Source organism: Lemur catta, chromosome 3 (assembly GCF_020740605.2).
Source record: "Lemur catta isolate mLemCat1 chromosome 3, mLemCat1.pri, whole genome shotgun sequence".
Lineage (NCBI taxonomy): Eukaryota > Metazoa > Chordata > Mammalia > Primates > Lemuridae > Lemur > Lemur catta.
In genome coordinates, this window is record NC_059130.1 from 98,970,210 (window position 1) to 99,036,740 (window position 66,531).

General features: G+C 51.8%; 3 protein-coding genes across 4 annotated transcripts in view; 2 read left to right on the forward strand and 1 right to left on the reverse strand.

Annotated features, from left to right (window-relative positions):
- Positions 1–30,254: 30,254 nt before the first annotated feature.
- On the forward strand, positions 30,255–33,202 carry POU3F1 (POU class 3 homeobox 1). Its single transcript, XM_045546461.1, has one exon. The coding sequence runs from the start codon at positions 30,308–30,310 to the stop codon at positions 31,658–31,660; it is 1,353 nt and encodes a 450-aa protein (XP_045402417.1). The 5' UTR covers positions 30,255–30,307; the 3' UTR covers positions 31,661–33,202.
- Positions 33,203–50,743: 17,541 nt separating this feature from the next.
- Positions 50,744–59,928, reverse strand: UTP11 (UTP11 small subunit processome component). The gene is made up of 8 exons (XM_045548206.1): positions 59,766–59,928; positions 56,558–56,619; positions 55,231–55,333; positions 54,764–54,877; positions 54,170–54,263; positions 53,936–54,066; positions 51,738–51,848; positions 50,744–51,005 (listed from the first exon to the last, which is right to left on the reverse strand). Exons 1-8 carry the CDS (start codon positions 59,826–59,828, stop codon positions 50,922–50,924), a joined length of 762 nt encoding a protein of 253 aa, XP_045404162.1. The 5' UTR covers positions 59,829–59,928; the 3' UTR covers positions 50,744–50,921.
- Positions 59,929–64,879: 4,951 nt separating this feature from the next.
- Positions 64,880–66,531, forward strand: part of FHL3 (four and a half LIM domains 3) — a 7,480-nt gene continuing 5,828 nt past the window's right edge. Inside the window, exon 1 of one of the 2 annotated variants that reach the window (XM_045548208.1) lies at positions 64,880–65,043. The gene's annotated coding sequence lies outside the window, so the exon portion shown is untranslated. Of the gene's footprint in view, positions 65,130–66,531 lie in introns of both variants that reach the window. The other variant, XM_045548207.1, reaches the window with a different exon arrangement.

Below are 66,531 nucleotides of genomic sequence, written 5' to 3' on the forward strand. Positions count from 1 at the left end.
GGACGTGACGAGCTGCACCTCAAGCCAAACATGCCTGTCAAGTGGAAATCCAGTGAGGAAGGAGGAGGAGGCCCGGGTATGTGAGCACCCTGCGGGGACACAGCTACGCAGCTGGGCCCAGGACATCTGTCCCTGAACCAGAGAGGATCTACTTGATCCTGCATCTACAGCTGCCTTTGGGCTGAGACCCTTCCTGGGTGACCCTCCTCTCTGCTCCCCACCGGTATGTGGGGCAACAGCATCCCCTGATCTCACTGACAATGACAGTGATGACGATGATGGTGATGGTTATGATGACATCCAGTATTTACTTGCAACACAATGTGCCAGGCACTTTTTATAAAATATATTAGTACATTCTCAACTTCTGAGAGACTGGGCATTTTATCTCTATATGACAGAAACTCATAGAGGATAAGTAACCAGCCAAGGGACAACACCTGGTCAGTGACAGAACTAGAGATTCAAGTCCATGTTGCCTCATTCCAGAGAAATGTCTTCTGCCTCCATCCCGATGGACCCATAAGTTCCTTTTCTTACTCCCTTCCTTCTGCAGAGGTCAATTTCCTCTGTGCAAGCAGACTGGGCCCTGGGTGAGATGCCAAGGATAAAACATGGTCCAACCTTAAGGAGCTCAAAGCCAATAAATAAGAAGCATCGGCTGGGCACAGTGGCTCACACCTGTAATCCTAGCACTTTGGGGGGCCAAGGTGGGAGGATCACTTGAGGCCAGGAGTTCGAGATCAGCCTGGGCAAGAGCAAGATCCTGTCTCTACAAAAAAATAGAAAAGTTAGCCAGGCATGGTGGCATGTGCATGTAGCCTAAGCTACTCAGGAGGCTGAGGCAGGAGGATCGCTTGAGTCCCGGAATTTGAAGTTGCAGTGAGCTATGATAATGCCACTACATTCTAGCAAGGGTGACACAGCAAGACTCTGTCTATAAATAAATAAATAGTACGTATCTCTGCCATAGAACAAAATTATTCATCCCGGTCAGGTTGCATCATTAAAGGTCTAAAATCCAATCTGAAGAAGGTGATGGTTCTTTTCAGCTCTATCACTCTCAGGCCATACCTGGAGTGGTAGATCCAGTTCTAGATTTCCAGAGGCTCTTAGACATGTTGAATTCTCCAAAACCAGAGGAGACTAAGTTGAGGAAGGGACTTAAAATTCAGACTTGTGAAGAGCTGAAAAGATGTTTGACCTAGAGAACCAGATATCGTTTTATTATTTTTCAAATTCTTGAAAGGCTGTCATGGGACAAAAGAAATGAAATGACTCTGTGGGGCTCCATGGGGCAGAGCCCAAACCAGTGGAAGTTACAGGGACAATTCCAAGGGGCACAGTCAGAGCTGAGCTCTTTGAGAAGACAGCCTCAGGAAAGTGTGTCCTCCTGTCCCAAGAATATGCACGCAGAGTCCAGAAAGCTATTTGGTTTGGATGTTATGGAAGAATTCAGGCGTCTGAAGGAGTTGAAATAGACATCAATAAGAGTCCTCACAGATAGAGTTTAAGTGGCAGGGGGCAGGAGCACAGACCCTAGCGTGCATCAGGAAGGAAATCAGGAAGGCCCTGGCCCTCAGAGCCCCGGGAGTCAGATTAAGCTACACTTTGCTACAGTAACAGCAGCAAAAATGAAAAACAAAAGCTCCATGGTTTAAAAAACACAGGTTTATTTCTCTGGGGCAGGATGGACTGTCCAGACCTGTCCTCCCTGCACTTGGCCTTCTCGCCTCTGCTCCTCTTACAAAGCTCTGCATCTGGGTGCCTCCGACTCTCAGGGACACTTATGAAGGACACCCAACGTGAAAACAAATAAAAGGAAATCACCCCATCAGAGCCATAAGTAATAATCAATAATTCAAAGCCTTGATAAAGTCTTGCTGGAGAGCGCTTCAGAGAGAAGGCTCGGGCTGAGTTTCATGGTTAATTCAATGTCAATTAGCTGATTGCTAACTTCCCTCCAGCGAAATCGCATGCAGTGCAGGGGAGAGAAATCAAACGTGCTCTCGCTTTAACAAGCCTGGTGTTTCAATCATTCATCTCTGGCCGCAGGCTCAGAATCAATGTCAACAGACGTTCCTTCACAGTTTTATCAACCATTTCTGCATGTCACTGTTTTCTCAGCTGCCCTTAATTGTCCCATCCCTGGGAATCAGAGCTACCTGAAATCCAAAGTCAGGAGAGCAGCCCTCAGCTTCCTAGAAGGTGCGGGACCCACCGCTCCTGAGACTCAGTTTCCCCATGATAATCTCATACTCCAAGAGTGCTGTCGTCAGTCAGTGTCTCAGTGCACGTAAAGTGAACAGCAATGGGCTTGGCACACAGTAAGTTCTCAATTGGGGCAGTTTTCCTCTGCCTTCACTAGTCCTTTGCCTCCACGCCTCCAAGCCCCTGGGGAGGCCACGGCCTCCTTCAGCACCACGGCCAGAGCCTCTGCCCGAAGTTGGAGGTGAGAGGGGAGGGGCAGGGTGAGATGCTGCAGGGCTCAGAGTCGGAGAGCCAGAGGGGAAATTCACGGGAAGGGATCCCAGAGATCACTGAGGCCAACCACCTCCCTTCAATTAGGAGGAAACGGGACCACAGAGGGCCAAGGACTTGCCCAAAATCACGAAGAAGATGCCAGGTCTCTGGCTCCCAGGCACAGCATCTCCCCATCTCATGCTGGTCCATAAATGGAAAGGTCAGGATGCTGAGCCCCTTCTCCTTCCTGGGAACCTTTAGGGACACAAGAGGAGAGTTATTGACATACAGGGAGACCCAGGAAGGGGCTGCCTGGGGGAAGAGATGGTGGCAAGAAACCTGGGTTCTCCCTGGGAGCTCAGCACTAGTCCTGTTTTCCCAAAAAGTGCCCTTTGCCTACCTCTCCTCCCCACAGTCCTGAGCTGGGGCTTCAGATCTCTCAAATGCCTGGCACTGAGCACAGCACTGAGAGTGGGGCGGGGCTCCCTACACACACCTAGCACCTTCTCTTGGCAGACACACATACATCTCGCAGAGGCGTGTAGCAGGCCCTTACCCTGTGGACCATGGCCATGTGTGTAATGAGTACAGATATTTTGTCCTGTGCAAGACTGAGAATGTGCCTTCCTTGGCCTACAGGTCCTCCGGATACCCCTCCTTCCCTGGGGCATGGGGTGAGGAAGGCCACACCCTCCAGTCTCCCCCGTCACAGGCTGCCCCTTGGGCTGGGGCTTGCCCAGGTATGGCCAGGCCAGGGCTGGAAGACCCAGGAGCTGTGCCCACCAAGCCTACCTGTGGCCCCTCCTAGCCAGGGATCTGTAGGGTGTTTGCTTTTAAAAGAAGAAGAAAGAACTACAATTTCTGGTCCCTGAAAACCTATAAAATCCTAGAGACCTGGGTTTGAATCCTGGCTCCACCACGTACTAGCTGTGGGATACTGAAGGGTTATTTAACCTCTCAGACCCCCGGTTTCTTTATTTGTATAAGGAGGATAATGATAACACTAAACTTATACATTGTTGAGGGGATTAAATGAGATAATTCACACAAAGTGCTTTGCATGATGCCCAGCAGAGAATAATGATGATCTTTCTTTAGTAAAAGTTTCTTTTGGAAAAATTCCAAGCCTCAGGGATATTCCAGGAGTCTGTCCATGACAGAATTGGCATGAGGGTGCTCAGGCATGCCCTGGGCCCCTCCAGCCTCCTGGCTCAGTCAGTGTTGGGACTCAATCTGATGCCATGTTCTGGGGCTCAATTTCAGGCTCAGTCTGGGTCCAAGTTCAAAGCTCTGCAACTACCTCATAACACAGCCTTGGGAAAGTCCCTTCTCAGTGAGACTCAGTTTCCTCATCTGTAAAATGAGAATGATCCTTGTCCAGCTCCGTCTGGGACATCCTGGCAGAGTGCCAGCAAGTCATGCCTGTGAAGGCTCATGTCAGCCTCAGGAATCAGCTTCCCCTTCAGGACAAGTTCCTCTGGACCTCAGATCTGCTAGAGGAGACATTCTTCTCCCTCTTTCCGTAAGCCCATGGTGGAGGCCTTTCCCTGGGATCAGAGTAGCCAGGCAAGGGACTGGATGGGGCAGGGGGCGGGGGGGGAGGACACCCCAAGGCTCTGCTGCTCCTCCCAGGAGCTGGGAACAGAAGGCTTGGAATTCACCGCACACATATTTGCTGACTTCTCTGCACTCTGCCAGCTTGGGGCATTCACTTCCCAGAAGTTTATTTGAGGAGACACAGATGAGCCGGATTTGGGCTCCGCAGACCTGCCCAGACAACAGGGCTGAGCCCTTTCTCACTCCCGCTCTCACACACCCTCCACCTCCCCGGGCTTCCCTTTGTCTGTCTCTCCTTGAAGACTTGCTCTGTGCACTCTTTCTCCTCCTGCTGTTTATCCCCCATTTGATCCCCTGGCCCATATTCATTCCCTGCCCTCGCCAGCCCTGCTCCGTGCCCCAGGAGACTGACCCCAGAGGACAGGACGGCCTGGGTGCCCCTGGTTGGGTTCAGCTGCTGGGAAGCACTTGGCAGAGACTGGAGGGAGGGGAGAGCGAGGTCAGGGATCTCCCCCCTCCTCCTCCCGGGCAACATTTTTAGCAGTGGCTGTACTTCTCCATGGCTACAGCTCGCACCAGGCGCCCCCTCCTCCTCACCGCCAGCCCACGCTGGGCTCCAAGGACACCACTTCCTCCCCTCGTCCCATCAGCCCTCAAGGTGGCAGGGACTTCCGACGGTTGCTAGTCCCCGGAGCCTCACCTCTCTTGTTGCTTCCTAAACTCCCCCCCCCCCCCGTCCCCGTGCCTCTGTAGGTAGCCTGTCTGCCACAGCGTCTGCGTGCAAACCATCTGAGGCGAGCCCTGTTTCCCGCCAGGACCTCACCAAACACTCCTCACCCAACCCACGTGCTTCCGTGTTCTCGGCATCTCCCACCGTCTCTCCCTTACAAGTTCTCCCAAGCTCGGGGTGGGAAACATGGAGACTGCCTCTGTCACATCCCTTAGTGGAGACCAGCCCAGAGTGCTGAAGGCTGAGGGAGGGTGTCCCTGCTGCGCACGCGCACACACACACACACACACACACACACACACACACACACACGGATCCCAGAGCCTCTCTCATCTTCCGCATAGGTCAGGTAGAAACCAGGAACCGCACGGAGCCTAGAGTGGGAAGAGCTGGGTTAGAGCACCCCCTTTGCCACGAGCCAGCTAAGGCATTTAATCACCTTCGTTCTGCCTGTGTGACATAAAGAAACGCAGACCTCTGCCCAAGCCGTTAGGGGATGTGGTGGGCTGACGGACATGGCCGTGGTTTGTAAACTGTAACCATGATACAGACGTGAGAAACTGTTCCTGAGCTCACACAGGAGGCCAGCAGGGCTCCTCCCCTCTCCAAGCTGTGAGGTGGGGACAGGATGACAGGCCTGCGGGACCGCCAGCATCTAGTGACCATGGCTCCTCCCTGCCCCGTGGGTGAGGAGGAGCCAGTGTTTTCAACTAGTTATGTAGGGGCTGAAATCCAGTCTCGGGACTAAGGTGGGGGTTGGATCTGCATTTGAGTTGGGGCTGAGGTTGAAGCTGAGTTTGAGATGGAACTAGGGCTGGGGCAACCATTGAGGTTAAGGCCGTGATTGGTCGGAGCTGAGAGTCGGGCTGAGGTGGGGTCAGGGGCTGAATTTGGAGTTGAGGCTGAGTTTAGAGCTGGGATGGACTTGAGGTTGGAGGCCAAGGGTTGAATTTGGGGCTGGATTTGGAAATGAGATCAGAGTAGGTTGGAGTTTCAGTAGGTCAAGAGCTAAAGGTTGACATTGGGGTGAAAGCTGAGATTGGCTCTGAGTTGGGGCCGGAGCCATGAGGCTCCAGAACCCTCCCTGCCCACCCAGACCTCCACTGGGCTCTGGGAATCTAACTGACCAGCAACAGTGAAGGTGCTGGCATATTGACATCTCCTCCTTCCCCTCCCTGGGGTGACTACAGCATTCATTCATTATTCCATTCAACAAAAATATTAATGACCTACTATGTGCCGATCCTGAATGCACTGGTAAGCAAGCAGATGTGGCCACCACCCTCACAGAGCTTATGCTTTAGAAGGGAAGAAAGACAATAATTCAACATTCCCAGTACTCGATGCATAATTAAAAGTGCACAAAGGGCTATAAGAAAGGCCCAGGGAGCCATGTGTCAGAAAGCACAGCAGGTAGAGTCGTGGAAGGATGGGTGTGACGGAAGCCTCCTAAGTGGTTCAAAGTTAGTACGGGGGGAACACATGACAGAAGGGTTGACTCCAGCTAGTAAAGGAATGCTTCGTGGAAGGGGTGGCATTGTGTGAGGTTCTCTGTTGTCTCCTCTAACTGTGACACTAGGAGGCAGTGGATGCAGTGGATTTGGAGTCAGATAATGTGGTCTCAAAGCTAGATTATGTCAGGTACGAACCAGCTGAGCTGTGTAACCTTGGACAAGTGACTTCTCCTCTCTGAGCCTCGGTCTATCCTTTAAAACGGTGATGGCAATTCCTACTTCGTGGGGCTCTGTGAGGATTCAAGATGATGTGTATGAAGTTCCTGGCACGTGTTAGGTGCTCAGTTAATGACAGTTCCTTCCCCTTCCCAGGGCAAGGAGAGCAGCAGGAGCTTGGTGCTTGCAGCCAACACCTTTCAGGCACCCACTCGGGGTCCAGCTATTCAGGCTTGAGCTGTCACCCCCGCAGGCCCAGGCACAATTTCTCCCCCGAGTTCATGCTCCCCAGGGTGCAGGCGTGATTTACACAGCCATCGGGACAACTCCGGCTTGGACTAAAACCTAATGACTGGAAACAAGACGAGTAATGAAATTCCATGCAGAAAATTTACAGGGGAGATTTATTAGATGAGTTTTATTTATGATGCTGAGCACTTAGGGCTCGGGGGTGGGGTGTGGCATCGGACAAATAAATCCAGTCCACACACTCCCAGCCCACACATCACCTACCCTGGCCTGACCTCCACTTGGCAGTCCCAGACTCTCGCTGGGTGGCAGACCCCTGCGTAGCCCCCTGTGCCCACTGAACTCACAACTGCCCCACTCAGACTCTTCCTTCCTCTGCTGTCTCGCCCCTGTACTGCCAGCCTCCCCAGCATCTCTTCTGGATTGTTCCTGGGCAGGCTGGACCTGGAGGCTGGACCTCAGGAACATGGTGGGGGGGCAGCTGGAAAGCAGAAGCTTTGGGAGTGGACAGCCCAGGCTTAGCACCTAATGAACCTGACCGTGCCTCAGTGTCCCTGAGATGTGAGGTGGCAGGCAGAGAGGGAAGCAGAAACCCAAGGACAAGGAAGGTGCCATTCCAGACCAGAAGTGCCCTTAGGGCAGAACTTTCTTGTGTTCTGCACAGGAGAGCAGCTGGCAGGAGTCTAGAAGGGAAACTGAGGCAATTCTGTGCTACACCAGGGTCTACAAGGATCCAAAGACCCAGTCAAGAGTTGCAAGACTGTTTTTAGCTACAGAAAGCAGAGCTCTCTCCTGCTTCCCTCCCCTCACAGCTGCCCCCTCCTGCTTGTCCTAGGGTGGGAGGAAAAGCTGCCACCTCCCACACCCCTCCCCCATGCCTCCTCCCCCATCACTCCCGCCAGCCCCTTTCACCCACCTGCTTCTCTTGACTCCAACAACTCGACTATTTTCTCCTTTGTTCATCCCATGCCAAGCACGCTGGCCTCCTTGCTATTGCTCAAACATGCCCAGCAAGTTCCTGCCCCAGGATCTTTGCACGGCCTATAATGCTCTTCCTCCAGTAAATAGCATGGCTCAATCCCTGACACCTTCTCAGTGAAGCCCACCACGCTCCTGCTCAACCCAGGAGAATTTCAACCTCCCCCAGACACTTCCTGTCCCCTTTCCTGCTTTATCTTTTCTCCTTAGCACATATCACAAAATGCCTTATATTTTACTCCTTTATCTTGCTTATTGGATGTCTCCCTCACGAAAACATAAGTTTTGTCCAAGAGGACAAAGATTTTTGTTGTTGTTGTTGTTGTTTTAACCACTATAATCCCCAGCTCCTAGAACAGGATCTCGCATGTGAAAGACACTAATAAAAGATTTGCTGGAAATTTGAGCCTCTTCTCTAATAAGCACAGCTGCCCCTTACTGGACACTGTACACAGGAGTATATGCAAGGTGCCAGGTACTGTGCACAGGGTGCACAACCCTTCCCCACGGTTACCGCTGCTAGTGGCTCATTCAGCAAGCACCTTCAGTGCCTGCTCCTGTGCCAGGTACCGAGGGCACCAGAGGAATCAAACCCAGGCACTGCACTCAAGCAGCTCCCGGTCTGGAGGGCAGAAGAGACCCAGATCCAGCAGGGGCAGTTCCATGTGCTCAATGCACAGCCCCTGGGAGACGGCAGAGGAACCAGCCAGGGAAGGCCAAGTGCCAGGACAGTCAGAGAGACTTACAGGGCACAGGCAGCCCTTGCAGGAAGGCAGGGGGAGCAAAGGTTCTGGCAGCACAAGCCTTGGAGCCCGTGGGCAGGGGGTCCCAGCTCTGCCATTTACCAGCTGTGTGACCCCATGTGCTTCAGTTACCTCATCTGTAAACTGGAAATAGTACAGTGCCTACTCGCTGGATGGCTGTGAAGATGAAATGAATCTTGTAAAGCTCTTCGAACAGACTCACAACATAATTAATAAGCACACGATAAACATTAGCCATTACCATTGCTGCTTTTATTATTGCTATTGAAAAATGCACAGGCAGGGTGGAAGAGGAAAGCATTTGAGGGAGCAGTCTGGGCTGAGGTTAAAGGCAGAAAAAGTATATTCCTGTTCAAGTGAGCTATAGCAGAGCCATCTGTACTGGTCCCAGGGCTGTGCGACTAAACTTCCAACTACTGGCTGTGGGGGTGGAGGGCCCTGACTTGCAGCATTTGCTGATTTTTGTGATGCAAATGCTCCCACCATGGCCGATTTCAAATTACCAATGTGACATCACTGAACAAGAAGTTGGGAAGAGGTGCACAACCAGCACTTGCGCGTGTAGGCTGGCTCAAAAGGGAGGGCCTCGCCCACCTGACCCCACCCTAGTCCCTGGCAGGGCTGGCTCCATCTTCACCCACCCCTGGCCCTCATGTTGGGCTATAGAAGCAAAAAAGATTAGGCACAGGGTCAGGGCAGGGAGAGGCCATCTCCGATATGGCCTAAAGCCCATGTGTAGACCTCAGAGATCCCTCACTCTGGGGAACTTGGGGGCCAATCCCTCTCTTTCTGTCTGTCTCTGTCTCTCACACGCACACACACGTTCACATACACTCACACAGCACACACATACACACACACATATACCCCTGAACACATGCACACACTCACCCGGGAATCCTCAGCCCTGAGCCCTGTGCCCACCTGGATATGGGGACATCTGCCTCCGAGGAGGGCCAAGGGGATTTGAGTCCTTGGTATCCCAGATGGATTGAGGGATGAGGACCTCCCCAGAACCCACATTCCAACCTCCCACGTGAATTCCCTTTTAAGAGCCCTGGTCCCGTCTCATGGGCTCGGATGGGGGAGGCTCTAGAAACCAACTTCAGAGACTTGGGGCTGGGCCAGCCCCCGCAGAGCTGCTCTACCGAGGGGGAAGGAGCCCTAGAAGCTCCAGGGTTTGCCACCTTGCTCTTTCCCTCCCACCAGCCCTCCCCTGCAGGTTATCAGCGTGAAAACAGGAAGGCTGGCAGTGCTATTAATAATACATGAAGCCGAGCTCTACCCCGATCAGGATCAGGCGGGCAGAGGCAGAGAGGCAGCTCCAGCCCCCAAGGGAGGGAGAGAGCCAGGCTGCTGGGGGCCCGACTGGCTGGGCCTTGGGGCAGGGGTCGGGAGCCCCTCTCCTCCTTCGCCCATTTGCTTTGTGCACACCCAACACTAAGGCCAGATACTGGTGCTCCCTTTATTTTGCTAACTGTTGTTTCCCTCCTTAGCTACTGCCTGCACCCTGCAGAAGCTTCAGCCAATGTGGAAAATCATTTGGCCTGGGATGCAGGAGACCTGGGTCCTGGAGTTTGGGAACCTGCAGAGGACAGCTTTGGTGTCAAACTTAAGCTTTGATGTCAAACAGATCTGGGTCTGAATCCTAGCCCATGCTCATATACTGTGTGACTTCAGACAAATCACCTTCCCTGTCTGAGCCTCAGATTTTCCACCTACACAATCAGAGATTACTAAGAAAACAGTGGGAATAAACAAAAGAACAGAGGTGGCCGGGCGCTGCTGGCTCATGCCTGTAATCCTAGCACTCTGGGAGGCCAAGGCGGGTGGATCGTTTGAGCTCAGGAGTTGGAGACCAGCCTGAACAAGAGCGAGACCCCGGCTCTACTAAAAAAAAAAAAAATAGAAAGAAATTATATGGACAACTAAAAAATAGAGAAAGAGAAAAACTTAGCCGGGCATGGTGGCACATGCCTGTGTAGTCCCAGCTACTTGGGAACCTGAGGCAGGAGGATAGCTTGAGCCCAGGAGTTTGAGGTTGCTGTGAGCTAGACTGACACCACGGCACTCACTCTAGCCTGGGCAACAGAGTGAGACTCTGTCTCAAAAAAAAAAAAAAAAAGAACAGATGTGAAACCCCGAGCATATAGTAAATGTTCAACAAATGATAGCTGGCTATTATTATTGCTGTGACTATGACCTTGGGCAAGTTGCATCTTTCCCTGGGGCTCAGTCGTGACATCTATAAAATGAGGGGGTTGTTTGGTCTTGAGTGCAGTGGTGTTTACAACTAATTGATCACAACCAGTTACAGATTCCTTTGTTCCTTCTCCACTCCCACTGCTTCACTTGACTAGCCTGAAAAATAAAATAAAACAAAATGAGGGGGTTGAACTAGTTGATCTCTAACAGCCCTCCAAGTGCCAATAGACTTTTCATGACTACAGAGTGAGAAACCTTAGGCCATGTACATAACGTTACATGAGAATTAACGTTACACGCACACACATGTTAAAGACCGCACACATGCATACACACCCCTAAGGGGTTAGAGAAGAGGAGGGAGGCATCTATTTTGACCATGGAGGACAGAAAAGGCCTCCCTGAGGAGAGGAGGGGACACCTGAGCAGAAATCTGAATCAAGTGAGGTGGTGAACACAGGAAAAGATGGGGAAGAAGGGAAGATCACTCCTGGCAAAGGGAGCAGCGAGTGCAAAGGCTCCAAGGTGGAAATGAGCTTAGCAAGTTCAAGAACTTACAGCAGGGCTGGACTTGGGAGCAATGGGGAGAACGGCAGGAGGGAAGATCTGCAAGGAAGCCAGAGGGTGAATTGCCCTCAAAGGGTCCCAAAGGCCCTGATAAGAACTTGGCTTCTACCCCGTGTGAGACAAAAACATTTAAAGGATTGTGAGCAAAGAAGGGACATAATCACCAAGATCTTAGAGGATTCCCCTGGCTGCCATGTAAATAATGGGCTCTACAGCAGCACTGCCCCCTAGAAATATGACTCAAGTCACACGTATAGTTTTAAATTTCCTAGCGGCCACATCAAAAACTGTAAAGAAACAGTGCAATTCACTTTAATAATATATTTTGTTTCACCCAAAATATTATCATTGCAACATGTCATCTATATAAAAAAATTATTAGAGATAGTCTGCATTATTCTTTTCATACTAAGTCTTCAAAATCCAGTAAATACTTTATACTTACTTATAGCACATCTCAATTTGGCCTGGTCACATTTCAAGTGCCCACTGTATGGGACAGCACAGCTCAAGAGGGGCAGGAAGATCAGGTAGGAGGCAGTTGCCAGGTGCAGAGAGGTGGGGCTTAAAATCCAATGGCAGCAGCAGAAGGGGCAAGTCCTACCTTGTGGGATCCTTGCAGGTAAATGAGGTAGGGCTGCTACGAGAGTGTTGGGTAGCTGTTATGAGTTACGAGTTACGTTATGAGTGTGCAGTAGCAGTTATGGTTTGGTGTTATTACTTACAATTGCCTGGCCACTGCGGACTCTGGCTACACAGCAGGCACAGTGCCAGGGGCCAATCCTTAGACCCTCAGTGTCCTCTCATCTGATTTCTTAGAGACCCAAGATGGGCGGCCCCTGGCCCCCAACAATAGCACTGAGTGGGGAGGGGGAGGTACAAGCTTGGAGCAGTTGCCACCTCTGAAACAATCCATCCTTGAGCAAACACAGCCTTCCTGCCTGCAGATGTCACCAGGACTGCTGGGACAAGTCCTGTCCCCTGGCCCTGGGCTCTAAGGATGAGAGAGAGAAGAGGCCAGCCCTAGGGGGGCTGAGGACTCAGCTGTGAGCCTAGCTTATGAAGTGGACGCCAGGGCCTGGGTCTCCCTCAGCCCAGAAGCACTGTACGGCCCTGGGCCAGCCTCTCTGCCTTGCCTGCAACACGAGGAGCTTGCACTGCATGAGGTTAGGGGAACGCAGGGTAATATGTGGGACTCCCTGCTCATGTAAGGAAATGACTCCTGATGTGTGCATGTATCTCTTAGACATGGAATACACAGTCCCACCAACCTGGAGGATCAGGTATTATTTTATGACTAACAAAAATAATAACTTTGCCAGGCGCAGTGGCTCACGCCTACAATCCTAGCACTTTGGGAGGCTAAGGCGGAGGATCGCTGGAGGCCAGGAGTTTAAGACCAGAGAGCACTCTGGGAGGCCGAGATGGGAAGATTGCTTGAGCTCAGGAGTTTGAGACCAGCCTGAGCAAGAGCAAGACCCCATCTCTACTAAAAATAGAAAGAAATTATATGGACAGCTAAAAATATATATAGAAAAAATTAGCCGGGCATGGTGGCGCATGCCTGTAGTCCCGGCTACTCGGGAGGCTGAGGCAGGAGGATCGCTTGAGCCCAGGAGTTTGAGGTTGCTGTGAGCTAGGCTGACGCCACGGCACTCTAGCCTGGGCAACAGAGTGAGACTCTGTCTCAAAAAAAAAAAAAAAGACCAGACTGAGTAACATAGAGAGACTCCATCTCTACAAAAAATAGAAAAATTAGCCAGGCATGGTGGTGCATGCCTGTAGTTGCGGCTCCTCAGGAGGCTGAGGCAGGAGAATCGCTTGAGCCCAGGAGTTGGAGGTTGCAGCGAGCTATGATGATGCCCCGGCACTCAAGCCTGGGTGACAGAGCGAGACCTTGTCTGGAAACAACAATAATAACTTTTTTAACAGCTAACACTCATGGGCCACTTTGTGCTCAAAGAACTTGGATACAGATGAACTCATTTAACCCTCATTACCCAAGGTCACACAGCTTCTAACTGGCAGGGCTGGCCATGTGAACCAGGCACTCTGGCTCCAGAGCCTTAACCACCGCACTCCCCTGCCTGTCTGGTGTTGCAGAAATGGACCACAGTCATCATCACTCAAAACTGCTGAGCACCTCCCACATGCCAGGCAGCACGCTGGGGCCCTGGCCCTTCTGAGCTTACCCACTGGGGACACGTTCCCTGTGATTTTTCTTCTGTGAATGGGGAGCGGTTTTCTGCCCAAGGTCGGGGTGGCTGGATGGACATCCCCTCCTCCTCCTTCTCCCACAGACACCTGTGTGCAGAATCCAGCCCTGTCTGACGGCGGCGATGGGAGTTAGGAAGAAAACCAGGATGAGGAGAGGGAGGCTGAGCTGAGTCCAGGCTGGTGCACAATGATTAAGGTTAGTGTCACAGGTCAGGTTCCCTGGAAATACTCTGAGACTGAGACTGGCATGCAGGAGGTGTACAGGGGAGTTCACTGGGGTGTACTCTCAGGAAACAGGAAGTAAGGGAAGCAGGACTGGGCAAAGGGAGAAACTGATCAGCGATGCAGTCACACCAGAGGCCTCAGCCAATCTCCCAAGGAGCTCTGGAGCTGGGAGGCCCTTCAGAAGTGTCCCAAGTGGAAGCAAGGGGACCTGACCTTTTATACTCCCCACCATAAATCGCCCATTGGATGCAGGTTGCCCCCAGAGCAGAAGCATAACATTGGGCGAGGTTCTCCCCCAAATTCCACCAAAGACAAGTCCCTGAGATGGATTCAGCTGTGAGTCATCTACAGCCCACACGCCCAGCAGCTGGGGAGGGAGCACCTCAGACCCGAAGGGGAACCTGGGCACCCGCCCCAGCACCCACTACAGACAGGAGAGAGAGGCAACCTGACTTAGACGACGCTTCCTCCCAGGAAAGGGAGCAACAGTGTCACAGGGTCCAATGGGAACACAAGCCAGCGATGCGGGCCCTGGCCTCGGGGACACAGCCGGGAAGTCTACAGGGACTCATGCCCGGCTGGGGGCCTCCCCACCCACACCCCTGTTATCCCCCATCGCTGCCATCCTCAGTCCCAGTTCCAGCTCTCCAGGCCCCATCCTGTGGGGTGGGGGGACTCCAGTCCCATCTCAGCCAGGCCACTTGAGGCTTGAATAAGTTTAAGCAAGTGGAAAAGTCTGTTCACTGTAGGATGCCATCCACAGAGGAGGGGCCATTATTAAGCTATTATTACCCCGCATTCTCTGCCTTCCAAGACTTGTTCCCCTGCGTTCACTCCCCTGCTTTCTTCCCTTGCCCTGGACTCCCCAGCCTGATCCTTCTCTTCTCAGTCCTTTGAGTCTTCCCTCTCTCACCTGCCTCTGTCTCAGCCTTCTGAGTCAGCCTCTCTCTCTTTCTCTCTCTCCCCTCTCAACTTGTATATCCTGCTGCCTCTCTGTGTGTCCCTATCTCCATCTTGATTTGGGTCTCTGCCTGTGGCCTCCCGGTGGCGTCACCACCAGCTAAGGCAGCTCAGAGCCCAGCCCCTGTCTGGTGCCCCACATCGGCTGTCTAAGCCAGGTGTGGCCTGGGCAGGGAAGAGGGCAGGGAGAGTGGCCAGAACTCTCAAGCCCGCAGCAGCCGCTGGGTTGAAAGTTCGCCCACCCACTCTTCCCACCCCCTCCTGGCTCCTGCTCTTGCCAAGACGGCAGCTACCCCAACCATTGCTGGTTGCCGGGCCCAGACCCAGCCTGCCTGTTTACTACAGTGGTGTGCAGAGGCTCTGCAGCAACACAACTATATCGTTCCAGAAGCCTGGTGCTGGCAAGGGGCCAGCAGCCCCTCAGCAGCCTGGGCCAGCTGCCAGGCAACAAGGTCCTGCCCCTGCCCTCCTGGCAACCACTCTGGCATCTTCCACAGCTGGGACTGAGGGTCACAGCCCTGGTCCAGCAGGGATGGGAGCAGCATGCAAGATTCCCCACTATCCTGGCCCCCCAAAGATGCTCAAGCCCAGGCAGCTGCTGGCAACCCCACAACCAAGACAGAGCCCTTCCTCTTGGCTCCATAGTGATGGGGGACCTCACTTCACAAGGAGCTTCTCTGCAAATCAGGTGGAGAGGGGAAGGACACAGAGAGGTCACAGAAGTATAAACACTGACCAGCTCCCCAAAACACTTACTCAATAAGCATAGCTGAGCTGGTGGCTGCATCAGGCACTCAGCACATGGATGGACAAATGGACGGATGGATGGACTGACACATGGACTGATGGGTAGACAAATGGATGATGGATGGATGGATTGATGGGTAAACAGATGGATGGATGGATGGATAGACAGAGAGGAAGACAGATGGAGTCATGGTTTCCAGGTTAGCACAGCCCACCCAGAAAACCCTCTTTGCCAGGTTTACTTATTCACCAAAGACTGAAGGAAGTACCATACTCCTTCCACGGCCTCTATATTTTGACCAATTTTCTATTTACTCTTCTCTGCCCCTTTTGCTCCAGGTAAAGCTGTGGAGCCCAGGTCACAGGCACAGGCTGGGTGCACAGGTGGGCAGTCAGGAACTACAAAGCCCACCCTGGCTGAGGCCCTGTGAGCTGATCATCTTAAGGAAAGGACAGAATGAGCCAGGCAGGGTGCATACCACCCCTGTTGCCCCCAGCAGAGTTAGTGAAGCCACAGGAAGTATTTTGGGACAGTCCCATTAAGAAAACAGGTGTGGAATTTTCTTTTCTCTCTGCCAAGAGCCTCAACCCTGAGCTGGGATTTGGCTCCCTGAGCAGAGACCAAAAAACAGGGCTTAACTATGCAGAGGGGCTGGAGGGGGGCCAGGAGCTGCGTGATGCAGACGGGACAGGGAAGGTGTGACCGGGAGTCCCCTGGGGAGGGGAAGTTCTGAGGTATGCCTGGCTGGATGGCACCCCACCCTCTCCAGCCTCAGTCTACTGGGTGGCTTCCCGGAGGCCCAGGGCCTGATCCTGGGCAGGGCCCAGTCAGGACAGGAAAGACCCTGGAGCAGTCATGTTCCCAGAACCACCCCACCTCACCCATGGTGGGGATTCTGGTCTTTGTGGGTGGCAGACACTGGGGGCCCGAGGCGGCTGGGAAATGGGTAGAGGCTGGAGGAAACAGAGGGAGACCAACTGTCTCCCCAGGTTTTCCCAACTCATTGTGTGTTGTGAAGATTAAATGAGGTATTATACGAAAAATGCTTAGAAACAGTAAGCACTCAATACGTGCTGGCCTTCAGCACCTAAGATAGCGTCCTTCACAAAGCAGGCACTAAATATTTGTTGAATGATGAACGTATCCTGCTCCCACTTAGCTCCTCTACTTCAACCCCTGGAGGATTGGATTTAATATTGTCTCTACAGATGCTGTGGAAGATGTACACAGTAAGCTCATTCACAGCCCAGGGCCTTTGCACTTGCTATTTCCCTCTGCCAGGAGAAATTTCCCACACATTTTCACACGGTGATTCAGATCTCTGCAACTGGGAATAAGAAAGGGCCCTGCCCACTGCCTGCTGATAGAGCTTCCTCCTCCCAAAGTTGTCTCTCCTTCCCCAGACAAGGACCCTCACCAAGTCCATACGCGAGCACACGCGTGCACACACACACACACACACACACACACACACACACACACAGGTAATCCTGACTAGACAACCTCAATGTCCCCACCGTATCCAGGGCTAGGGCTTGCGTCAACAGGAGCTCTAGCCTGGAAGGTGGTCCCACCCATATGATGATGGCCATCAGTGTCCATTCCATGAATGACAAGGGCTCACTCATCCCACGGAGAAGGTCACACTCTGCCCCTGACCACCCACCCTCTCAACCAACCTTGGCAAAAACCATGGTACCACACAAACAGTAGAGTGCAACGGACCAGGATTTAAGAATCCTTGCTCTACAACTTAAGAAATACTTTTATTGAGCACTTACTGTGTGCCAACCACTGTACTAAGCTCTCTATACACTTGAGCTCATGTAACTCTCACGACAACTAAACGAGGTAAACGTTATCCTTATTTTATTTAGATTTATAAGGATATACCCTTATCCTTATTTTACACCTAGCTGATGCAGAATCATCTGGCCAAGTGCTGGGGCTCTGCAATGAGACGGAGCTGGGTTCCAATCTGAACTCTTCCACTCACTTGCTGTGTGACCTTGGGCAAGTTACTGCAGCTCTCTGAGTCTCTGCTTCTCCTCTGTAATGAGATAAGGCAGCCACTGCCTCTCTGGGCCCTCGTGAGCATGAAAGGAGATAATGAATGTAAGTACCACATGGTGCCAGGCACGAAGCCTCAATCAAGGTCGGGGCCTGCCCTTCCCTCCTTATCTCACAACACCCCTGCCAAGGTTTGCAGGCTGGGACTGATCTGATCTTCCCTGAGGTTCCAGGCACAAGGCTGGGTATTGCCAGCATGCATAGAAAATTCATGCTGATTGGCAGATTTTGCCAATTCCTGTCCCAGGCCTTAATTGCAGAGAGCACTCCCTTTCCCAGAGCATGGGAGCAGGGAATTCCTGCCCTGGGCAGTGCTGAGGTGAGGGTGCTCTGGGAGGCCCCTCCCTGCCTCTGCGTTTCTGTGATCCTGTCCTGGTACCCTGGGTCTGAGCTCCTGCCCAGAAAGCTTGGCTGGCAGCCTGGCTTCTCCAAGACTATGGCCACCTATGGGCCCTCCAGTCACTCACCCCAGAGTCTGGAGGCCTGACCCTACCCCCAGCCCCTTAGCTGGACCCAGCCACATGCCGACAGACACCCCCCACTCACATCAGCCGCTCACATCACCGCCTCCCGAGCGCCAGGCTCCAGTTTGCCCGCTACTCAGCCTGCAGCTGCCAGCCACTACCCCCAGCTGTCACCCCACCGAGGAGCCCCCAAACGCACACTTGGAGACTACAGCCAAGTCCGTACTGGCCATGCCCTCTGCAGGGCCCCAAGCCTGGCAGAAAAACCACACAGGCACTTTGACATTAATCAAAGACACTCATAAATAAATATGTGTAAATCATATGCAAACCAAGGTAGGAATTTACATCTTTCTCTGTTGAGTCAGCATCTTGAGGCATGGGGAGGCCGCCTGTAGTTCAGGAGGTTTGAGACCAGAGTCCTCGGCATCTAGGAGTCCACTGAACAATCCTAGCTTCATTCACCATCTGAGATTCTAGAACTTCCAAGTTGGAAGTATCAACTCCCATTCACCGATTGCCTACTACACACTAGGCATTCTCCTACATACCAGCCACCGCAGGTATGAAATGAGATAGCATGCACAGTGCTTAGACGGGTACCTGGCACATAGTTAGGACACAATATATGTGAGCTATTACTAATATCAAATAATTTAACCCTAACAATAACAATAATCATTAGTATAACTACCATAAGTAATAATATCGATAGTAATAATTACTACCATTGCTGGCTGCTTTCTGTGCCACAGCTCTGCTGGCGGAGCAGATAGTGCTGTGCTCCGCCCCCATCCCTGCAGGCCCTACCATTTCAGAGCACTCCAGACTGACTTCCAACTGCCTGTAGCTGCAACTGTGCCTGAGGGCTTCTTCTGGGCTCCAGGAGGCTGCTCTGCCCTGGCAAGGCAGGCCTGAAGTGCCGGGGAATTCACCCCCACCTCCACCCCCAGAATGACTGATACATTGCTATATAAATGACCAGCTCCCTCATCTACCAAGTGGGACAACTCTCAGAAATGTGTTCAACATGGGCATCCAGGGGTCCTCAGTGGACCAGCTGCCCATAGTGGCAACTTGCTCGATGAGGCCCCCTCTGTTGGCTTCCTCCCCTTCCCTGTCCCACAGGCCCGCTCCCCTGAGCCACTTTGCTACATGCATGCAAATCCAAGCAGAAACCTGAACTAAGACAACACATCCTGTTGAATCCTCATGACAACCCTAAGGGGTGGAAATTGCCCTTAGCAGGATATCAGATTCCTGGCCACATTCCACAAGGCCCTGCTGGATCTGCCTCTCCTCCCTCGGGAATCTCCGCTCTAGCTGCTCTCTCCTCCACCTCCCTGCTCCAGCCACACCAGCCTCCTCCTGTTTCCTGGACACACCAGGACATCTTGGTGCCCTTGCTGTCTTCTCTGCCAAGACGCTGTTTCCATGGCTCTCTGCATGACCAGCCCTTCCCATCCTGCAAGCCTCAGCTCCCATGTCACATCCCAGAGAGGCCTTTCTGAACCCCCAAATCCAGGGCCCTCCACAAACTCTGTCATAGCATCCAATGAGGCCTCTTCTTAACTCTTACTACAATCTGTAGCCATCTCCTTTGTGAACTAGTTAGCTTGCTTACTGTCTGATTCTCCTCCCTCCTCTTCTAGAATGCACGTTCCTGTGGACGGCGGCCTTGTCTGTCTTTTTCACGGTTGTACCCCCAATACCTGGCCCAAAACAGGTGATCAAAATTTTTAGTTGAAATAGAAGAATAAACTATTTGTATTCCTGAGTTAAAGTTGAGGAAAGTATAGCTTAGAAAGTTTAAGCAAATTGTCCATTGTCACACAGCTGGTAAGAGGCAGAGCTTAGACTCAGATTGGGTCTGCCTGGCTCTAAGCCCATGATCTGAACCATTGTGGTATTCTATTTTCATTTTACAGATGGGGAAACTGAAGCTCTGGGAAGTTTGCCAAGAGCTAGAGCAGGGGCTTGAGCACCGATCTCCTGGCTGTAAGACCAGTGTTCCTTCCACTATACCTCAGGCCCCACCCAACTCTCCCCACAAATCACAGCCTGTACAAAAATCCTCCTGTGGCATTCCTGAGAGGAGCTACTCTGCCTTTACTTAAACTCTCCTCCTAGCCGGGCACAGTGGCTCACGCCTGTAATCCTAGCACTCTGGGAGTCTGAGGAGGAACGATCACTTGAGGCCAATAGTTCAAGACCAGCCTGAGCAACATGGCAAGACCCCATCTCTACAAAAAAAAATAGAAAAACTAGCCAGGCATGGTGGTGCAAGAAAATTAAAAAAAAAAAAGCTGCAATCTAAATGTCCATCAGTAGTGGACTGGCTAAATAAATGACAGTACATCGACACTATTGAATACTATACAGCCATTCAAAAAGGCAAAGTAGATGAGATGTATAAAAAGATAGATAGGCCGTGCACGGTGGCTTACGCCTGTAATCCCAGCACTATGGGAGGCCGAGGTGGGCGGATCATTTGAGCTCAGGAGTTCGAGACCAGCCTGAGCAAGAGTGAGACCCCGTCTCTACTAAAAAAAAAATAGAAAGAAATGATTTGGACAGCTAAAAATATATATAGAAAAAATTAGCCGGGCATGGAGGCTCATGCCTGTAGTCCCAGCTACTCGGGAGGCTGAGGCAGGAGGATCGCTTAAGCCCAGGAGTTTGAGGTTGCTGTGAGCTAGGCTGACGCCACGGCACTCACTCTAGCCCTGGCAACAGAGTGAGACTCTGTCAAAAAAAAAAAAAAAAAGATAGATAGACACATATACACATCCAAAATGTATTGTTAATTTAAAAAAAAAATTATAAAACTCCGTATGTACTGTAGTTCCATCTTCTGTCAAAAGAAATCATAACTACATCTACCTATACATCTACATAGACATGTATCACCATCTGGATAACCTTGGCAAGTTAGTTCAACTCTCTGAGCCTCAGTTTCTTCATTTGTAAAATGAGAATAATAGTTGCACCTCGTTTTTGTGAGGATGCAATGAGTAAGCTCCGGTAGAAGCGTTCAGCACAGTTCCTGCACATAATAAGCACTCGACAAGTCTAAGCTATTAACCGATGTCTGTCCACACAAAAAAGCTCTGGAAGGACACATCCAGTAGGACTAGTTTTGAGGAGTAAGGCAGAGAGGGTGATGGAGGCTTCCACTTTCTATCTTGCATATTTCCCAAGTAAAGAATTCTTACAAATGAGCTTGTATTGCTTTTATCCTCAGCAAAATAAACAAAGATATTCCTATTTGGTGGAATAAAAGCCACAAAGGCAGAAACCATGTCCCCAGAACATCACTTGTCAACCACCTCCTCACAGTTCCACATCCCATCCCCATACACTCTCCTGGGGATCAACGTCCCTCTGAGCCTGGCCAGGTGCCAGGTAGGCCTGACCAGTGGGCAATTCACTCTGGACACAGCATGGATATTGATAACATCTTACATGACTTTCCCTCTCCGGCAGGATGAGCAAACCTAGGAAGCCTGCAACTTTTCCACACAAGCTGAGCCGGGCCTCTGTTCTCCCACCTGCACTCAAGGGGTTGGGCTTGGACTCAGGTCAAGGTCCTGACATTTGCCTTGACACAGTCCCCCTTATTAGATTTAGTCCCATCCCCACAGCCCACAGAGAGGCTATTATGTCTGGATTCACTGCTGCCCCTTGACCTTCACTGCTCTTCCCTGCTCCTGTCAGCAGCAAATGGATCGAATCTTACCGTCCTATACATCTTCATCTTAGGCGGGACCCTGTCCAGGGTGCTCTGGGCCCCTTACCCAGCCTCCTTTGGCTATAGTCAACCAACCAGGTACAAAAAAGATACAGCCTCTTCTCTGAAGCCCACTTCTTCTGAGACTGAAAGCCTGTGTCTACCGTAACCCCCCCTTGACACCCCACTTAAAAAAAGAAGAAAATGAGATCACAGTGGCATAATCATGTGGTCATTCCTTATTGGTGCCTAGCATAGACCAGGAACAGAGCTGGGTGCTGGGGGACAGGGAGGAAACAGAGCCAGTCCCTGAGCCCCAGAGCTCACAGTCCCATGGGAGAGAGAGACACACAAAGAGTTAATGATAACACAGGCTCGTAAAGGCTAACACACAAACGGACCGTGGAAGCAGGACACAGGCCGTGGCTTAACCTAGAGAGAGAGACTTCCCAGAGCTGGTGACCGTCGAGCTGGGACTTGAAGAACGTGAAGCAGGGAAGCACGGGCATTCCAAGAGAGGGAACCACATGTGCAAAGGTGGGGAGTCTCGTAAGGGCCCAGGGAGTTTTGGTGTTGCTGGATTCAGAGGGCGGCAGCAGCAGGATTGCCAGGGGCTTTGGGCCTGACGACGTGCACAGAGGGGCAATGGCAGGCTTCTCAGGAGCCAAGGGACATGTTCGAGTTGTGTCTCAGTGGGAGCACTGTGACTTGACTCACCCACCTGGATGCGGGGCTGGAGGCAAGGAATCATCCTAGACAAGTCACGAGAGTTTATAGCCCATCACTCCCCTTACACAGCCTTTTAACTTTGGTTTCCTGGAGCCACTGGGGTGTAAGCTTTGGCCATCCCTTCAGATTTCCAGAGCAACCAGCCCAATGGGCCTACAATGGAAGGTAAACTGAGGCACTCCACCTAAGAGCCCTTCTCTGCTAGAAAGGAGAGCAGGGATGTGAGCCCTGCACACACTCTATTTTCAGCCACAAACCAAAGTTGAGACTTGGGGGTGATTTTATCTGTAGTGACAAGTCCATCCCCAGGCTCAGACAGGTGTTGTTCCAGGCCCAGCAGACATCCCCAAGTCAGACACACATCCAGGGCTCAAACAGACATTGCCCCCAGGCCAGGAAGATGTTGCACCAGGCCCAGACAGATGTTGTGCCAGGTTCAAACACATGTCCTGGGCCCAAACAGAAGCTGTCCCAGGGCCAGATAATGTGCTAGCCTCAGCCAGGTGTCCCAGCCTCAAACAGATGTTGTCTCCAGCCCAGACAGATGCTACCCTGAGCTCAGACAGATGTCTGCCACCAGAGATATATAAAGATGCTGAGAGGTCCCTGGTAAAATATAATTCCTAAATCCGCCTTCGCCACTTCCATCCTCCACCTGCTACCCCTGAGAAAGCTGAGGACAGTCAGCATTGAGCCCAGCCAGCTCTCTCCAGACCCTCCCAACTCGTAAAAGCTAAGGAGTCATATCATCCTCCTCCTCCCCTTGACTCCAGGCTAAACTGCTACATGGAGGGGAGGGAGGGACGTACAGTGGGACAATGAATGAGGCACACGTACAGCAGTACAGGACACCTGTGCCATCTGGAGAGCGGTAGACAGTGATGCCAGCTAACCACGCTGACCGTGCACAGAGAGAGGGGGTGGGGACTAGAAGAAGGAGTGGATTGATGTTAAGGACCAGGCGCATTAAATCCTACCTCAAACCCCACACTCTGGGACTGGAGAAGAAGGAAAAGCTGTGTGACCTCGTCCCCACATGCACACATTCTACCCAACACCCAGGGAATGTCATTACTGGGTCATTTGAAGGTAATGACTACTCCAAAGCTGGGCTGCATTGAGCTAGGGAGAAGAGGGATAGGGAGGTTGGCCCAGTGTGAACAGAGTGGGGAGACAGTCCCATTCTTCAGCTTGGTCCTGGTGGAAGAATGACCTTTCTTTCCCAAGAGCCCTCATAGGGGCATCGGGGACCTGAGAGCTTCCCGATAGGAGTGGCCAGGTAGCTCCTAGGGGGAAGCTAGACTTGTGTGTACTGTGGCTGTGCAGAAATTGGGTGCCATTGGGTACCGGATATTCCTGGGCCATGGAGGAGGAGGCAGCCACCATACCTGGGATGGGGAAGTGAGAGGTGTTAACAGTGACCTCCTTGTCTGGCCTGAGAAGCTTCCCACTGGGCTCAGACAGAGTCTTTTCAAGAGGGGAGCTCCCGCAGGCAGCCAGCTCATGAATATGTAAATAAGCCTTGAGCCACGCCCCCCAGCAGGTGCTGGTTGAGACTTCCCTCCTGTTCTACCTTCTTCCCCTGAAGAGCTACCCTGAGGCTGAGGAGGGTGAGGTGTGGTCTCCACACATGCAATAAAACAGTATCCCAAAAACATACTCTCAAACAGAAGCACTGTCTGACACAATTACAAACACTAATGCACACACACTAACACAAACCAAGCACACAAATACTTACGGACATCTTTAAAAAATAAACACATGAATTCATACAAGCATGCTAACACACAGTCACCACATACACAAGCACACCATGCCACCAACACACTATTGCAAACACTGTAACACACACAAACACAAGGGAACTCTCCTCCCTCCCTTCACCCCACCCAGCCTACCCTCAACCTTCAAATGGACCACAAAGTCAATGCCAGGCCCACGAAGGCACCTCACTTTTCTAATGATGGTGATGACTTAAATCATCACTCTCTGTTCCCACTCCACCCTGTGGTGGTGAATTTTGCAGCCATCCAGATAAAAAGTGTGTTTTAAAAAAAAAAGAAAGAAACTGAAACCTAGCCCCAGCCTTTCAGAGTGATTAATCCCCGCTAATGATTTACCGATTTGCAGAGAGCGTGTTCTGCATAACCGGATTGTGGGCATTAACACCAGCTCAGAGGCTGCCATTCTGCTAAAAATGAAAGTAAATTTCAAGAGCAATTGACCATCCCTAATTTGAATATTTCACTGACACACTGGGAGGACCCCCTTCCGCACCCATAATCCTAGGGCCTGAGGCAGGGAAAAAATGCAAGGAAAAGTTCATCCCAAAGAGATATTTCACCTTCCATTCCTCCTTCCCTTCACCAAGATGGAGAGAAAGAGAACTTGAGATTAAATAAGTGAAACTGTTCCTTTCTCCTCTGACAAAGGCAACAACGTCCTGCTACCACTCCCCTCCTCTGTCCAAGGCTCTAGAGACCCCAGGAAGAACAGAAGACCCAGATACCTGGAGGGGCCAAGTTTAGAGGGAAAGAGGTAGGGGCCTGAGAGATCAAACAATGGTTACACCCCATGTGGGAAGAGCTTTAGGATGGCAATAAGCACACTTATCTGTCTAGCTGGCACTCACCTGCACCCAGGCAGGGGATGGGTAAGATGACCCTCACACCCCACCACCACCATCTCCCAAGATTAGAAATCTGTGACATCCAGGACCCTGCCAGACACTTCCAGTCAAAACCACATGCCAGCTCAGAATTAGCTGGGCAGCAAGCCCCAGTGGGCGTGGTCACTCAGACACTCTTTAGCAAGAACTGGTTGTGGGAGCAGGCAGGTTCCACTCCTGCTCACACAGCCTCTTACTCACCCCAGATACCTGGCCAGGGAGAAAAAAACCAAGCCACACTTTCCCTTTCCAGGTTTCCATCTGAGCAGTGATCTCACTCCACCTTCTCAAGCAGCCCAACAAAGAACATCTTGCCCAGCTTGCAGATGAAGAGACTGAGGGTCACAGAGGCTGAGACTGGGCCAATGTCATCCAACAGGCCTGAGTCAGGGCCAAAGATGGAACCCAAGACCCTTGACTGCCAAGCAAGACCCTTGACTGAAAAGGCAAGACCCAGGGTGTGAGAAGACTGGCAGGACAGGAAGTGCTGCCCCAGCCCAGCCAGCCTCGGACAAGGACTCAGAGCCCACACAAGCAGAGGCATCCCACAACACAGCCCCTCAACAGACCTCCCCATGGGCCCCATCTCTCCTCTTTTTACCTCTTCCCAGCATTCCTGACTTGCAAGGGATCCAGGTGCAGTGTCCTGAAACCTGTCTTCCCCCAGCAGAGGTCTGTGGCTGCGTCTGCTCTCAGCATGTCCTGGACTCCTGACCAAGTGACCGGCTGACAGGAGAGAGCTCAGGGGGCTCAGAGCCCAAAGGGGGAAAGCAGACAGACCCAGCTGCCTCCAGGAGAGCTTGGCAAGACCTTGCCTCTTTCTCCTTCCCAAATGTGTGCTCAGCGTGCCTCTGTGTAGGCTCCCCTGTCTGAGACGTGTGTCTGGAATATTGCCACGCATACGTGGCCCCAGGGTGCCAGTGGCAACTGCCTTGTGAGTGTGGTTGTGTCCTAGAGCCCGTGTCTGAGTCTTGCAGGCCGAGGTTTGTGTCTGTGGCCCGGGCTTTGCGGTGAGAGCACTCAGGGCTGGAGTATATGTGTAGTTGCCGTTCATCCCTGCAGAGTCTCCCTCCCACCCCCACCCCCCACAGTCCCTCCGGCTCAGAGACCCCCCACAGTGAGAGCCCCATCTGCTGGAGGCTCGGTGACCTGTGTCAAATGAGCAGGCGCTCGGTCACACTCCAGAGCCCAGAGGAGGCCGCTCTTCTCTGGGAAAGTCCAAGCAGCTCCTGCCCGGGGGGCAGGCTGGGCTGGGGCCCCGCTGGGGAGGTAGGCCCAGGGGCTCTGAGACTGGCAGCCTGGCTGGGAGCTGCCCTCCACAGACAAGGAGAGTGGAAAAAATATGAGAAGAAAGGGCTTCCCTGCTGCCTCGGGACTAGCACTGTCACCAAACCATGCGGAACAAACTCTGGGCTGGACACAGCCCCTTCCTGAGCTTTCTGATCCCTTTGGGAGGATCTGTTAACTCCTACAGGGTGTGGGTGTATATGTCTGTCTGCGTGGTGTGTGTGGGGTGGGCCTCCTTTTATCTCTGCGTGCTCATGGGTGTGAATGCAAAGGGGTGTCTATCTGTGTGACCAGGCATGCCAGCTGAGTGTCTCCATGTTTGTGACTCCAAGGACCTGTAGGTCTCGTGTACCTCTCCGTCACTGAAGGAATACCTATTTGAGCCTATTTCTGCCTATGTGTGAGTTCCATGTATGTCCCTATGTAGGTACACACCTGTATTTATCGTGGGGTGTTGTTTTGGGTGATTACGAACTTTTGGCCTAATGATGCCAGTCCATGTGTTCCTATTGTGAATCTGTATGTTTGGCCCTGTGTTAAACTGCATGTTTGTATCTGTGTGTCACATGTGTGGATGTGTGTGAATGCACACTGTCTGCGTGCCCACACCGTTCTGCGTCTGCATGGGTCAGGTGGGCCTTTCTCGTGTACACCTGTGGCTGTGTGCTGTGGGTCCCAGGACAAGTTCTCCCCAGGGTCTGTGAAGGTGCAGTTCCTGGAGAGAGGGGCTGTTCAGCTGCAGGTGTCTCTGCCAGTGGCCATTTCACAGCTCCCAGAGTCCCACACAGAATCTCCAAGAATGAGAGTGAAAAGGATGTCAAGACTTCCTGGGGGAAACTTAACTCTAAACACAAGAAAATGGTGACTCACGACCAAACCCACGTCCTTATAGCGGGTCAAAAATTTCCAAAGCAGAGAAAGGAATTTTATCTTCCCTAGTTCATACTGCTGCTCACCCCAGGGCAGCATTGAACATTTAAAGGGCACCAAAATTACATGCTTTATTTCATCTTTGGAGCCTCAAAGGAATCCTGAGAAGCAGGCATGACTGTCCTCATTTTAAGATGAAGAAACTGAGGCTCTAAGAGGCAATGTAACTGCGACAAAGTCAAAGGACTACCACAGGGGGAGATGGGATTGGAACTCTGATTTATTGGGTGACAGGCTGGTAACCTAGGAGCCTGGCTACTGCTTTGCTGAAGATGCTGTTCAATTCAGCACAGACCTGGAAACACAGCTTTGGGAGCCCCCGCAGGCCCTGGCCTGCCCCTGAGAGCTACCAGAAACAGGACCATGGGCTCTCTTTGCTGTGACAGCCAAAGCTGCTGCCTCCATAGGCATCCCCCCAACCCATAGCACTGGGGACAGTGATGAGGAGTGGTAACTCACAGGTCCTGCGCCCTCTGACAAGTCTCAGTTCCCTGATCTACACGGTGAGGATGACAATCTCAGTGTTCTCTCACAGGGCAGAGAGGCACAGGTAAAATGATGAATGTAAAAGCACTTTGTAAAACACCATGCCTGCTGGTCATTATTCTTCAAGCCTCAGTGGCCAGACATCACCATACCTATCCACTATCCAGACATTCCTCTTCCTCTAACAGGAACAGGCACAGATTCACAAATTCCCAGATCATCAGAACTACAAGGGCCTGAGAGGTCAACTGGTCCAAACCTCCACGATCCCACTCTATAGATGAGGACACTGAGATTTCATCAAAGAAGGGGCATACCTTGCCACTTACTGGACAGCAACAATAGAAACAACCAGAGTAAAAGCCCTGAGAGCTTTTCACCCCCGTTGTCTCCTACCACTATCTGACCTACCTTAGTGAGACAGGTGGGCTGCCTATGGTACAGTCATTCCCAATTTACAGGAAGGAAAACCAAGGGCTGGAGAGACTGGACCAGAGTTACTCTTGCCCAGGAAGATAGTGGCAGCTCCAGGTTAGAAGCCTAACCTTCACTGTCACACAGGCCTGGTTAGAGCTGGCATGAGAGGAGACTTCACTGCAAGATTCCTAGCCTTGGTCCTACCTCGGGGACCTGGGCTGCCTCACGGTGGCCACTTTCTGGGCCAGCGTCCAGCAAAGCCCAGCATCTCTAGCTGGGTTCAGACACGGGGCCCATCACAGCTCTTACAGTGAGGGTGGGACCTAAGGAGCCTGTTCAGGACAGTGGCCAATGGCCAAAGACCCTGCTCTGTCCCACTCTCTCCCTTGGGGACTAGCCAGAGGCTGGTCCTGGGGCATTCAGGGCCCAGATGAGCACAGTCTGTGCCCAGGGTGACCCTTGTCACTGTCAACTATGTTTCAGCATGCTCAAATCACCCCCACTGCAGCTCCCACCTGAACCTCAGCACCTTTATTCACACATGGAGGTTTTATTCTACAGTCCTGACTTGCCTAGTAGGGCCCTTGGCTAGGCCCCCAGCTCGGTTCTGTGATCTGGGCCCTGGAATCTATGAACCCACTTGAGACAAGATCAGGGAGAGAAAAGAGGTAGGACTGGCAGCTGAAGACTCCCTAGGACCCAAGTCTCAGTGTGGGAAAGAGGAGAGGCTTCAGCTCACTGCCCTCAGCCTGGGATGGATGTCAGGTAAAGAGCCACACAGGAGCTGCAGCTGAGGCCCAGCTCCACTGGGGGCCCTTCAGGGAGTCCTGGAAGAGCTAGAGGGATAAGGAGGTAGCTGAATTGCACGGCCCACCGTTCCAACAAGGCCTCCTCAATCTCAATTCCCTTTTCAGCGGCCCCAGGCAAGTCAGAGTAAACTCCAGCCCAGGGCTCCACGCGAGGCTGGACAGCTCTCGGTCTGCACGCTGAAGTGCTGGCGGCCCTTCCCTGTGTCCATCCCTCTCCAATTCCGGGGTGTGAGCCCGGCCAATGAGCCGTTCACGTTGAGAGAAGGAACGAGAAGGCTGTGGCAACGCGAGGCAGATACTCCTGGGCCCAGTGTCCATCTCCCCAACCCCCCCCACCCCCGCCGGCAGCGTTCTCCCCGGAGCCACAGCCTCCACCTCGACGTCCTCCGCTTCAGGAACCCTGGAAGGCGGCCGGGTTGCAGGAGCTCGCGCATCCCGGTGGAACCGCTGCCGCCCGCCGTCCTGGCCCCGAGGCGCCCGCGCGGTACTCACCTGGGCCGCGGTGCTGGGAGAAGGGGCGCCCGCGCGGGGCGTGAAGCCGAGTTGGCCCGACTCTGCCCGCGCCGGACGCGCTCTCAGGGCGACACAGGTCGGCGGAGTTGCGACGCTGAGGCTAGATGGAGAAGAGGGAAAGCCGGGGCCGGCCGGGCCGCGCAGCCACGCAGAGGAGCGCTCTGTGCATGCTGGAAGCCGCGGGAGGCGAGGCGGGCGAGGGGAGCGGCCGTGCCGGAACCGAGCCGGGAATCCGCGCTGCCTCCCGCTCGCAGCCGCCAGGACCCGCGGGAATCCTGGCCGCCCGCAGCGGCTCTGCGGAGAAGGAGCGCCCGGCAAAGCCGCTTTTCGGAGCCCGAGCGCCTCCCGGAGCCCGCAATCCTCGCCGCCGCCTCTGGCCGCCCCGGCGGGATGCGGGCGGGAATTCAGCTCGCGTGGAATGTGGGACCGGCCGGGCTCCGAGTCTCCAGCGCTGGGGAAAGCGGGGCCCACGCAACCAGGACGAGAGGGGGTGCGGTCCCAGTGCCACCCCCGCGCCACTCCCCACGTGGCGGCCGCGCCCCCGGGGCGTGAGTGTGTACGCGGACGGTAGGGGGGCCGTGAATGAAGCCCCAGCGGCCAATCAGCACGGCCGGCGCGCGGGACCCCAGGAGCGAGGCCCAATGGCGAGCTCTGCGCGGCCAGGCCGGGCGACGGGCGGGCGCGGGGGGCGGGGGCCGGGGCCGAGGGGGGCGGGAGGCGGCTCCGCGGGCAGCCAATGGGCGGCGGGTGGGGTGGGGCTCCGGAGAGCCGAGCGGGTCGGGGCTTTAAGCCGGCGGAGCGCGGCGGCGGGGCCCGCAGACGGAGCGGAGCGGCGGCGGCGGCGGCGCGGCGCTGGGCGCGGGGCGGCATGGCCACCACCGCGCAGTACCTGCCGCGGGGCCCCGGCGGCGGAGCCGGGGGCACCGGGCCGCTCATGCACCCGGACGCCGCGGCGGCGGCAGCGGCGGCGGCGGCCGCCGAGCGGCTGCACGCAGGGGCCGCGTACCGCGAAGTGCAGAAGCTGATGCACCACGAGTGGCTGGGCGCGGGCGCGGGCCACCCAGTGGGCCTAGCGCACCCCCAGTGGCTGCCCACGGGAGGAGGCGGCGGCAGTGACTGGGCCGGCGGCCCGCACCTGGAACACGGCAAGGCGGGCGGCGGCGGCACCGGCCGAGCCGACGACGGCGGAGGAGGAGGTTTCCACGCACGCCTGGTGCACCAAGGGGCGGCCCACGCGGGCGCGGCATGGGCGCAGGGCGGCACAGCGCACCACTTGGGCCCAGCGATGTCGCCGTCGCCCGGGGCCGGCGGGGGCCACCAGCCCCAGCCGCTGGGGCTGTACGCGCAGGCGGCCTACCCGGGGGGCGGCGGCGGCGGCCTGGCCGGGATGCTGGCGGCGGGTGGCGGCGGCGCGGGGCCAGGCCTGCACCACGCGCTGCACGAGGACGGCCACGAGGCGCAGCTGGAGCCGTCGCCGCCGCCGCATCTGGGCGCCCACGGACACGCACACGGACACGCACACGCGGGCGGCCTGCACGCGGCAGCGGCGCACCTGCACCCGGGCGCGGGCGGCGGCGGCTCGTCGGTGGGCGAGCACTCGGACGAGGATGCGCCCAGCTCGGACGACCTGGAGCAGTTCGCCAAGCAGTTCAAGCAGCGGCGCATCAAGCTGGGCTTCACGCAGGCCGACGTGGGGCTGGCGCTGGGCACGCTCTACGGTAACGTGTTCTCGCAGACCACCATCTGCCGATTCGAGGCCCTGCAGCTGAGCTTCAAGAACATGTGCAAGCTCAAGCCGCTGCTCAACAAGTGGCTGGAGGAGACCGACTCGTCCAGCGGCAGCCCCACCAACCTGGACAAGATCGCGGCGCAGGGCCGCAAGCGCAAGAAGCGCACGTCCATCGAGGTAGGGGTCAAAGGCGCGCTCGAGAGCCACTTTCTCAAGTGCCCCAAGCCCTCAGCGCACGAGATCACCGGCCTGGCCGACAGTCTGCAGCTGGAGAAGGAGGTGGTGCGCGTCTGGTTCTGCAACCGGCGGCAGAAGGAGAAGCGCATGACCCCTGCGGCTGGCGCGGGCCACCCACCCATGGACGACGTTTACGCGCCTGGGGAGCTGGGGCCGGGCGGGGGCGGCGCGTCGCCGCCCTCGGCGCCCCCGCCGCCCCCGCCGGCCGCGCTGCACCACCACCATCACCACACACTGCCCGGCTCGGTGCAGTGACCCTGCGGGCTGGGCCCCCGCCGGCGCGCAGCAGGGCGCGGGCGCGCAGCCCGCCCGCGCGGCCTGGACTCTTTTTGTTCGGTTGCTTTGGATTTTACAAAAAGCCCAGAAACTTTCGAACAAAACCAAACACCCGGACGACCCTCTTCGGTGATCGGCGAAGACGGCTTATAGGCTGCGTCGCCCAAGCCCCAGGAGAGAGGAGCGAAGATCCGGAACTTGCCAACTCACCCCGGGCATCCCGCCCGCCGCCTGCTCTCTGCCCCCATCCCCTCGACGACCCCCGCCCCTGCCCCTCGGGCTGTTCGGGGCCGGATCCCGGCAGCGGCCTCCCCACAGCGACAGGTAACGCGGTGCAGGGTGAGGGATTCCCCGGGAGAGAGGACGGAAAGAGGAGAGTTCCCCATCCCTCTCCCCGCGTGGACTCCCGAGCCTGCGGGTCACGGGTGGGGGGCAGACACTCTATTCGCTCCACGCCTCTTCTCTCCTATAAGGATGCGCCCCACCCCTCTTTCCCCTTTCTCCGGGCTTGGTTTTTTACGGTTTTTATTTATTCGTGGAGCCTCTCGGCTCCTGGGGTCCTTCTAACTCCGCCCGCGCCCTTAATTTAAATCGCTGTATACTGTATTTATCGGGGCCCTGGAGGGGAGGTCGCGAGAGCCGCGTCTGTGTATAAAAGCAGGAAATAGCCAAAGCTTTAATCTAGCCTAATTTATTTTTTCCCCTTATCTTCCCCTACCTTCCCCCAAAAAAGCAAAAAAAAAAAAAAACTAACAAAAAAAAAATCGAGTGTTCATTTTTCGTTTCGTTTCATCCGAGCCCGGGCTTGGTTCCCGGCCACGCCGGAGGGGTCTGCGCTCCCACACACACCCAGATGGGAAGGGGCTTCTGCCCCGCTGCAGACTGACCACCGCACAGCGGGGCCCCTGCTCCCCGCGGGGCCCTGCCCTCCTGGCCGTAACAAACGAAACTTGGAAAAGTTGGAGATATTTTTTAACCAGCTGTAGAAATAAGCCCTTCCCTGAGAACCTTCTGCCTGACTCCCTGCGGCTTCCCTCTGCTCCCTTTTCCAGCTCCCGAGGATGCGGGACGCTGGGGGAGGCCGGGAGAAAAATCCCCCAAGTTTGGGGTGAGGTGGGAACCATGTAAATATGTGAGATATGTACACACTGGTGGGGAGAAGAAACATTTTGTGCTTGGTTTTTATTTTTGGTTTTCCGAGTTGCCCTTCCTCCCCTCCTAAAGGATTTTGTACACCGACTAATCCGAAAAAGATATTTTAATATGATTTCCGGATTTCTGACCCATCTCTATTTATTTTCTGGATGTGTTTGGAGCTTCCCCTCTTCTCCATTTCTTCTTCTGTTTGTTATGGTATGAATTTAAATTTTGTTATTTTATTTTTTATTATTTTTTGAAACAATGTTTCGGTGCATTCTCTTTGTATCTTTATTGCAAAAAAAAAAATAATGTAGACTGGGAAGTTCCCTTTATATTTATGTTATAGTAAATATTTTATTACTCACATAAACATGTACCCCAGGGCTGTGTCCTGTCCTCTTTACTGCTAGGGCTGGGTCGGTATTCGGGGGAAGTGATGGGATACCCTGCCTCACCTCCCTAAAGTTTGGTTCTGGCCTCAGTAAGAGAGATCTCAGAGGAAGGTGATCACACAGACTTTCTTCCAGGCCAGTATCAGGACTTGGGCAACAGTTGGGCCCCTGCTTCAGGTGTGTCAGTTTAGGGAAGATGAAGCTGCCTCATGTCCCCCTCCCATAAACAGACTCTCCTGAGACCAGACCAGAGCCCGGGACAATGAACCACAGATACCACATGCGATTTGGGTCAGCCATTCCTCAAGCAAAACTCAACCACTCTTCTCGGCCAAGGAAGAAGCCCATCTCGGCCTGGATCACCAGCCCAGAATCTCTATAATCCCGTACCCGACACCCTGACCCCCAACTTTGATTTCACTTTGTACTTCATATGTGGAGTCCAGGCCGATTTCACCATCCCAGGTCCTGGGCAGCTGGAAGCCTGGTCAGGCCCCACCATCCTACCCCAGCTGGCTCCCCACCTGCAATCCAAACCCTCCTGGATCCACTGGGAGTTCTAACAGCATAGACAGAGGTCCAGTTAGTGGTCCCCCATGAGCTGAGTCAGCCTGGGGAGGGAGCCCTGCCGATCTGCTTGGGCAAAGCCAGTCCCAATTCTCTGCAAATAAACTACCTGCCCCAACTTCTCCTGGGGAGAAGTAAGGGCAGAAACAATTGTGCCACCAGAAGGATTTGACATCTCCAATCCTGGAGTGGTGCCCAAGACCCCACCACCACAGAGAGTGATGCCTGTGAGAGGGAGGGAGGAAAAGCACAGACACCCTCAGACGCTCCTCTCTCCAGCCTTCAGCAGGTACATCCCCTCCGAGAGTCAGGCTGACAGGGCACAGGTCTGGGTTCCAGGTCCAGAGCCTAAGACTACCTGCGTCCCAGGAAAGATCTTATATTTTCCTTTAAAAACCTGTTCTTAAAAATACTAATAAAAGAGCTGTTCCTGATTCCTCCATAGATGCGGTTCTTTTCCCTTCTCAGGAGAAACCACACAAGTTTTCTTTCTCTCCGTGGAGCCAGAGCTTGAAGGCACAATCTTTTAGCCAGGGAGAAAGTTGTCCCTAGTGAGGGTGTACGTGGGGCCCCTCCTGCCAGGGAAGCTGCCCAAGTCCAGGCCTGTGAGAGGCCTTGGCTCTAGCCGATGGCATCTGGGATACCCAGAGAGATGTTCCTAGACCCCGAAGTTGGTGGTCTCCGGCCAGGCTGGGGCCTCAGGATGACTGTGACATAGTGAGAGTTCCTGGTGACTTTCAGGGCTCTGCCCCTCAATCTTGGGGGAAATTGTCTCTGCAAGTATGAAAGCTGCCTCGGGTTCCAAAGACTCAGCTTCTCACAGCCTGCTCCTTTTTTTTAATTTCCTCTCTAGTCCAGCCTAGTGAGCAAAAAGCCCTATAATTGGCACCCATGTCCCAGCTGTTCCACACACTGGTGGGCCACTTACCCTCCTTGCGTTTCCTAAGGAGGAGGCCGGGAACTTACTATCCTGCAGGGTGATGGCACGGCCTGCCAGGAGCAGCTGGCCACCCTGCCTCAAGCCCCTCGTTTCCTGCTCCGTTAAGTACAAAACTTCGAAGCCGTCCCACACTCCTCCCTACTCCCTCCTTATTTCTCCATTCCTGGATTTGTCCCAGCCTCGGGGCCCTGAAATGGAAGCAAATGAAGCTCAGAGCTTCCCGCTGCCTGCGCAGCCCAGAGCCTCAGCAGGTTTTGAGGTTGGAAAGGGCCACCGGGAAGATGGGGCCTTTCACTGGCCTCTGCCTGCAGCTGACACCAATTGATTGATTGATTTCCTAATTGTCTGCTTAATCCTCTACAAGAGGGTGGGTTTATTATTTAAGCAAGTCAACTCAAAAACAGCAAAACAATGCAGCCTCCCAAGAACCAGCAGCAGCTGAGGAGTAGAACAAAAAAAAAAATGGGGGAAAAAAGTGGAAAAAGAGGTGGAAGAAAATCTTTCACTTTGCAAGGATTTTGCTTAATGAGACACCAGCCTGGAATAGCTACCCAGTGATCAACCCCAGACGGTCCCAGATATCCTTCCCCACCCAGACTCCAGCCTGGGATGATGGTAGGAACCCCCGCTCCTTTGACTTTCTAAGGAGAAAACCAGAGGAAGAGAAATATTTTTCCCTGGAGTCTTACCCCTGGATAGAATAGAGTTTAGGAAAGGCACAGTCAGCTGTGGGCTTAATTGCAGCTTCTTCATCCCATGTGTATGTGTATCTACCTGCTTGCTCCTGAGAGCCTTAGACTTGGTTTATTCAAGAGAGGCATGTGTCCCTAGCGTCAACCTCCAACGAAGTCCAAGCTTTCCCTAGCAAATTTGGAATTTTCTGATCTCATCTCCCTCCCTTTCTCACTTGAACAAAATTATTTTCTGTGATCCTGTAGCCACAGATTTCGGTAGTTAAAATTTCTCTCTCCCCATGTGAACCTCTGCATGTTGGTGTAAGAATTTGTGTGTATACCACTGTGTGTGCAAATCCATAGCTGATCCCAGAAGTAGGAGGGGGAAAATAAAATTCATGCTACACCGCTAATGCTTTGAGCCGGAAGAACATTTTCTGGGTGGAGTTTGGCCAATACTGGAAGGAAAGAAGATAGCCATTGTGGTCACCTGTGGTCATCAAGGCAAACCCAGAAGGTAGCCTGCGCTGAGCCCCAAGAACATCTATATTCTCCCCCACCTCCTGCCCTAGAAGGTTGCACTAGCTTATATAACATGTTGCACGGCTTAGGTCCTGTGCGATAAACCCTGGACACTGGGACTCGACTGGATGCCCACAGGACTAGTTGACCCCCAACCACAGCTCCCATTTAGAGTTGTGTGGAACTCAGCCTTCCCTGCAGAGGCCCTGGGCCTCTAATAACACACCCAGGACCGGGCTGTCTCCTTCCCTGGGACTTTCCCCAGCAGGGCTTCAGTTCCAGAAAGAGACCCACCTAAGCCAGGGGTAGAGCGAGAGGAGGTTGGTTATCTGGCCCAGCTGCTCCCCCTGAGCTTAGCCAAGAGCATCTACGCAGGGCCTCTGGCTTAGTGACTCCAGGGGCAGCTGGAGGAGCCTGCCTGTCACATTAGAAGGCCCTAGAGTTCAAATGATGTTTGGCCATGCAGGGCTCCCCTTGCTGCCTCTGAGGCCTCTGTGTGCGAGGACTGTCCTCTGTTGGTCCCAGTGCGGGGACGTGGCAGCAGTCTCCAGAGCCACCTTGAAGTTGAGCATGCCCCCCAAAAGTCAGCTTTAACTTGACTACCGTACGGGGGCTGCCAAGTAGAGCAGAGGCCACTTTAGCCCCCAAAGGAAGCAAGCCTTCTCCCTCTCCCTCTCTCTCTTTCTCTCTCTCACACACAACTGCCCACGACCCTTGCCTCTTACTCACAGCCACCCTCAGAAACCTACCATCCCACACCACCTCTCTGTCTCTCTCCACTCACTGCCCCCCCATCCCTCCTCCTCTCAGCCAGTTAAAACCCCAGTCCAGGCTCCAGCTGCCTTGCTCACTCACACACACGCTAACACACCTGTGGGCACATCCACGCCACCGTACGGGCTGTCCAAGACCAGCTTCCTGGTCTTTGGCACTGAGCTCTTGGGAGTCCCCCAGTACCTGGCACCTGTAATTTTTGATTAAGCACACACAACCATCCTTTGTAGCATTTGACCGGGTCCCCTTCTCTCTGGATTTCCAAGCACTTACCCCACAAACCACTTTCCAAACACATCCCTGCCCATCATTTTCCCAGCTCCTCCCAGATCTCTTCCTGCTCCTTTCAGATAATTAAAGTTAGGCTGTGTGTTTGTATGTATGTGTGATCTTATTTTTTAAACACACACCCCCACACATACATATGCGTATATATATACAAACACACAGCAATTAGATCTATCCGTTCCTGCCGTCGTCCTTCTTGTGCAGTAAAACCTCACTACGCATATGCCCCCACATCGCCACATGATGAACCCAGCATCACCTCGTCACGGGGTCCTGATGTCACACACACACACACACACACATATACACGCACACATACAGTGGCACTTTCACACAGTTATGCCCAACCTCTAGCTCCCTGGTATTTCTCCAAGGGCATGACCCACCTCCCACGACCCACCTCCCTCCTGGGCATCTGAGTGGGCTCTCCTTACATGACCTAAGTACCAGGAGGGCTTTGCTCCAGTCCCTCCCACCACGCATACACACCAGTGGACATGTCTCCTGCTGAGCCTGACCAGGGTGGGTCTGGGTATTATTAGGCTGCAGAGACAGCACGGAGGCATATGGTCTCGTACACAAGAAATAATGTTCATGTTAAATCAGACCTCATGCATAATGCATGGTGCCTGATCTCACATTATTTTGGGTGTTCGTCAAAATCAGTGTTCTTTCTTGTGAGGGCTCCTGAAAAGAAGGGAGAAAGGCATTTGCTAATTACACCCACAGCCTGAACCCAGAGAGCCAGCAGTGCCACGGGAGCCTCCCTCTGGCCCCACTTTACCACCGGTGGGTCTCATCCCTCTGCCCCACTTTGTCTTCCCACATGGAAGGAGGGGCTGCCTCGCGTTTGTGGCAGGCGTAAGGCCCCGTGTTATTTTTATTTCTTTTCTCTCGGCTCTCTGTCCCCGGAGGGTTCTGGGGAATAGCAGTGGCTCTGTCGCTCTCACACCCGATTCATTTGCCGTTTTATGAACTCCCCGTTGATTCATCGCCTCCCTAAGTCAATGATTCACTCCTGATGGCTTTTCAGAAATCCTTCTTCAAAGGCGCCAGATTATTCTGCTCTGAGCAGGAGCAGGAGCCAGAACAGACCTGGACCCTGCCTTGCTACTGCTGGTGGCCTGAAATGGGACCTTGTCCCCATCCTTGGGCTTTCCCTGGAGCTGAGCCAGCCTGGGGAGGAGGGAGTGTCCCCTCCACAAGAAGCTGGTAGAGCTGACCCAAGCAGCTCAGGGACAGACCGAGCCCATGACAAGGCCTCCTCCAGCCTGTGTGGGTCACCTGTCTTCTCCCATTGTCATCAAAGTCCCCCCAGAAGCTCTCTGTGCCTCAGAGAAGGCAAAGAGCAGAATGGTGAAGGCACCTAGGTACAAACCCTGACTCTACCCCTTATCAGGTATGTGACTTTAGGCCAACTGCTTACATTTCTGTGCCTCAGTTTCCTGGTTTGGTGACAATGGCAGTTCCCTTATCGTAGAGTTATCTTGAGAATTAAGTGGGATAATGTACACATAGTGTTAGCACAAGTGATGAATGAATGAAAGCTGTCTTATTGTGGGGTCTGCGCAGGGCACTGCAGAAGCAAGTGGACAGGGAACAAAGCCATAATGTGACAAACCCCACCCTGGCCCCACTCTGTCCAAAGCACCCTGCCATGCCTACCCATCACTTACTCTGTGCTTTATTTTCACTATCTCACATTAATTATTCCTATTTTACAGATGAGGAAAGTGCCGCCCAGAGAATGTTAGTGACCTGTCCAAGGCAGTAACGCTAGTTAATGATAGATGCTGGGATAAAACTCGTTTTGTCTGGGTCCCGGGTCCATGTTCTTTTTACACCCCCTACTGGTGCAAACAGTGGTGTTCAGTGCTTGGGTATTTGCCCAATGCCAAGGAGGTTCCAGAGCTCAGGAGAGGGCCAGGGAGAGAAGCTGGGGACCAGGCGTGCTGGAGCTCACTAGCCAGAAGTTTCCCCCTTTTCCACCACCCTGAAGCTCAAGGCAAGTGGGTAATTTGCCTAGGATCACTAACACAGTTAAGAAGCCCTCCTGATCGGCCCATTCCAGGTTACTATGTGCTGAGCAGCCACATGTAGCAGCTGAGAATGTGGGCTCTAGCTGGGCACAGTGGCTCCTGCTTGCAATCCCAGCACTTTAGGAGGCGGAGGCAGGAGGATCACTTGAGGCCAGGAGTTTGAGATCAGCCTGGGCAATACAGCAAGACCCTGTCTCTGCAAAAAATTAAAAACAAGCCAGGTGTGGTGGTACACACCTGTAGTCCTAGCTACTGGGGAGGCTGAGGCAGGAGGATTACTTGAGCCCAAGAGTTCGAGGTTACAGTGAGTTGTGATCATGCCACTGCACCCTAGCTAGCCTGGGCGACAGAGTGAGACACTGTCTCTAAACAAAAAGAATATGGGCCCTGGCATCTGCCCAGATGTTCATCCTGGCTGCACCTCCTACCCATGGGGCTTTTGGCAATCTGCTAAGCCCTCCATGCCTCAGTTTCCTCATCTGTAAATGAAGAATTGCTGTGAGGATTAGATGAGACATGATTATTATATAAACACTTAGAAGAGAACCTCGCACATTGTAAGTACACGTTAAATGTTAGCTATAAAAATAATTTTATACATACAATATATATTATTGCTGAGCTGAAGCAGAGCAGGAAAATAATACTTTGTGCTCTCTCCACCTAGAATTATTTCTCTTCATGCTCAAAACCACTCTGGAAAGAAAAGTTCAAGATCTCCACCCCAGTCCACAGATGAGGCACTGGGGCCGAGGATGTTTAGGGCCTGGCCCGAGATGACCCAGAAAATTAGTGACAGGTGCAGTCTCAGCCTATTCCCCACTTCTGCCTCTTTGTGGCAACTCCATGTCCCCAATAATGCACACTCAGCCCCCTTCTAAGTACTAAGGGTCTGTGCTGGGTTCTCGAGAGACAGACAGCACCCAGAGAGAGGGTCAGGGAAGGCCTCATAGAGGTGGTACCATTCAGCTAGGTCATGAAAAATAAGTGGGGGTTTGCCTGGGGGTGCCTGGCTCTGGGCCTGATCTCACGGAGACAAAGTCACTCAGCCTGAGCCCTTAGATCCCATTCACTCCTCTTTCTTGAACATTCCTCTTCCTGGGACCCTTCGACCAACGGTAAGCACAGAAGATTCAACCCAGGGTCAAGGCTCCTAGACCCTGGGAAGCCACCTACCATGAGACTAAGTCTGACTATCGATTCCTTTAGGTCCCAACTCCTAGTTCTACTGCAACCCTGCCCAGAGGTTGATCACCAAATCATGCCACAGGGAGGCCCAGCCTCAAAGCTGGGACCCAGCTACCTGGGTACAGGCCTCACTCCACTGTTCATCTCAAGTCATGCCATTTGTCATCCCTAGACCTCAGTATATGAAATGTGCATTCCTTCATCCATCCACCCATCCATCCTACATCCACCCACTCACCCATCCATTAGCCCACCCACCTATCCATGCAACAACCATCCTTTCACACATCTACCCACTCATCCACTCATCTATCCACCCTTCAACCACCTATGCAACCACCCGCCCATCCATCTACCATACACTCATCCAATCATCCAATCTAACTATCAGGCCTTATATTAAGCACAGAGATAGATTAAGACCAGTCCCTCTGTCCTCAAAACACTCCTAGATAAGCCTCTTCCCCTGTCTACCTCTCAGTCATGTAGGGTAGGTATGTGAAGGACCAAGTGAGAAAACTGGGAGGAAATAATGAAGCCTACTGCTGCATCCATGACTCCTGTGTCAGAGCCCTGGGAACCTCCATGCCCTCCATGACTTCTGGGCCCCACGGGGCAGGGGTGGGGGGTGGAGTCCACATGGCTCTGCATGGCCCTAGTATGCCTCTTAGCTCTAATGTCTTACTTCAGGGATGCCAAGTGCTGACCTAAACTAGAAGGACTGCAAAGGAAGTGGGGAGAGGAAGGAGTTTATGAACATAACTCCTGCCAGTACTGAAGATCCCCACTGGGACTTGGGTTTCTGTCAGAAATGGCAGCAGTATCTCAGCACCAGGGAGATATGGGGAAGTGTTCTTGTCCTAGGCCTGTCACCATCTAGCTGTGTGACCTTGAACAAGTCCCTGCCATTCTCTGGACCTCAATTCCTCCCCACCAGTGCAGAGTGAGGGGTGGTCCTGCTCAGGCCCCACTTCCCTTCCAGCCCGGGTGGGCCCTCTCCTCTGACAATGGGGCCTCTCTGACCGGCCCACACACAAGGAGGGATAGGAGATGACGTGGTTGGCGTCCAGGGCCCCGAGTCCTCTGGCTATTCAACCCCCTCCCCTGACACAAACAGCCCTCAGTTGCCTCCCCCTCCCACCCCCCAGAATCTGGGCACAGCTGGGACCTGCTATGCCCTGGCCACCCCATGAATCACCCCTCTATGGTCGCTGGGGGAGTGTCCAGGGAGCATCCTACGCCCCACACAGGGTGAGGGCCAGAATCTCGGCCCTCAAGCAGGCAGTGTCCACAGGAACAATGGGGGCCTGTGGCTAACAGCCGGAATGCAGTTATTGTCCTGCCCTGGCCCCCAACCCCAAGGCCTCAGGTCCCCAGGCTGGGCAGGCTGGCGTGGGTCGGTGCGTCAGGCACTCGTGTGCCAGGGCTTGGGACACGGGGCCTGCTGCTTCCCTTCTCTGGGAAGGCGGGCGGGTAGGCTGATAGGCCAGAGCCCACCTCCACACCCAGCCTAAGAACCCCATGCACATGGTGAGGAGAAGATGGGATCCAAGGAAGCCGGGCCCCCAACCCACCCATCCCTGGGGGACTTAGAGCAGACTCTCAGCAAAAGGGCCTGGCAGCTCTGAGACCCAAACTATACATCACAGTGGGGAGGGGGACCACATTAGAATAATGCAGGATTAGAGAGGGGTTGCTATAGCGACGTATTAGGGCAATACATCTAGGGAGCCCAGGCCCCTTGGTGATGTATGACTCTGCTCAGCTGTGGGGAGCAGGGGGAGGGGACCTGTCCCACCCCAGCCCTCCCAGGGGAGAGCAGACACCAAGCACTCTCTTCACTGGGGGAGAACATCTGCCTTGGACTCCAAAAATAGGCATCTCAGAATCCTGTTAAGACTGCAAGAGATGCCCTGCCAACCCAATCTCCAACATCCACTCGGCTTCGAGCCCTCAGCTCTACCCCTACCCATGCCCATCCCCAACCTCAGCCCCTCCAGGCCCTGCCCTTTCTGCCGAGTTGCTAAGGACCATTCCCAAACTAGTTGCTAAGGACCATTCCCAAACTGTCTCCCCCAGTAGGAGGATTCACAGGACTCTATCTGGGGGAGGGGGTCAAAGAAGGGAACAGAGGGGAAGGAGGTGGGATTGTCCTGAAACACTCCTCAGCCAAACCATCTGAAGCTGTGAATTTGAGAGAAGCCCAAAGGGTAAGTATGAGGGCACATGTGCTGTCCCCTTCTCGCTCAGAGCCTCCCCATGTCAGTGTCTGGATACCCCACCCTCACCTAATCCCAGCTCTGGGAATCTGGCTTCCTTCCACCTACGCTCAGGGCCACCAAAAGGGTGCACGGGTGACTAGCCCTAATGAAGAAACCGGATGGAGCTCCCAGCAAAGGAGGACTCATCCAAAACACTTCACGTGTAATGATATGTGACAAAGTCAGGTCATGAGCTTCTTTCAAACTGCTGTTCAAGCCATTTGTACTGGCTTGCCAAGGCCTGGCCCTCAATCCCCTGCAGAACTTGGGGAAAAAGGATTCTCTCGAGATAACCCCCTTCGCTACATCCACCTCAGCGTCTTGGTGAGGGAGGAGGAGAAAGGACAGATAACCCTTCTGTAATCATAGGTGTGCCTGTATTTCCCTGTCTCTCCATAGCTTGACTTTCCCTCTGTGTACTATGTGCGTGTGTAACTCTCATTGTGTGTACATGTGTGTACACACATGCATACTTTGCTTCCTCACTGAATGGTAATTTTTAGTTAATTCAATTGATTACAATAATTACACAACCCCCAAAAAGCCTTCCTTTTTCCTTTTGAAAGTGACACTCTGGTCTTGTCACTTTGAAAGTCATAGCTCTGGCTCTAGCCCGAGCTAGAAGAATCTGACCACAGAAGTCACGCCCTCCCACCAGAGGATACAGGTCGGAGGCCTGGGCAGAGCAGGGGGCAGGGGCACGCACCCCATGTGCACACACATGCAGAGACACACAAATGTACCCTTTGGTCCCATCCCTGGCACTGTCCAGACAAGGAACTTGGTCTTTATCACTGACTGGGAAGAACCCAGAAAGGGAAAGTTTCTTCTCTTTCATTCTATGTGTCTCCCTTCTCACATGCACACAGATACACTCGCAGACAAACACACACACAATATACACATGCGCTGACACGTGGTGGAGCAAAGAGAAAGACTAAAAGAAGGAGGTAGGTGGAAGACAGTGTGTGTTCCCAGAGGCAGTTCCTGGGGTGGGGGCGGCAGGGTGTGCAGGGCATCGAGTGGGCAGGAGACTTCATGGCTTCCTCTCTTCCCTAGCCAGCGACCAAAGGTCAGCTCAGGCGGCTCAGCCACGTGCAGTCCACCCACTCCCCTGGTCAGGTCATGTGAGACCAGGACCAAAGCGCCATCAACACTCCATTGTCTTCCAGAGCCCAGCCTTGCACTGAACCGAACAAGCATCCTCCAGCCCAGGACTGGTTGGTGACCCTCCAGAACCTTTGGTTCCCTCCTGAGGGGACCCTCTGAAGGGGTTCCTCAGCCCCCACCCATCTTGAGGGAAAGCTGGGTAACGCTCAGCAGGATCCCATCCCTCTTTGGCACTTTACATCCCCTTCTGGGAAATGGGGAGGAGCCAGCCTTCCATTTCCACCAAGAACGCATGGGGTGAGGAGCAGGGTGCAGAGGACGAAGGGCCCTCTTCCTCATGTTCCCTCTGAGGGGCACTCACAGCATCCGTGCCACCTCCCTGCCCACTCCCCAGATGCTCTGTGGGGAAAGAGAGCACAGCAGAGAGGACCGAAGCATGGCCCTGAAGGTCATTTTGTACGTCAGCACTGGGATGGGCCCCAGAGCCCCTTGTGCCCTGGCTCCCAGCCTGGACCACAACACAAGCGCCATTGACTCCTGTGCACCCTCTTGCCCAAGATGCACACAAAGCCATGGCCCTGGTTCCTGCCCACGGCCTTGAGCCCCACAGGACCCACCCAGGGAAGGCAGCCAGAGCTGACTGGCAGGAGGGAGGGACAGTGACCCTACACAAGTCTCCTGGATCTGGGCTGAAGGCCCTCATGGCCAACCTCTAGGCACTGTTCTACCCAGCCTGGAATGGAGTCAAAGACCTTGGGGACCCGGCTAGGGCAGATTCTCTGCCAGTGCCACCTCTACCCACTCTTAATCCTATTTACACCTTGCAAAACCAAGGACACCTATCAGGGCAAAGCCGCCCTGGCCCACCCTCTGCCTCCCACAGGGGAAGTCAGGTGGGGAAAGATGGTTGTGTCTGGGGGAGGGGCTTGGAGGGAAGCGGGGGCTGAGATGCTCCAGCCCTTCTGGGGGCTCCAGTAAGGAGAGGGCTGCCCCAGCAGGATGACAGAGAGATGATTAAACCCACAGAGAAGATTGATAAGGGAGCTGAACAGCTGCAACTCTGCAAGGTAGGCTGGGACAAATCTCATCTTGTCCTGGCAGAGCTCAAAGAACTGGGGGGCTGGGCCAGCCCAGCTGAGCTCATGACCTACAGGGAGCTCCAGAGCAGGAGTGGGGCCTGGGGGGGAGGGGTGGAGCCCAGCCCCCACTCCTGCCGCCCCACAGCTCCCTCCGGGGGCAACACCCATCGGCACCTGGACAGCGCACCCTTCTCACTGATGCCCCTTCACCCACGGCATCTCTGCCTCAGCTCTCACTCTCATTATTATTAGATGTGATTTTACAGCGGAAACGCTGAGTCAGACAAACCAAGACTCCCCAGAGGCAGTGGGAGAGGGGAGTCCAGGGGAGCTGGCCCTCTCTGGGCAGGGTTCTTGGAGGGAGTGAGATGTGGACTTGGGCCCCCAGCTTCCAGAATAAGTGGGACGTCCATCTTTCCTGGTTCTCCTGTCTGCCCCAGGCCCAGGATCCTCACCTGGAACTCTCGAACATTCAGACCCCTTTTGTGACTCCCACCCAGCCTCTCAGCCTCAGTCTTGCCAGCCTCTGAACCTCTCTTGGCAAGTTTAAGAAAACGGCCCAGGCCGGGCGCAGTGGCTCACGTCTGTAATCCTAGCACTCTGGGAGGCCGAGGCAGGAGGATCACTCGAGGTCAGGAGTTCGAGACCAGCCTGAGCAAGAGCGAGACCCCTGTCTCTACCAAAAAATAGAAAGAAATGATTTGGACAGCTAAAAATATATATAGAAAAAATTAGCCAGGCATGGTGGCACATGCCTGTAGTCCCAGCTACTCGGGAGGCTGAGGCAGAAGGATCGCTTGAGCCCAGGAGTTTGAGGTTGCTGTGAGCTGGGCTGACGCCACCACACTCTAGCCCAGGGCAACAGAGTGAGACTCTGTCTCAAAAAAAAAAAAAAAGAAAGAAAACAAAAGAAAGAAAATGGCCCAGGGATCCTGAAGCCTGGAAGCGAGGTGATTCTGGGCCCTGTTTCCTCACACCAGGGCTCACTGCTCAGAAGGCAGCCCCTGCCTCCCAGGTGCCTCCCAGCGCTGGAGAGAGGCAGGGAAAGTGCATTGCTGGGGTCTAGGATTCCACTCTGCAAACAGGAACGTGGGCACTGTGTGCTCCTGTGGGGGCCCGAGGGCCTAAGAACTCGTGGAGAGCACACATTTCTGCTTCCACCTTGTGGGGAAGAGCACAGTGGGCAGGTCTGTCTCTGCTCCCTGGGCCTCTGACTCCCTGGCAGAGAGGAACTGGGCATTGTTGCCAAAAATAAACGTTCCCTCTCCCGCTCCCTGGCTCCCGGCTCCCGCTCATTAGGATGCGTGGCGTTTGGCTGCGGTCCCACACCTTGCAGCTCATTATAAATATGCAGTCGCTGCTGGCGCTACCCCAATCATCTCTGCAATCAGAGCTTTTAATTAGGTTAATTAAATTGTATCAAATCTCGCAGGGACGCAGTTCACTGATGCTGATGAGGCAGCCAAAACAGACCCCAGCTCCTCCGCTAATGAAGGCCGCTGCCTGCCTGAGCCGTGAGGGAGCAGGAGCGCATAATAAACGGGCGCGTCCTCTGGGAGGAGCTGCTGCCCAGGCCTTGAGCTCTGGGGACCTGGCAGGGGGTTCTGCATCAAGCAGACCAGGCTCCAGCTGCAGCAGAGGCTCCCAACCCCAGGAACCATCCCCTTCCCGTGAGAACTAACCAGGGCAGCTTCCAGAGCCCGGACAGGTGGGTGGTGTCAGGGCCCTGAGCACCTGCCGTCTTGTGTCCTCTCCAAGATCCCCTGACCCCACCCAGGGTCTCTACTTCTCCCCCAGAATAGCCCCAAAAGGCCAGGACTCCCTCTCCTACACATACACACACAAACACACTCTCATGGTTAGCCCTGTCACTGCCCCTCTGTCTTATTAGCCAGAGAGGCCAGGCTGAGACTAGAAAACCCATCCAGCCACTGCCGGCCTAGTCTCCATCTGCCATGGAGGCCATCTGCCCCTGGCATGGGGTGGGGTGGTTTATAAGCTACCCCCCACGTCTCCATGTGCCAGATGGACCCTGTATCTTCCCACCTACCACTCTACCTAAAGAGCCCTGAGGGACGGACACTCGTCTCAGACCTCCTGGGATCAAATTAGCTAGGGAAGAAGGAGATGGTCCCTCCCCACCCTGAGCTGACTAACCCCTGCCCTGGCAGTCCATCCAGTGACCACAGGCCCCAGAGCTAGAGGGTCCTGCAAAGGTTTAAGCAGGAAGGCAGGTGCTGCCACCTCGAAAGGGGCTGTCCCTAACGCTCTACTCAGCCTGGCTCCAACCACCTCCTCTTAACCCCTCCGTCACGGTCTCAGTGTCTCTGAGCAAATGAGGAGAGACGATGGGGAAATTTTCAGTGCTCTCGGGACAAGTTGTTTCTGCTGTAGAAGCTGGTTTTTTAGTTTGGAAAGGTTTGGGTTTTTTTTTCCACCCAGTAATGTGAAAACATGAAACCCGAAACCAACCCCCCACATTTGTCACCTCTGAGAGAAGCCTTTGGGGTAACTGGGAGAAAGCTGTAAATGAGTCAGGCTGATTCAGGGCGGGGGGGGGGGGGGGGGGGGGGGGCTGCCCAGCTGCCTCCGGGCACCACGATTTCATTAAACATTAACACTTATGATCAGAGCATGGCCTTCTGGTGACAGACGACAGGGTAAGAGGAAAGGGCTTCCTTCCCACCCTCTGCTTACCCTCAAACACAGGAGTCCCCGGGATAAATTCCTCTTGCCTAGAAATAGCCAGGTCCTTGGCTCTGCTCTGGACCAGCCTCTCCTACCACCCTGCAGGAGTGGAAGGCTCCAGACTGTAAAACCGCCCGAAGCATTTTGCACCCCTCACACGAGAGAGGAAACAGCCATAGCCATTACTGGGGCCATCGGTGAATCAGACAACATGGACAGGGAGAGCTGAGAGTACACTTCAGTTGGAAGTACAGACTAGACATGACTTCCCAAATGTGAGGATGATGGGTCCAGGAACAGGGAGATTCTTTATAGGGAGTCTGAAACAGCAGGGTTTGTCCTCTGACCCGAGCAGTTTAGGAAAGAACAAGCAGAAGCATGAACTGGGCACCTCCTCTAGACTCCTAAACTCCAAGCAGTGGACTCAGCAAAGGAAGCTCTGCCTCCCTTTGTCTCATAGCTTCTCTCTGATCCTTCTCTGCACTTTTGACTAGACAGACCTATGGGAGACCTGGCTGGCTAGAGAGGGCACACCCTCTGACCCCAGGAGGTAGCTGCACAAGCCCAACAAAACCAGCCAGCTCAGCCTCCAGGCGGTATTTCAGGTCCGCCTCCAATTCCTCCACTCACCTGGGCCTGTGGGCAGGACTCCCATCCAAGGTTCGGCCCACCCTTCCCCAACACCCTGTGCGCCAGGCTCCAGGAACTGGCAGGCTGGGAGAGCTCGAGGAGGAAAGGAGCCCAGCACCAAACACCCACTTACCTCACTGTGTCAAGTCCCGACAGGCCCTGGCCTCGCCGGCCCCCACAGGTAGGCACAGCGAGCCTGCGTCTGCTGGCTGCCTTCCCTGCTGGAGGACGTGCAGCTCCAATTGTTCGGTGCCCCACAGCCAGCAGCACTAAGAGAGGCAGCAGGCTATCAACGAATGCTCAAAACCGCACGGAGGGAGACCCCTCCCAAGTCTGGGTAGAACCACCCTCTGGGAAACCTAGGCCTGGATGACAGAAACCTCCCTGCACGGCCTTTCCCACAAATAGGAAGCGAAAGCCCTTTCTTGCCCAGTCTTCCTATTAGGACCACATTAATCTCAAGCTCAGGGGGAGAAAATCTCATTTTTTCATGGACGCTCTCCCCCATGGCATTAAACTCAAGGAACAAATACATGCCAAGCACCTACTGAGTACAGGAGGCTTCTGACAGAAGCCAAGTGTACTATGTGGGTGGACGCCGGCTCCCTGAGCTCATCCCTGCAAAGGGGCAGCAGCTCCACCTGCTGGGCCTGTTTCCACCCTGACACCAGGAATCACTTCCTCCTAAATACAGATAGTCAGAAAACGATTATTTCATTCAAGAATAGAGGTAGGGCTCAACACGCCTGCTTTGGGTAGAGGGGCTCGAAGATGTGGCAGCGGACTGAGACTGAGCCAGGCTCACTGATTCTCTGTTGGACAGACCTGACGGTTCCACGGCACTCACGTAACTGCTGCTTTAGAGACTCAGTTTATGTGAGACCTGAGCCAAACAGAAGTCCTGACTCACAGAAAAGCTCCCCACCTCCGCAGGCTGCCCACAGCCCCCCCTTGACACAGCTACAGCAGGATGCTGTCACCAGCCCAAACCACCTGCTGGGCCAAGAGGGGTGGATGCTAGGGAAACAGTGCTCTCTCCTCTTCCCAAGGAGCCAGGAGTCAAGGGTCCCACTGAACACCAAAGCTTCAAAGCCTGACCTCTTTTCAGAACCCCCAAGGCAGAGCCTGTCTTTCGTTAATCACAGGGGCAGCCATCTCTTCCCTTAAAATCCTTGGGCCTCAGAGACAGCCCACAGTCCAATAGCAATTCAGAACACCTAACCTCATCCCCTTATAATTCTCTGATTACCTCCAGGCTGGAATTTATGCGACCCCAAGAGGATGGACTTTTCTGCCCCATGTGGCACATGAACAGGCTGCTCAAGTGCCACTGCTTGTGCCCGTGTACCAAAGGGTGCGTAGGTACGCCTGTACCTGTTTATGAGGCCTGAGTTATATGTGCCTTGTGCGTCTGTTAACGTGAGAGCCTGTGAAGTGTCTGCACCTTTGTGTGGGTGTGTGCTTCATGAGAAGGCATTTAGGTACACTCCCTATCTTCCCCTACCTTCCTACCCAGCAGGGGCATGAGACAGAGTCAGAGCAGCCACCCAGCTGTCTGATCCCAAGAGCAGATCACTGCTTAGTCTGCTCACTCCTCTTCAACAACACTGTGATGAGTCCCTTCCCTGGCTTGAGACTCAAGTCTCCTAAGACTATCAGCATTGACTGAGCTCACCACCTCCCCAGAAGGGAGTGTGCACACACAGACTGGGAAGCAGTTCCTTCCTGCAGGCAAAAGCTACTAGCTTCTGTTCCCCTGGCTCTTATTCCTGTTTTCCAGGGCTCCCAGATCTGAATCTCACTGGGTATACCCTGAAGAAACAGACTTCCATTCTAGGCTTGTGCAGGAACCTAATGGTCATGGGTACTTACTATGTATTAACAATAATTTTTTTAAAAACATCTTTAAAATCCACGCACAGCAAGCCCCCCCAGAACCCTGCTCCCTGTTCTCCCACATTTGTTCTAAGCATGCTCAGTCCTGTCCTGACTGGCCTCAGCCTGTGATCCCTTATGGGCAGGGCAGGGAAGGGAGAGACTCTGGGAAGAAAAGAAGTTGCCCACATACCCTGGGGTCCATATTCCCAGGGTGAAGCACTGTACCAAGTCATTTATAGCCTTGGAATCATGAACTGGCATGGAGTGAAGACAGGAACTGAGCCAGATCTATTCTCATTTGAGCTTAATCAATAAAGAAGCGGTGCCCCTGTGGGTTTCTAGTTGTAAGAGTTTCTATTTGTAGCTATAAAGTATAAGAGAAAAAAATTCCTCTTTGGATAACTTACGAAGCCACTTGAATAGCCAATAAAAGAAGAATGAATGAGGGTAAAATCAGTCTATCCACTGGATAAAACATTATACAATCATTAAAAATAATATTTATTTTAATTTTTACTGTGAGCATATATTACTTTAAAAAAATTGTGATTTAACAAAATGGAAAAGAGCTAATGATTTCATTAAGAAGTGGGACATAAAATTGTTTACTTATAATTACAACTATAAAACACAAAAACAAACAAAAACTGATGCATAGCTTTACAAAATGGAGGAAATAAACCAGAATGCTCACAGTAATTGTTCACCTCCATAGCTCTACCTCCTAGCGCAATTAAGTATGCAATAAATATTTGTTGTTCTTGAATAAGCATTGGGATTAGGAATGAATTAATCTATTTTCCAAATTTGGTATAATGAGATTCTGTAACTTTCATAATAAAAAAAATTATGTATATAAAAATATGACTGATTTCACAAACCAAAAATAGTAACAGAGGGGAAGGGGATACAATGTTGCTCACAGAAAGGCATCGATCGAATGTTAGATTGGCAAAAAATTATGGTTACAAACAGGAAAACCACATCATTTGGACTAATGGGATTTGAAGTTACAAAAAAAAAAATAGAATTATTTTCAATGCAGAAAGACAAGGCTTATCTATAACATGTCAACGTTTTCGACGACTCTGAAATTTGTAAATGGCTGGGGAGTTCACTGTTTCTTTCTTCACCTTCACCTTCTGAGCTTTATCCTATGAAAGAGTAAAAAGGTGATCAGTAAACAGTAGAAGAGGGCTTTGTGAAACAGGAAGGTTAATAGACTACCTACTAAAAAGCCCCCAACTCAGCCCTTCTCAAAGTTCAAACGAGACACAGCCCTACTGCCCTAGGCATTCACGGTATGCAATGAATTAACTTCTCCCCTGAGCATCTAGAATGGTACTAGTTGTGTATAATTCTTGGGAAAATTGAGAAGAAAGGTGCTCAAATAGTTGTTTTATTTAAAATTATAATTTTAATTCTCTCACGGAACCCCAGTTGAGAAAGGCTGACCTAAACGATCTGCAAAGGTAAAGAATTTGACATTTAGAGGAATGATAATAATATGAAAGAGGCATCTTATATTCCTTAGCTCTGCTATTTAACTACACAATGTTGTCTATTTTTAAACACCAATGAGTGACATGCACTGTTTTGTTAACCTGTTTAAATGTTACGGGAGCTGCTCATAAGCTATAAAGTTCATATGCTACCCGATCCTACCCTTTGCTGTTCCAAAGCACTGACTAATAACCCCCTTATTACCTTCTTAATCAAGGAACATTTCAACACTGTCAGAGTAACAGACACTGGCTCAAACCACTGCCCCTGAGGAGCAGACATTTTCACTGGGGTTGATTTACACACAGCTGAAATCCAGTCTGAGTTAAGACCTTTACAAGAAAGGAAAGGAAAAAAAAAGGCCTAAGGCTCTCTCTCCTCACCAGAAGATCTTTGCGTGTTTGAATTTTCTGTGCAATAACGAACAATTTCTTCTCTCGCTCAATCCGCTGTGTCAGGCAGTTATATTGCTTTTGCCTTTCTTTAGCTATCCGCTGCAGAAGAAACACAGTAAAATAATTAAAAGGACAGTAACGAATAAGGAGCTATTTCTTAAATCACTTAAGCCCAAATGCATAAATGGTTTCATTAACTCCCTCCCTTCTCCAGAAACAACAAAACATGATTACTATAAAATTGCCCATTTTAGGAACATTGCATTCAAGAGCTGAAAGGAACCTTAGAGACTATCTTATCAAAACGTGTCACTTTACAAATGCATAAAAATGAGGCTCAGAGAAGAAAAACAACTGGCCCAGGGACACATGGTTCACCTGAAACAGAGTCAAGACTATCCCTGTGTCTCAGGGATCCAGGAATCTTTGCACGACTACACTAAGCTGCTTCAACCTTTGTGTGAGTGCCCCAGTCACCTGAGATGACGGCAGCAATGAACCAGTATCAGAAACCCTACACAAAGGGAAGAGAGAGCAACGGCAGAGTCCCCAGGCGGCGTGCTGGTGCCTGAGAATCTTAGCGCTCAGAGAGCAGGATTTTTTTCAGCAGAAGCTGACTTTGAGAATTCTCACTGCTAACTGGTGCCTCAAAGACCAGTGGAGTCCTTAAGTTTTGAAGAATCATAATAAATCTCTGAGAAACTGAGGAAAGCTTTGGGTTCTTTCTTGAAATAAATGTACATACATGTTTGTATTTAATACAAATTTGTGCCAACATATATACCTATTTGCACAAAATTTCAGTGTGGGGGGGCGGTGTTCACAAACCTTCTAAAGTACACCCACCCCTTCCAAGTTATAGACTAAATTCCCTTGCAGTCCACCCAAGGGTAGCCTCTTTTTTGTTTCGTTTTGTTTTTAAGAGACAGGGTCTTGCTCTATTATTGCTCAGGCTGAAGTGCAGTAGTGTGATCATAGCTCACTGCAGCCTTGAACTCCTGGCCTCAAACAATCCTCCCGCCTCAGCTTCACAAAATGCTGGGTTTATGGGTGTGAGCCACTGCATCCAGCCAAGAGTAGTATCTTAATAAAAATAATTTTGCTTTGAACAAAATCAAAAAAAAACAACACTGCTAGACAAAATTGGCAAAATTCAAGCCTTCTTTCTTATTAATAACTTCTCAGAAGCCATCTTGGTGAACTACTTTACTCAGGAGTTTGGAATACTAATCTCTTTAGGGACTATCACAATACTTGAGAAATGTCAGTGATACAGCTCATTGCAAACACTACTAATTGACAGAGTGATCACAAGAACAACAGTGAGCCAGCTCCTCAGCTGGAAATGTTATCTACGTAGAGGGGAATATTACTGGACCTCAGACTTCAACAATTCACGGATCTAGCATACTCTCACAGCAGTGGTTTCAGACAGCTTTTGTTTTCACTTTATCGCACAGACTGTCAAATTTATGGGATTACCCAATATAGTCAAACTAATTAGGGGTATTTATATTACTAAAGCAAGTTTAGCTGCCTCTGAGCTAGAGAAACTGCTGTGAAATTAAACACTGGAAGCAAAACTGATGCGGTGTAAATGATTCAAATCAAAACAGAACAGCTGTCTGCTTGAAACACATTGACAGCATTTTTTTTTTAAATGAATCAGTCAGAAGTGAGAGTTCAACTCCAGACAGCTTTGAGGAAAAGCATGTCTTCTGCACAACCCAGTGACAGTGATGGAAAGCACGATAAGGAAAAGTCAATGCAAAATTTTGGTTTCAAATGCGTAATATGAGAGACCTTCTGATATATGTGTTCACTGCTGAAAATTCAATACCACAGTATACCAAATCCCTTAATCTTCAGTGTCCCCTCTTTTCTCTACATTTTAAAAATGCTGGTATCCATTACAAGCATTAAAACCACAAAGCTCAGGGTCAGAGCTGGAAATCAAACCAGATCTAGAAGCCAGAACCTCAGCTCCTAACCACTGTACCACACGTACTCCAATCTTAGAAACCAAGGAACCCTCCTCCACTTCCATCCCCACCGTCAAATCCTCCTTCCACTTTTCTGAGGGACCTTGATGAATGTTCCATAAATACTTATATTAAATGAAGGGACAAAAAAAAGGAATCTACATTCCCCTAAACTCACATGTAAACAACAACAGAGAAAATTACCTTAAGTCGAGTCTGATGGGTAACTCCTTTCACTCTTTCCTTCTGCAATGTCTCTAGCCTGGGTCTATTGAAGACTCTGTCGACTAGTTCCGGCGCTGTATGCAGGTGAGTTGCGATATCAAACTGTTCAACTAAAATTCAAGATAATCCTTAAAGAACTGCCTGTTTCTAACAGCAAACAACACAGACTCACATGGTAGACTGTCCCAGAAACCTTTCAAACATTTCACATACCTTCCTTTTTGGTGTCAAAAAAGAACACATGCTTCTTCTGTTTCTTTCCCTGGAAGTCCAGCAGATGGAGCTCTGATTTTAGTCTTTCAATTTTCTAGAACACAGAATATGGTCTCCTTTATATTGGGTTCTTCTAGGGTATCGAAAATAAATTTGTAAAAAGTTTAAACCATTTCACATCATGTTTGTCAGACAGTAAGAATTTTCTTCATTATTTTAAAGGAAAGAACCACTAAAATTCATCAAGCACCAAGTACATGTCAGGTACTTGGTGAGGTGCCCCTCCAAACTCAATCCTTCCAACAATCCTAAGACAGAAATGAAGAAACAGCCTCAGAAAGATTAACTAGCCCTATGACTAGTCCATAGTCATAGGGCTGGCTAGTCAATGGCAATGCCAGAATTCAAACCTATGCCTGTCTCATTCTCAAACTTGAATTCCTGACACTCCACCACGCTGACTACACTTTGATCAGTATCACAATCAAGCAAGATTGTAAATGCCAGAAGAAATCAACTGATAACTTGAGATTGATGGATTTAAGTTTCCTTTCTTAACCAACAGAAGTACATCAGAACGAAGTTAATTGTTACCTTAGCTTCTGCAACCCTTTTCATTTCTATATATTTGACATCCTGAGTTTTCATCAGCTTTAGCTGCTCTGGAGTTACTTCTTCTTTTGTCTCCTTAATAACATGAACTCCATCCTAAAATCCAAATTGAAATCATCAATAAGTTGTTGGCATAGTTCATGGTTAGAATAAAGACGACCAAATGCTGTATGCTAACAGCAATTCAAGGCACGAGGCCCCTGAGGTGTGTGTTCAGTGTAGCGCCTCCACTCCTAGAACAGCTCCATGTGCAAGACAGCTCAGATTCAAAGGCAGAAGTGCACATTCCTCACGAAGGGGCAGGTGTGCCTTGGATACTGACCGAAAGCATCTGGAGTAACCAGAGGAGGACTAAATTAAGGCCAAGGACTCTTCCTCTCCATCACCTCTCCCATCATTATTTTCCAACAGTTGGAGCTCAAAACACAACTGATCCATTAGGTACCCACCTGGAGCTTAACCCGAGTCATTTTATAGTAGAATTCATCTGGATTTTTTTCAAGAGCCTTCTTCCGGAGAGCTCTGAGGTATTCTTGTTTCTTGTGGTAGTCACTAGAAAGCAGGTTAAAGGAGGTTCATAGCAAAAACAAAGAAAGAAACAAAAAAACAAAAATAACCACCCCACAATGAGCAGACTTTACAAAGCGAACCTCAAAAGAGCCAACACAGTGACTGGATCTGACCCCCACCACTCCATGTCACTGAGCTGAGCTCATGTCTCCACAGGGTGCACTATCTAGCAGTCCTCTCCTATCCCAATGGAACCTGACATTCACTGTCCTCATCCTACATATGTTTTAGTGCCATTTATATCATTACAGGGAGACAACAAACAAAACACAAATTAAAACTCCTCAGACAAGATTCTAGGCAAGGTTGGGCACCAAATGACCAAATACGATTTGGAAACTAAACGTACCGTACAGCATAATGACCACAATTGTGGACTCTGGAGCCAAGTCTGGGTTCAAATCTGGACTCCACCACTTCTGGCTAAGTAACCCTGGATAAGTTAGTTAACCACTTTGTATCCCAAATTCATCTGTAAAATGGGTACAGTAATAGGAACCTATTCCAGAAAGTTGTTGGAATAAATGAGTGTAAAATTTATAAATCTCCTAGAACACTGCCTGGCCCAATAACAGCGCCTAATTATTATTAACCTTAAAAACTCTGGGACCTACAGAAAACCACTTAATCCATCACCACCACCTGTACCAGTATCATAAGAAGGACCTCAAATGATATGTATGGCTAACAAATAATTATGAAATATTTTGCAAATAAAGTTCTCGTGGAGAAGAATGGGGATAATTGTTTTATAAAATGTATTCAGAGTTCATTATCACCCACGCTCTGTCTCATGAATCCATCTTTCACATCTCTTCATGCCACACCACACACATGGTGATGTAAGAGACTCAACAAATGGCATTTTAGATTATATCTTGCACTTCAAGAAAATGAAGAGAAAAAAGATTCAGCTTTTTGTTCAAACACCAAGGCAGAGGCAAATCAAAGCCATTATGACAAAACGATCTGGAACAACATAATAAAAAAAAATTCACAATGCAACTACAGTTAAATAAATAAAGATCTGCCTGAATAAAGAGAGAAGTTTAGGGTCACAGAAAATTATGTGACACAATGCCAGAGCTTTGGCCACTTTATCAATGGCAGGAAATTATTCCCTGTTGGACACTCAGGCAATTCAGCTCAGTGCAGGGAGGCTGTAAGCCTTCTTGGCAGCACTTCTACCAGAAAGACCAAACTCACTTTGCACGAAGTTTGTAATCCTTCTTTTTCTCCAGCAGGCCCAGACGTTTTCGAAAGCCGGGCTAGAAAACAAAATAAAAAATAGTGCTTAGTTTCTTTCCTCAGCAAACACATACTCAAATCAACATGACACCTAGTGGGAACAAGAGTCTCTGGAGTGTTCAGTAAATCCATGTCCTTGGAGCCAACCCACTACCCTGTTCCCTTCCCTCCCCACAACTGGGCTCTGCCCAAGGATGAGAGGGACCATGCCAGCACCAGAGAGGTCACAAGCACTGCTGTAGTAGGTTTCTTGGCCTATTAAGGACAGAGAGAGGCAACAATGACTCGGCAGTAAGCAAGCAGTTGCCAGTTGTACTAAAATTACTACCGACTTAATCCAGGGGTTTATAAAATACTACAAAGGGAAAACATAGTAACAGGGAGGCAACTGTGGTAAGGGAGCTAAATTTAGAGTCTAGAGACTTAGGTTCAAATCCAAAGCTTTACCTCTTAACAATCTGTGACCTTGGGCAAGTCACTTAACTTCTCTGAGCTGCTATTTCCCAACAGTAAAATGAGAATAATAGTACCTACTTTTCACGGTTCTTATAAGGACTCAATAAGCCTCTGTATGTGGTAGTGCCTGCACACGGCTTGACACACATCAGGTGCCCACCATAAATTTATTGTTATTATTGTACCTGTGGTACAAGGTATGAGGGAAAACAAAGTATGAAAGAAAGTACTTTCTCTGACACAGATGTGGATAGCATGGAGGGTACAAGGATTAAATCTTGGTATGATCTTTCTACAGGCTACCATTTGTTGAGCAATTAGTATATGTCAGGGTCTGTGCTAGATTCCTTGCCTGCATCATCATAATAGGTCACATTTATGAAGTTACAAAGCAACATGCTATGCTTGGTACACAATCTCATTTAATGCCCACAACAATCATGGGAAGTAGGTAAAGTGGGCACTATTGTTACTCAATTTTTCAGAGGGGGAATGAGGTTTAGAGAATGATATGCCCAAGAACGCAGAACTAGTAAGTGGCAAAGCTAAAACTAGAATGCATTCTATCTGGGGCCACAATCTGAGCTCTTCCATATCCAACAGTCTGAGATTATTCTGCTCTGAATAATCTTGACTTTTGAGGAACTAGATACACCTCTCTACTGTTTAAACTTGTATTAATATAATGATTTGGGTAAGATTTTTAACAGTCATCTTTCTCATTTTTTATCCTTCAAGTGATGCAGTAAGTCAGAATTTAAAATAACACCCAAAACCTCTCCTGATAATTTTTATTTTAATTACAAGAGATAAAGGGAGTTTGACAGAGTGGAGAAAGAAAACTCCAGAGTCAAAAGAGCAACAACACGAGGTGAGACAGAAATCTTGAAATCTGTCCCATCTGCTTGAATGTACATCTGCATTATAGAAGGAAATCTGGTATTCTATCTGAAATAGTTCACATAATAACACATAAAATATCTTCAGTAGCCCCCCTACTGCTTCACTGAAGGACTTACAGGATGAAGCCCAAACTACCCAAACAGGGAAATGTTTGTGTCAATGAACATTGACATGTAAACCCCCACCTTTCCTGCATGGCCTTCTCTTCACCTCTCCCACGAAGACCTGCTATTTCTACTCAGATTTTGCCATGTCCACAGCCACCCTTGAAAGCCCTCTCTCTGCTAATCCAAATACACTTCTTACAACTGTGACTTTGGATACACTACTCAATCTCTTTAAGCACCAGGTTCCTTATTTGTAAAATGAGGATAACATCCACGTCATAGGGATGTTGTAGGATTATGTAAGACAATTGCAAAGCACGTAGGGTTGTGCCTAGCATACAGTAAGTACTCAAAAGGTGACAGTTTTGCCTCTGAAGGCAAATTGCCTTCCAAGTTCAAGAAGTTTCACCATAACACTTTCTCATCATCTTGACTCTTGCCACTCATAAAACTCATTTGGCATTTTTTACGTGCCATCTCTTACAAAGTTGCCTCTTTATTCATCTTCTGTAGCCTCTGGATTCAAAACACCTGGTGTGATTCCTGGCTTTGCTCCTTGTCAGCTATAGCTGTATGTCTATGGGCAAAGTACTTATCTGAGCCTTTGTTTCCTCATCTGCAAAGGTGAGGAAATAATAGTACCTACTTCCACACTGCTGCTGTTCAGAGTTAAATGACAATAAGAGTAAATCATTTTGCACGTTGGCTCAGCACACAGTAAGAATTCTAGCTATTATTAACTTTAGATAGGTCCACACAGAGACTCCCAAACAAGGTGGGAAATTACACTACTGCTCCTAGCACACAACTGAGCACACAGCAAATGCTCAATAAATGTCTGGTAAATGCTATTAAGCAATATTGGACAGTGGTTAAGAGGCCTTAGTTCTATCCCATTAGTTAACTGCACAACTTTGGACACATCCTTTCCCATTTCTTCCTCATCTGTAAAATAAAGTTGGACCAGGTATCTCTAAGGGCCTTTCTGAATCATATATTATGCGATTCCTGAGAGCAGTCAAGTGGAAACATCAATTCTGCATATAAGCTCATTTCTACTCAACCTCCCCGCACAAACACACCCTCCATAGAAATCCTACAACTGCATATCCTGCCTCAATTTGGTGTTTGAAAACGGGCAAGTCACTCTATGGACCTCAGTTTCCTCACCTGTATAATGGGGATGGAAAACACCAACATACAGGGTGAGGCATAAATAAAAGCACATGTAGCAGATCTTCATGAACTACAAAGCCCACGCATGATGATACCACATTAGTAACACCAATCTCTTTGGTCGGGGCCCCCATATTGCTGCGGGCAGAGCTGAGCATTAGATGTGGGTTCCAATTCCAGCGTGGCAGTTATTGGCTACGTGAGCTATGACCTCAACTTCCTCAGAGAAGGCCAGGCACATTACACACATTATCTCACTCAAGTACTGCACTGAAATCTTGCAGGGTAGGTCTGATTATCCCCAAGGAATGGGGAGCAGCCCGAGCTCTTCCTAGAGAGGGAACGACAACCCACCACCCGCGTCCCTGCGAGGCTACGCCCCGGCCAAGCCAGCGTTATTAGCATATATTTGCATGTATTTACATGGCGCGTCTACGTACTGCCGGCACCAGGGCTCCAGGGTTACGAGAGCAAGCAGTACATGGGGCCAAGGGCCAGCGCTCCTGGAGCCTGTGCGGTCCTACCTGGCTTCGCTCTCGGTGTTCCCGCTGCCGGGACTTAGCCGCCTTCCGAAAAGCCGCCGACATGTCTGCTTAGTTCTGGAAGAGCTCAGTGGACAACGCCGGTTCGCACTGCCTCTGCCACCGCGTCCTCCGTTCTTGCCGGAAACAGGCCAAACTGCCGTGGCTTAGGCCCGCCCACTTCCTCTGCGCAGCCTATCCAGAGCCTGCCTTTCCGGAAATACGTCCTCTAACAAAGGCGGCCATCGCAGGCTACTACTGGGAAGTGTAGTTTCCTAGATCTAATCTCGTGACTTTACAAGACGCGGTTCTTATTCGCCAGAGCCTGTCCACGCTACTGCGATCTTGCCTTCGCGCTCGGCCTGCGTGGGCACCTGGGAACACGTGGCTGGCGCTGCCCCCTCCTCCTGAGCTGGGCTTGGAGTATGCGCATGTGCAGTCACTTAGACCTCGGCACCGGTTGCCGTATTTACGCACAAAGCTAGGAGTCTGTGAATTTTACAGTGTTGGAGCTCAGGACACACCACCCCAAAATATGACTGTAGGGGACCAGACTACACCACCCGAAACGGTACTTCTTTGGCATACTTTCAGCTGGTTATTCTGAGAAGCTACAGACATGGGAGTAGCTCTGAAATGCTGTCCTTTTGTCAAACAAATTCACATCCTATAAAGGATGTAAAGATTTCCTATAAAGGAAATCTACGTTATTAATAAACTATCTGTATCAGGAAGAGGGCTGACGACTTTTACTACCTGAGAGACTTTATCTGCATAATAGGACAACCTTTCTTCACCATACATGTCCTCCCCTTACCTTCCCATAACTTACGTTGCCACCACCCCGAAGAAGCTCCACACCACTATTATTTTCTGTAGCTTAGGATGCTATATAAGCTTCTATTTTTCTGACCCTTCTTCTATTTTTTGCTCTCCTACAACAGCGTACAAGAAAGAGCATTCTGTAGAGAGACAAGAGACTTTAAAACCAAATCTGGCCCTGCCACGTACTTAATGGGCTGTGTGACTTTTGGCAGGTTTCTTGACTTGAATGAGCATAATTTTTCTCACCCATAAAATGAGGAACATAATAAGATTCACTTCTTTCCTCACAGGGCTGTCAAGGGCTCACAGTCAAGTTGAGGAGTCGTATCTGTAAGCAGCATAGACAGGAGTAACCTAATGGCAGTAGTTAACAAAGTTCTGATTCCCTCATGTCCACAAGGGAATGGCTGGCTGACAATATGAGTGTCAGAGGTGGTACAACGAAATGATTAAGATTATGACCCATGAAGGTGTGTTCTGATCCTAACTCTTGGCTACCAGCTAAGGTAAAGTTAGACTCACTGAGCCTCCATCTCTCTCCATCTGGAGGTAATAATAATACTATATCCAGAGAACTGTTGTGAGGATTAAATGAAATAACGTTTAAAGTGCTTAATTCTAGGCCAGGTGCAATGGCTCACACCTGTAATCCTAGCACTCTGAGAGGCTGAGGTGGGAGGATTGCTTGAGGTCAGGAGTTCAAGACCGGCCTGAGCAAGAGCGAGACCCCCCCCCATCTCTACTAAAAATAGAAAAATTAGCCAAGCGTGGTGGCATGCGCCTGTAATCCCAGCTACCTGGGAGACTGAGAGACAGGAGAATCACTTGGGCCCAGGAGTTTGAGGTTGCCGTGAGCTAGGCTGATGCCATGGCACTGTAGCCCAGGTGACAGAGCAAGACTCCATCTCAAAAAAATAAATAAATAAATAAAGTACTCAATGCTGTGCTCACCTCTTAGGAAGTTCACAATAAAATGGGGCTATTATTGTTATTTTTATTATTACTAAACCTGCCTCTAAGTCTAGAGAGAGGATTGGGTATAGTAGAGCATTCCAGAGGCATTTGGTTTCTTTTCCATCATGTGAAACGGGTTCTGTAATTGCACCCATGTCTTAAGACAGGGGTCAGCCCTCCAGCTGAGGAGCTCTGGGTAAACTCTCTCCTCAGTCCGGAGAGGTGCCCATCCAGTTAACTAGTAGGCAAGAAAGAACTTAAAGTATGAGTTTGAGCCTTAACAATATGCATTAACAAAATTCCATCTCATTTGTCACTTACCATTGAAAGACAAGACCTCTCATGCCAACCTTTCCAGCCTCATTTTGATTAAAAAGCCCAGTTATCAGGCAGGGTGACCAGGTGGCAGCTCCAGCCACTCCTGCCGCTTCCCCTGAAGAAGGTATTCAGTGACCAGCACACCCAGGAGAAGCTAGCTCTGTACACTGGAGGTGGGGGGACCCTGGAGTCAGCCCTGAATTTGAATTGCACATCTACCACCTATTGGCTTGTGATTTGGGGCCACATTGTCAAACTCCCTGAGCTTCATGTCCTTCTATGTAAAATGGTGCTAATACTAATAATAACCACCTCATATTGTGTTTGTGAGGACTGAAAGAGGCAATGACTAGCACTTAACATGGTGCCCTGCACAAAGTCAGCATTTAACCCTGTTAGTTCTCCCTCTGCCCTCCCCACTTTCCCCATGCTCTATGAAAGTCACCCATGTCACACTCTCCACCCAAAAATCCATCATCAGGCTTAGAGTCACAAGGAAAGTTTCTGGACAATTTGAAAGAGGGTATCTGCTAAGCCTTGAGGCCCGCAAGGGCTCTAGGCAGCCAGTGGTAAGAGTGAGCAGTGCACCCAGAGAAGGAAGGACGTGTTCTCACTAGGGGGAAGGAGGGCTTGTGGTTACAGGCATCAGATAGTGATTCAGCACCCAAAGGAAGCTATGACAGACCTGTCAGTAGTCACCCAGAGCCTCCTCTCAAAAATCCTTGCAAGGTGAGAGAACAGATGGAGGACCCTGAGCACAAGTTAAGGAAGGTTGTGTGGGGACCTCCTGGGTGGTGGAGGGACAACTTGATCCCACTCACCCAAGGCAAGTCATCCAACACTCAGGCTCTGCTTCCAGCCCGAGCTCAGACACACCTGTTTCCCAGGGAGGGGGGAGGACAGATGGGGAATAGGAACAGGGAGTCCATGTGGCTGATCCTGGACTTCCCTAGACATGTCCTCCTGGGCCAAAATAGAGCAAGCAGAGAAATGTGAGCCCACTGGGGAGCTGGAAATAGAGAGGGGAAAGGACACAGTTTCCCTATGGGGTGCTCACCCATAGGCTGCCCCAAACCAGAGAGCTAACTTTCTCTGGCCCCTGGAGTCCAAGTCCAAGGGAGGGGAGTGTCCCCACATATTGATGACCTATTGCATGCTCTCATCCAGTCCTCACAACAATGCTCTGAGACAGTCATCCACTCTTCACAGATGAGGCTTACAGAGGTTAAATGACTATAGATGCTGTAGAGCCTAATGGTTAAACTCATTTTTGTCATAAAAGACTTTGACTTTTGACTGTCTGGGTTTGAATCCTAGCTTTGCCATTGTTGGCTTTGTCACCCTTGGCAGGTTTCTAGTCTCTGTATGCCTACATTTTTCATCTTTAAAATGGGGATAAAAAATATATTTAATAAGGTTGTTGGATAATCAAGTGTGTTGACATATATAAAATGTTTAGGGACTGGTGCAAAGTAAGAACTCAGGAAGTACTGGCTCTCAATGAGAGAAGTACTCTTCTCTCATTCAGAAGAGATCCAAACACTCTGCCCTTTGTCCAGCACCTTCCTTACTCATGCATAACCTCTTCCTTTCTGAAAGCTCCTTACCCTTGCCTTGCCCTTACCCCAGAGCAGACCTCCTCTTGCTGTCTGCTCGAAGCAGACAAAGTAGTCTTCCCTGCACTCCCCAGGGCTGGGAGTCCCTTACGCCTACAAGACAAATACCAGCGAAAGGGCCCACCCATGGGTTGGCTGCTCACTCTCTAGACTCCAGATAGCAGGTGCCTGTGGTCCAAATTCAGGTGCAGGGGGGAGAGGGGTCCAAACTGAAGCAGTATCTGTCATTCATTCATTCATCAGATATTTATTATGCACCAGGTACTGGAGTAAGTGCAGATGTGAACAAAAAGGACCCAGTCCTTGCTCTCATGGTTCTTACCATGTAGGCAGCAACAATAAAAAAAAAAGCACCTACTTAATTTCGAAAGGAAACCTGGCCTCAAGGGTGACTTAGGACCCAGGAAGCCAGGCATATGATGCAGAGATGGGGGGAAAGGGTCCTCAGGACCCCCAGCCTGGAGAATGGGGAAGCCTCTGTAGGCACCTGAATCTTCACTCTAGATGCTAAGGTTATTCCAGGGTTGGTTTGTTGTCTCTTATTTTGCAAACAGCACAGTAGAGCCTCCTCCCTCCCTCCCCCATGCGTCCAGACCAGGCTATTTATTCCTAGTGACAAGCCTGAGGATCCCAGGGGGGCTGGCCTCAAGGACCTGGAGGGGCCTCATGTCCCTGGCAGGCGCCAGTCTTCCCTCTTCCTTCACGGACACAGGGAGGAAGCCAGAGGTTCAGACACTGCAGAGGTTCCCTCCCCTCTCCTCCACCACCCTTGCAGCACCCCATCCACTCACACTCCTCCCCAGAAGCCAAAGGATCACAGGGCCAAGAATTAGGATCTCCCATGGGCGTCAAAGGTCAAAACTATTCCTGGGCACTGTGGAAACCAAGGCGAGGCAGGACTTCTCAGTGTCAGGGTGCAGCTGGAGGTGGGGAGGTACTTACCTCTGGTTTTGCCCCTAGGAGTTGGGAAATAAAGCCCTTTGAAGGTCAAGACCCTATGGTGGGGAAGGGTCCTTTCTTCACCCCATGTTCTCAGAGAACACCTTGGTCTCCACTGACAGGGCCATGACAGTAGAGTCAAAACCACCCACTCCTCAAGCTGGTTTAAGGCCTCCTTCACAAACTCAGGCTGAGTGACCCCTAGGGGTACGTTGGGGGGGAACACAAGGAGACGTGAGGACTCTTGGTACCCAAGTGTACTCGTTGCCTAACACTGAATACCTCCCTCTAGCAGCTAGAGGGTTGGGGGTGGGGGGAGAGAGGACAGCAAAGGCTGCAGGGAGGGGGAAGGGGCGGGGTCCTGGCCGCCTGGCCAGGTTGGGAGAGCCAGGTTAGGCCGGGCGGGAGGAGGGGTGCTGGGGCTGGCTGGCTTCTGCAACGAAGGTGGGGGCGGGGTCTGGCCCCCGCCTGCGGGCTGGGGGGCCGGGGGCGTGGCCGGCCGGGGCGGGCCCCCGCGCCCACTTCCTCGGGGAGGGGTTGGGGCCGCGGTCCCACTCGCCCACACCGTCCGTCTGCAGCCGGCAGCCTCGCCTGCAGCTTGCGCGGCCCCCGCTCTGCCCGGCCCGCAGGTAGGAGCTGCCGGGGGACCCGGCGCCCGCTTCCCGGCCCACCCGCGCCGCGCGCCCCGCGCCCCGCTCCTGCCTCCCGCTTCGAGGTGAGCGCCCCGCGGACCCTGGCTCCGAGCCTCGGCTGCCCAAACCCGGGCGCGGGCGGGGGAGCGCAGGGGGCCAGCCGACGGCCGACGGCCGAGGGCGGAGGGCGGCCGCGGCCCCCGCCGCTTGTCCCCGCCCGGGTCCCGGCGCCCGGGGCGCGCTGAGCCCGGGCGAGCGCCCGCCCGGACTGCACCGCTCCAGGCTGTCCGGAGGGGCGGGGGAGGGGGCCAAGTTTGAAATAGAAAAGCCAGAGACAGACATACAGACCAGGAGCGTTGGAGAAACTGAGGCTCTCAGAAGCCGGGTGGAGCGAGAGACCGAGACAGGCGGGGACACGAACGACAGGAGACTGCCGAGATCATTGAAACAAGGACAGACTGGGCGTACAGAGTTTCCGAGCGACAGACCCGAGGCGCAGGGGCGGACCCAGGCTTTGTGGAACATTTTCAGGAAAAGCAAAGTACGACCCCAGTGAACACATTGCTGGGGCCCTGAAGCTTGAGCTTCATTAGCCTCATGCTAAATGTGCCTCCCTGAGGCCTGCAGAGACATTCAGAGACTAGAGACAGAGACACTCAGCCATGCAGAGATGCTAAGAGACAGAGACTTGGTTGCAGAGACAGAGAAATGGTAGGGGAGGGGAGTCCGAGACATTCAGCAGTACAGAGACACTGAGAGACCAAGACTTGGCCACTGAGGTAGAGACCGCAGAGGCATGGGCCCCACTCGGGGATAGCCAGTCAGAGATACAGAGCCTCCCCAAACCCAGGACAGCAGCAGAAGTGTGCCGGGACACAGAGAGGTGCCCAGGGGAGCACAGCTAGGTACCAGAGGCCGCGACTTAATGGAGGCAGCAAGACCTAGGGAGGTTGACAGCTTCCAAGACAGACTGAGAGACCCAGGCCCGAAACTTTGGGAAGCAAGGCTGTGGGGAAAGAGAAACTCTAAGCCAACCGATCCCCCATGAGGCAGAGGACCTGAGACTGTAAGATCAGGATGAAGAAGGAGTCTTGTGTGCACACATAGCCACTGAGACAGCACTAACTTATTTTTAAACTCAAATCTTGGACGTGCTGCCTCAGCCCTAGGGGACCCGAGGTGAATGAACTTTTCCTCTCCTGTCCCCAGAGCAGCTGTGGGATCCTGCTCCCCACCCCCCTCTCCCCGGGGAGAGCACAGAGTTTGGGGTTGGTGCCTAGTGGCAGGGGGTGGGGGTGGGAGAGGAGTTCAATTTCTCCTCTTAAGTCTCCTGTCAACTCCTGGGAGGTGGGGGAGGGGTCTGTTCTGATTCTGACTCACAGCTGTGGGGGCCTGGCCAGGGTCCTCCTGGACAGTGGGGAGTGCTGGGAGGTGGTAGAAGGGTTGACTGGCTGGCAGGGGTAACTGGAAAGGCTTCTGGGTGTC

Bases quoted from the DNA above. Each gene is read 5' to 3' on its own strand.
- POU3F1 (XM_045546461.1), top strand. From the start codon at position 30,308: ATGGCCACCACCGCGCAGTACCTGCCGCGGGGCCCCGGCGGCGGAGCC.
- UTP11 (XM_045548206.1), bottom strand. From the start codon at position 59,828: ATGTCGGCGGCTTTTCGGAAGGCGGCTAAGTCCCGGCAGCGGGAACAC. The intron at 56,620-59,765 runs GTAGGACCGCAC...TTTGTTTTCTAG, and splicing joins AACACCGAGAGCGAAGCCAG to CCCGGCTTTCGAAAACGTCT. The intron at 54,067-54,169 runs GTATGTGAAATG...CTTGAATTTTAG, and splicing joins TTTTGACACCAAAAAGGAAG to TTGAACAGTTTGATATCGCA.